This window comes from Pogoniulus pusillus, chromosome Z (assembly GCF_015220805.1).
Source record: "Pogoniulus pusillus isolate bPogPus1 chromosome Z, bPogPus1.pri, whole genome shotgun sequence".
Lineage (NCBI taxonomy): Eukaryota > Metazoa > Chordata > Aves > Piciformes > Lybiidae > Pogoniulus > Pogoniulus pusillus.
In genome coordinates this window covers 70,938,418-71,010,506 of record NC_087309.1, presented here as the reverse complement: position 1 = coordinate 71,010,506, position 72,089 = coordinate 70,938,418, and the positions used below count along the sequence as shown (strand labels likewise).

General features: G+C 43.2%; 1 protein-coding gene across 1 annotated transcript; it reads right to left on the bottom strand.

Moving 5' to 3' along the window:
• Positions 1-47,015: 47,015 nt before the first annotated feature.
• PSAT1 (phosphoserine aminotransferase 1) lies at positions 47,016-65,039 on the bottom strand. The gene is made up of 9 exons (XM_064140386.1): positions 64,877-65,039; positions 62,620-62,680; positions 61,580-61,649; positions 60,332-60,537; positions 58,288-58,460; positions 57,140-57,309; positions 52,306-52,434; positions 49,193-49,330; positions 47,016-48,583 (listed from the first exon to the last, which is right to left on the bottom strand). Exons 1-9 carry the CDS (start codon positions 64,934-64,936, stop codon positions 48,478-48,480), a joined length of 1,113 nt encoding a protein of 370 aa, XP_063996456.1. The 5' UTR covers positions 64,937-65,039; the 3' UTR covers positions 47,016-48,477.
• Between the last annotated feature and the right edge of the window lie 7,050 nt (positions 65,040-72,089).

The window sequence follows — 72,089 nt, the reverse complement described above, 5'->3', positions numbered from 1 at the left end:
TAGAATCATAGAATCATAGAATCAACCAGGTTGGAAGAGACCTCCAAGGTCATCCAGTCCAACCTAGCACCCAGCCCTAGCCAGTCAACTAGACCATGGCACTGAGTGCCTCATCCAGTCTTTTCTTGAAGACCCCCAGGGACGGTGCCTCCACCACCTCCCTGGGCAGCCCATTCCAATGCCAATCACTCTCTCTGTGAAGAACTTCTTCCTAACATCCAGCCTATACCTACCCTGGCACAACTTGAGACTGTGTCCCCTTGTTCTGTTGCTGGATACCTGGGAGAAGAGGCCAACCCCCACCTGGCTACAATGCCCCTTCAGGTAGTTGTAGACAGTAATAAGATCACCCCTGAGCCTCCTCTTCTCCAGGCTAAACAGGCCCAGCTCCCTCAACCTCTCCTCATAGGATTTGTGTTCCAGGCCCCTCACCAGCTTCGTTGCCCTTCTCTGGACATGTTCCAGCACCTCAACATCTTTCTTGAATTGAGGGGCCCAGAACTGGACACAGGACTCAAGGTGTGGCCTGACCAGTGCTGAGTACAGGGGAAGAATAACCTCCCTTGTCCTACTGGCCACACTGTTCCTAATGCAGGCCAGGATGCCATTGGCTCTTTTGGCCACCTGGGCACACTGCTGGCTCATCTTCAGCTTACTATCTATCAGTACCCCCAGGTCCCTTTCCTCCTGGCTGCTCTCCAGCCACTCAGTCCCCAGCCTGTAGCATTGCTTGGGGTTATTGTGGCCGAAGTGCAGAACCCTGCACTTGGCCTTGTTAAATCTCATCCCATTGGCCTCTGCCCACCCATCCAGCCTGTCCAGGTCCCTCTGCAGGGCTCTCCTACCTTCCAACAGATCAACACCTGCTCCCAGCTTGGTGTCATCTGCAAACTTACTGATGCTGGACTCAATGCCCTCGTCCAGATCATCAATAAAGATATTGAACAGGACTGGGCCCAGCACTGATCCTTGGGGAACACCACTAGTGACTGGCTGCCAACTGGATGTGGCACCATTCACCACCACTCTCTGAGCTCTGCCATCCATCCAGTTCTTGATCCAGTACAGAGTGAATCTGTCCAAACCATGAGCTGCCAGCTTGGCTAGGAGCTTCTTGTGGCAGACAGTGTCAAAGGCTTTGCTGAAGTCCAGGTAGACTACATCCACAGCCTTCCACACATTCACCAGGCAGGTAACCTGATCATAAAAGGAGATCAGGTTGGTGAGGCAGGACCTGCCCTTCCTAAACCCATGCTGGCTGGGCCTGATCCCTTGGCCATCCTGTAGGTGCTTTGTGATGGCACCCAAGATGACCTGTTCCATGCCCTTGCCTGGCACTGAGGTCAGGCTCACAGGTCTGTAGTTTCCTGGCTCCTCCTTACGACCCTTCTTGTGTATGGGAATCACATTGGCCAGCTTCCAGTCTTCAGGAACCCCTCCAGTGAGCCAGGACTGCTGATAAATGATGGAGAGTGGCTTGGCCAGCTCAGCTGCCAGCTCTCTCAGCACCCTAGGGTGAATCCCATCCGGTCCCATGGACTTGTGAGGATCCAAGTGACTTAGCAGATCCCTTACTGCTTCCTCATGGATTAGAGGGGGACTGTACTGGTCCCTGACTCCATCCACCACTTCAGGAGTCCAGCTGTCCTGGAGACAACCTGTCCCACTAGTGAAGATTGAGGCAAAGAAGGTGTTAAGCACCTCTGCCTTTTCCTCATCCTTTGTCACTATGTTCCCATCTCTATCTAGTAAGGACTGGAGGTTGTCCTTGGCCCTTCTCTTGCCATTCATATATTTAAAGAAACACTTTTTATTTTCCTTGGCAGCCGTGGCCAGCCTGAGCTCCAAGTGGGCTTTTGCCTCTCTAATTTTTCCTCTACAAGACCTAGCAACCTCCTTGAACTTCTCCTGGGACACCTCCCCTCTTTTCCAAAGGTGATACACTCTCTTTTTAATCTTTAATTCCTCCAGCAGCTCTCTGCCCATCCAGCCTGGCTGCCTCCCTCGTCGGCTCATCTTCCGGCTCAATGGCACTGCCTGCTCCTGTGCCCTCAGGAGTTCTTTCTTGAAGCAGGTCCAACCTTCCTGGACCCCTTTGTTTCTAAGGGCTATTTCCCAAGGAACTTTCTGAATTAGTTCCTTAAATAGGCTGAAGTCTGCCCTTCGGAATTCCAGTGTGGAGGTTCTGTTGATGCCCCTCCTGGTTTCTCCATGTATTGAAAACTCTATAATTTCATGGTCACTGGACCCCAGGCAGCCTCCAACCACCACATCCCCTACCAGCCCCTCTCTACTTGTGAGCAGCAGGTCAAGCAGGGCTGCCCCCCGGTAGGCTCACGTAACAGCTGGGATAGGAAGTTGTGTTCCACACATTGCAGAAACCTTCTAGACTGCTTCTTCTCTGCAGTGTTTAAGTCCCAGCAGATGTCTGGTAGGTTAAAGTCGCCCACCAGAACAAGGGTAGGTGATCTTGAGGCAGCCTCCAGTTGCTTAAAGAGTAATAAATCAACCTCTTCTTCCTGGTTGGGTGGTCTGTAACAGACTCCAACCAGGATATCAGCCTTGTTGGCCTTCGCCTTAAGTCTCACCCATAATGACTCAACTTGAACATCTTTGATTTCTACCTCCACGACATCCAGAGCATCCCTAATATACAGAGCCACTCCCCCGCCCTTTCTCCCTTGCCTGTCTCTCCTGAAGAGTCTGTAGCCATTGATTACAGCACTCCAATCATGTGAGCTATCCCACCACGTTTCAGTGATGGCGACAATATCATAGTTTTCCTCCAGCACCAGAGCTTCCAGCTCCTCTTGTTTGTTACCCATACTGCATGCATTAGTGTACATGCACTTCAGCTGGGCTGCTGCTTTTACTCCTAGCTCTAGCCTACCATCCTCAATTCCCTTTGATTTATCTCTGGTGCTGTCATTTTTAACCCCCTCCCCCTTCCATTCTAGTTTAAAGCCCTCTCAACAAGCCCAGCCAGCTTATGTGCCAGGGTCCTTCTCCCCTTCTGTGATAGTTGTGTCCCATCTGCTGATTGCAGACCTGTGGCAAGATGAAGTTCCCCAATATCAAAGAATCCAAAGTTATGTTGGATGCACCAACCTCTGAGCCACTTGTTCATCAAATATGCTTTCCTATTCTTCTCTGTATTCCAGCCTGTGACTAAGGGTATAGATGAAAAGATTACCTGTGCCCCTGCTCCCTCAACTGCTTTCCCCAGTGTCTTAAAGTCCCTTTTGATAGCTTTTAGCCCTCTGTTATTAATCTCATCATTCCCTGCCTGTATAACTAATAAGGGATAGTAATCAGAGGGCTGCACTACAGTAGGCAGCCTCCTGGTAACATCCCTGACCCGGGCTCCAGGGAGGCAGCAGAGCTCCCTGTGGAAGGGGTCTGGCCGGCATATGGGGCCCTCTGTTCCCTGCAGAAGGGAATCACCAATAACAATTACCCTCCTCTTTTTCTTCTGGGTACTTGTTCTGATGCGAGGGGGCAACTGATTTGTCTCAGTTGCCCTCCCAGCCGGTGATGCTTCTGCCTGCTCCAGGATCACCTCATCCTCAACCTCTAGTGCCCTATATCTGTTATGTAAGGGCAGCTGGGGATGTGAAGATGGCTGGAAGGGTTTTCCCTTGCCCCTTCTGGCAGGCACCTGCATCCATTCTTCTTGGTTGCTCTGTTTGTCTCCCTCTGGCAAGGGGGACTGCAGAGCATGTTGCTCTTTTGTACCTTCCCTTTCAGCCTTCAGTCGTTCCACCTCTCCCTTGAGTTCAGCCACCAGGTTAAGCAGACAATCAATCTGCTCACACCTAATGCAGCCATTGCCTGTGTCGAGTGCCAGGCTCCAGCACTCCTCACATCCAGACGTCTGGACACCTGCACTCCTACAGGTGGGCTCTGTTTGGGTGCCCACAGTTTTACAAGTATTATACAGCTTGGACCTAGTTCGAACCATGTCTGCAATCCTGATGGTCCGCTGCGAGTTGTTAGGTGTGGTGGGTTTTTTTTGTTTTGTTTTGTTTTTTTCCCAGCGGCGCGCGCTGCGCTGCGCTCAGCAGAGACAGCAGCGAGCTCCTCGTTTAAATGTGCCGCTCGCCAGGCTCCGCCCTCTGACTCACCTTCCTGCGAGCACTTAGCGCCTGCTTGCCGCTCCCTGCCTCCCTCTGGGCTCCTCAGATCGAGAGAGCCTCAAGAAAAGAGGAGAAAAAAGGCTGCGAGAAAGCGCGTTTCAGCTGAGCTAGCCTGGGTCCTGCACTCTTGCCGAACCAGGCTGTAAAAGAAATTATTGCTTTCTCCCTCTGGTTCAGTCAAAGGAAGTTAATAGTCCCAATTTTCTCTGGAAGCTGAGACAGTTAATGACTGGGAGACTATAATAACCAAGGTTTATTGCCCAAACTGCAATCCAGTTTCTAACCAGCCTTCTCTGTTCAGATTGTCCTCCTGGCATTTTGGTGATTTTCTACTCAGTAGTGTGAGATTCCTTTTAAAGGAAGATGTTATTACATGGGAAAGAACGTCAAACATATCATATAAAATTTAATGGGTTTAACTTCTATCCCTTTTCCCTTATTTGCAATTGCCAAGACAACTGCCTTTACAAAATGGCAAGTATGCAGATTCTTGCTACATTTTAGAGTTTTCTATCACTGAATGTGTCCCCTTTTTAAGGAAATTTGTAGGGTAAAGGTTTCTCTATAAGGGAACAAATTTTTTGTTTAAATCAAGGCACATAAACTTTTGAACCTCTAGTACAGGAGGCCCAAAAAATATGTACCTTTTTATATGAACTCTTAGAAACTTGTAGAAGAGTGTTCGCAATAATTACAAATATATATATATATATATATATATATATATATATATATATATATAACATTACACACATGGTCAGCAACTATACTTTTCCTCAGGTGACAAAACAAGAGGAACAACAAAACCCACAAACAACAGCCATCATTTTAAACGGGCAGAAGTATGGAACAAATCCCTAACATTTCAACTGTTGTGTTGCATGTCTCTTGCTTGCTATAAGCCTCTCCCATCAGCAACAGCTTTAAGCCTTCCACTTCTTTTTGCTGCTAGCTATCTATATGTTTCCCAAAGGAGGAAGAAGACGTTAGGCCAAATCCTTTACTCATATAAGCTTTAGCCACATTGTGACAGTTTGGGTGTTACCTGCCTTGCGACTCTTATGAAATCACCCAGACTAGACTCGGCTGAGCTCGAAATTAGAATGAAGCTTTCTATTTACAGCTTAGCACAATATGCAAGCAAGCATTTACAATATATACAGCTATATACAGAAATATATAAGTTAAAAAAAAAAAAAGTAACACGGATGCACAACACCCCTCCCAGAAACCAGAGTCCCCAGGAGGGGCTCCCAACCACCCTTCCACCCCTCTGCCTTATCCCAGACTTTGCCTTACATTCAAGATGAGTTTGGAGAATTGGCCAGGGGGGTTAGAAAGGCAGAAAGATTAGTTAGATGGCAGGTTAGGGAGCAAAGTGCAGGGAGCCAGAGCCAGAGAGCAACTGTGTTATCTATATTCATATTCCTGTTTTTATATATCTCAGCAAGCCTATGAGTGTAGTAGACATCACCATTGTTTCCTTTTCATAGCCTATAATCTAATTTCTTCTCACCAAGATATTGCAGCTAGCTTCAAACTAGCACACACATACACCTCGAAGTTAGGCCTTGTAGATTCTTTTCAATAAACTGAGGTAGGAGATCCAATCCTAGCAGTATTTGAAGCCTTTTCTTTTTTTTTTTTTCTATAAAAATAATGCCTTTTGTAGCCCTTTTGTAGAGCTAGGATATATTTGCTGACATTTCTTTTCCTATTTCCTTCCTTCTGAAAAGGTCACAAGAATCTTCCAACTAATTTTCGCTTTGGTTTGGTAAAATAAGTAGGGATTGAATAATAAGACTTTTAAGCAAATAATCTTTTCATTTAGTCGTCATTCTGCAAATAATTTCATATTACATAGCAAATAATTGTCTGAACCAATTTACACACTCGTACTATTGTTGTGAGTGACTTGTAAGACGTTAATCATTACAAACCTTTTGAGGATTGTACCTGAAAAATGTTAGATGGTACCCATGTTTTTGGGCCCAAAAGAGGGGTCATTTTTTTTTTTAATTCTTTTTCTAATTTCTGGTTGGTGTAATAGGAAATATTATCAGTTATCAAACTCTTCCATGTTTTCTGTAATAGGAATTCTCTCTTACTCATTCTACCTCCATTATTTTTAGCAGAATGGCACACAGCTCTCTGTAGTTGTTCCACTCTCACCATTCCTGTTTAAAGAGAAATTAAATAGTGTTGTTAGTATTAAGGCTAACTAAAGGATTAGTTTTATGGCTGAAGGATTATAAAAATCCTTTCAACAGGAAGACAGGGAAAACATTGAAGTATTTCTCATAATAACCTTTTCTTACCTAGCTAAAGAGAAAGGCAGCATACTCCAGCTAGAGTGAAGTTGCACCACACAACTTCTTCAGCAGTTATAATTTTTGCCATATCCATATTCAAATATTTTCTGTCTCCCTAACTCTTTGCTTTCTTCACAGTATCACAGTATCACCAAGGTTGGAAGAGACCTCATAGATCATCAAGTCCAACCCTTTACCACAGAGCTCAAGGCTAGACCATGGCACCAAGTGCCACGTCCAATCTTGCCTTACACAGCTCCAGGGACAGCGACTCCACCACCTCCCCGGGCAGCCCATTCCAGTGTCCAATGACTCTCTCAGTGAAGAACTTTCTCCTCACCTACAGCCTAAATTTCCCCTGGTGTAGCTTGAGGCTGTGTCCTCTCATTCTGGTGCTGGCCATCTCTTCTCCATCTCTTTTATTCAAACAGAAAATGCAACTACATTGAGATGTAAGTAGGATTTTTAACTGTGACGGTTTGGGCATTACCCATCCCCCTCACTCTTAAGAAATCAACGAGACTAGACTCAGCTGAGCTGGAAATTAAGAAACGAAACTTTATATTTACATCTTAGCATAATATACAAGCTGATATTTATAATATATGCAGCTATATACAGAAATATACAAATTAAAGGTAATACAGAAACATGACACCCCTTCCAGAAACCAGAGTACCCAGGAGGAGCTCTCAACCACCCTTCCACCTCCTTTCCACCTTATCCCCGAGTTTGCAAGGTGAGTTTGGAGGATCCTCTAGGGGAGTTAGAAAGTAGAAGGATTAGTTACACAGAAAGCAGGCCAGGGAGAAAAGTACAGACACCAGCTGCAACAGAGAGCCACTGCAACTCTGTTATCTATGTTTTGTGTTCTTGTTTTTATACATCTAAGCAAGCCTATGAGTGAAGTAGATAACACCATTGTTTCCTTTTCACAGCCTATAATCTAACTCTTCTCACCAAAATATTCCAGTTAGCCTCAAACTAGCAGAGTAACCCGTACCGAGTGGATTGAACAATTGGCAGGTCAAAAGAAGACACAAGCTGACAAGAAGATTCGTATGTGGGATGAGAAAGAGCTTCCACAATCCTGTCATACACCCTTCTATAATGTAATGTGATAGAATGATATTTGACCAGAATACAGAAAAGCCAAATTGTCTTCAACATTCTGCGAGAACTTTGCACAAGTTTTGAGATATTTAGCCCACAGCTCAATAGTGTCCAGTAGGAGCACTGCTGAAGATGAGTTTTGCAATGGTAGTAACATTGGTGTTGTGTTTGGCATTAGATGCTGCAAGAATTCAGCTGCAGTTAAACAAGCTAAGCTTTCAGCTGCTACAGACAGCACAGTGTAAAGAGGACTGGTATGTGGGCTGTAATCTTCATTGTTTGTTTTATCTCTGTATCCATTGATAGCCAGTAGTGGAATGAGGCAGCCTCTCTCTTCTGAAAGTTATTTTACACAGCAATCCAGATACTAAGAAAACCCTATGAAATACCACATTTTTACAAACTGCTAAAGTGATATGACTGTTACATGCTGATAATGATAACTGAAGAAGTAATTTGCAGTAATTTATTACCCTTTACTTGAAAGAAAAATACCATATGGCTAAATGTTGCCCATATATTAGGAAAATCAAATCGTTCACTTCCCAAGCCATTCTTCTTGCAGCTAGAAGCCATGTCTACTATTTTTCAGTCTTTCGCTACTTGTCCAATACTGAATTGTGCTAGTTTGAGGCTACTTGGAATATTATAATGACAGCAATTAGGTAATGGGTTATGCAAGAATAATAATGATAAAGTCTATATTGTTCGTTGGTTTGCTAAAAGGGATAAAAAGTCAAAATATAAACAATTTGTCCCTCTTTGCTCTGGGACACTTCCTCTTTTGCCTTCTTTGCTCCTAAGTATTGGATCTATTCACTTCTCCTTTGCTCTGCTCTAATCTCTCCACTAACCTTCTCTAACAGATAACAAGTAAGCTTTGCTCTCTGGGGGAGAGAAGGTGACTTTTAGTCCCTTCTGAAATTCTTTTTTTTTTGTCCAAAAGGGAGTTTGGATTTCTGTATTATTTCTAATTTGTATATAATGGTAAATAGTTGTAAATATATTGTGTATAAGCTTTATCTTATTTCCAAGCCATCTGAGCTGGTCTGATAAATTTCAATAGTGGGGAGAAAGTTTCTCAACTCACCACAAAAGGGTGCAAAAAGGATGGCTCTTTTTCTTTCATTCTTTGTGGTACACAGAATGCCATGATCCAGACAGGGATCACAAGATTTAAATCTTCTAATAGAAAAGCACTAAACCATATTTGTAACCTAAGTATATCAAAATGGAACATTTCTTTACACAGCGAACAAAGATACAGTATACTTTCCTGAACAGATCACTGACTGAAAATAATTATGGAACAAATATCTTACTGAGGAACAAACATTGGTAAATTGATTAAAGAGGTAGACAGCTAAAATTATCTGAATAATTCCAAAGATATCTTTAGCTATACAAAGCAAGATTAACACATAAGCACACATCTTTAGCCCTCATCTGAAAACACATCTAAGACTTGGGTAAGAAAAGGAAATTCAGTTAGATGTTGGAATAATCTCCCAAGAAAAGCAGTGGATTCCTCTACATTGGTCAGTTTTCTGACTCACCTTGACAGAGTTCTTGGCCATCTCATTTACACTACGTTATCACCTAGAAAGGTTGTACCAGATGCTCCCCTGGGGTCCTTTCCAGCCTGGCATTCTGTGATTTGGCACTAGTCATCCAGTGGAATCATTAATAGAATCAGATAATCATTTAGGCTGGAAAAGACATTTAAGATCATCAAGTCAGACCATTATCCTAACACTATCCAACAAAATTTGGTTTCTGTGAAGTTTGTGATTGCAGAGACATAATCAATACACAAATAACATGGAATATCCTTCATAGAGCCAAAATAAAGCTCTTGATGGCTACATACCTGTTGACATTTTTATAATAGGAAATGTGTAATTGGTCTTTATTGAGCAGAACCTTTTCTTCTTCTTCTTGTAAAAGAAATTATTGCTTTCTCCCTCTGGTTCAGTCAAAGGAAGTTAATAGTCCCAATTTTCTCTGGAAGCTGAGACAGTTAATGACTGGGAGACTATAATAACCAAGGTTTATTGCCCAAACTGCAATCCAGTTTCTAACCAGCCTTCTCTGTTCAGATTGTCCTCCTGGCATTTTGGTGATTTTCTCACTTATTTTCTGGTTCACAAAGATTGTTCTCTGATATTTAGAAACTTCAGTGGGTTTTTAAATAGTATTCATAGGATATTGCTCCAAATTCCTAAGTATATTGTGATATGTGTGTTTATTAACTTCATAACATCTGCCAAAGTGCTTCTTAGAAAAGGTAATTTTTCAGTGTGCAGCAAAACCTTTGTTTAGACACACAAACCAGTTTCTTCTCAGCCCTCGTGTTTTTCCTCTCACTATCATCACTAAGTTCTACTATTAAAGTACATAAACTAAAAATATAATTGTATATTCACATAGTTGCAATTTTTTAAGGTAATTTTTTAAGAACATAGTCCTGTGTCTGTGATAATAATTCTTACATTGACATCATCAAGTGCATAGAGATTTGCTGTAAAATGTCTGAAATACCTGCTTTGCTAACAAAGAAGCCTAATATAAAGACCATATGTAGCTGGTATTATGATTGGAACACACTATGAAATGAGGAGACCTAAGGAAGTTTTAAGATGGATTTTGCTGTAACTGTTTAGCACTTTGTAAAAATAAGAGAAGTGTTATACAAAGCAAAACATCTAAAATCGTGTTTCTCTGAAGGGCAGATTTCGGAAAGCACAATCCTGGAACTACGTACTTGAGAACTTCTTTCCTATTGTGCTTCATAGTTAGCACCCAGATTTTATAAACATATACCTATGAAGCAGACGCTAACTCAAAGTGTAATACAGCAGCAAGAAATGTAAAAGTCAAATTCTTACCAGAACAAGGAAATCAACACTGAGTAAACTCAACTACTAACCTGAGGTGGTCAGGAGTAACAAAATTCTACTAAGATCACAGGCTTGAAACATGACCAGGTCTCACCATGAATTCCAAGTGCCATTGTTGTCTGCATGTTCAACAAAGTTCCAAGATTTTGCATCATTTTTAAAAAAGCCAATATATGCAGAAGATTACCTCAGATTCATTGGAAGTGGGAGAAAACAGTGATGCTTTTTAAATACACAACTCAGTCTCTAAGCCTCTGTAGCATTTCAATGCTTTCAGTTCTGTCAGGCCACTTCCTTGATGCTGCACTTGGTAGTTCAGATTGGTATAGTCTTTAAATGTAAGAGTATTGTGTAACAGTTATATCAACTTATGAGAGGAAGAAACACTTTAAATTAGGAACATTCCTTCTAAATAGGAAATTTCCTTCTAATAAGAGGCATCAGCCATTAAATTTGTGGCTCTGTGTCTTCAGCAATCAAGATACATCATCTCATGCTGGCAGCACAGAAAGTTATTAGCAACCTCTTTTAAAAAAAATCGTACATCCTTATGTAGTATATTAAAGTAAAACTGCAAAGTAAGTTGCTTGCAGCAGTTGCTTATTTCAACAGTTACAGCACTGGGAAATAAAAAGGGACTCTGGGCCGAAATCAGTCTTCTATCAGCAACCTAACAGCTGCTTCTGCATTCCAACTCCAGCATGTTGTCTTAAGACTTCCAATCATTATTTCGACCTCCCAAAATCCTCAGTGCCTTCTCCAAATGACAGGTAGATGATAGGATGACTTGGAAATCAGAGCCTAACATGGAAAGGACTGTGCTATAAAGAGCACTACTTACAACAAAATTATTCTTAATTTTTCAGATTCCATTGTCAGAGAATAACACTCATGCAGCTCTATTTTATGCCTCCTCTATTTCTGAAAAGAACATACTGAGACCAAATATACAGATATCTCATGGCTCTATTGATTATCCCTGAGGCAGAGGGGAAGGGGAGGCTCACCTCTGTTTAAGGAGACACTATAATGCAGGCTTAATAAATTGATGCGAGATATGATTTTCAAAATCAATATTGTTTATTAATTGTGATATTCAGAACTGTCACCACCCCAACCACTGTTTTTTAATAATAATTAGGTTCTTTTGCAATGGTCATGGAAACATTATACATATGGTAAGATAGGATCTAGAACTTTTAAGAAATAACTAGCAAAAATATAAACATTAATTCAACTGGAAGAGAAGGTTCTTGTGGTTAATTATACTGCTTGCTGTTAATTATACCACTTCTCCACTAGATGGACTCAACTCCTTTCTGCTTATGGCAGAAGGCAATTGGTGAATTAGAGGAGGCTTTAAGTATTTACTCACAAAAATTATCTCCTGAGTTGCGGGACTAGCTACAGCTTCAGACAGTACCCCAAATGTTTTCAAGGAATTCTGCTGGTATCTTGTCAGCTGCTGAGGTTTCTGATTCTTCCCAGGCTTCACAGGATGCTGGTGAAGGGAGGCAGACAATCTCTGATCTGGTCCTGTTTTCTCTGGATGATCTGTGCATCCCTTCCAGGGCTCTTCATCTTGGCAGGTGTAGGCAAGATGTCTTGCAATGTGCAGTCTTAGCACAATGTCATGCTGGCTTTTGCATGAAAGTCTTCAAAGCCTGTTCCTGGTAAACTTGAAGCAGGCAGTTTCCAGGTGTCCCAGGTTGAGACTATAGGGTTAAAAAAAATCTTCTGGGGACTAGAAGACTGTTATTCAATTCCATAATTCTGCTATCTCTTGATAAACTCACAACAAGGTCATTTCACTCTCCTTTCCTCCTCCTCCTGCCCTGTGCCTGGCAGGAGCCACTTCCTAGGGAAGAACATGTAGGCAGTAGGCCTGTTTTGGGGTCTCCAGAGGCGTTGCGGGGGGGGGGGGGGGGGGGGGGGACGGGGAGGGGAGGATTGGAAAATTAGGAATTTAGGTTTTTTTGAGTTGGGGGAAAAATCCAAGGTTTTTTTGCCAGGGATGTGGTAATTGCTTTGTAATGTCTATCTCTGTATCTCTCTCCAAATATAATTCTGTATTTTTTTTCTCCAATTTCATTTGAGTGTTTAATTTCTGTTGGCTATCTTTGAAAACCACAACACCAGGCAGTTCAGCAGAGCTAACTTATAGCTTAGTAAAGCATGATGCTGTAAAGCATGGCAGAATGCAGTGAGGAAGAACACTGCCAGAAGCAGAGAGCAATGGCAGCAGGCGGCAGCAAGCAGCAAGCACAAATACAATGGTAGACCATGCTGTGTCTACCTGCTCATCTCTTCTTATCAATACAGCCTGAGACTAATGGGCCTTTGGACACAGAATAGCCAATCAGAATGGCACTTATCCAAGCCTGACCATATTAGGTGGAACCACAGGCTTATTTTACCCAATTTTGGGAAGAACATAGGCCTTGCATGAGGCAGGCACAAGTCAGGTGTATGCAGCTTCTTTAACATAGGATGCAAACAGGAGCAAAACAAGTCTGAGCAAGCCAAAGTCCTTAGACTCAATGGCCCCAGGTTCTTTGTCCTCTTTTCCACAGTTACTTCTCTCCAAAAGAGGAGGGAGAGCAGAAAACCATGTATGGGCAAGACAGAACTTGTATAAACCTATTTTGGCCTATTCAGGTCTACCATGACAGACCACACCCTGGTCAATGGACCACTTAGATCTTGTCCTGCATAAAACACAGTAGGTTACATACATGCATAGTGAGTTACATTCTATATACATTATACTAACAATTCATACAACCATGTTACCATATTACTCTATTATTCTATGTAAAGTATAACACAAAACAGTGTAGAGCTTTACTGCTCTGAGCCCAGTACCTGCTACTTTTTATTAATCTCCCTACCCCCTTGACCGGAAATGGGTTTTGGCTTTTGTGACACTGAATCAAAGGTATGCATGGAGCTTTTCCATTTCCCACCCCCCATTCCCCTTCCCCCATCCCCCAGATGGAGATGGATTTCTATCACAGTGACAGCTATTGCTCAGTATCATGAGGAAGCATTTTCTCTATTACTTGACATCTTAAATATCATCAGTGTCACCTCCCTCATTTGCCTTATGAAATCTTCTGGCAACATCCCCCATTTAAGTAGCTTTTGAACACATTCAAGGTAACTCTGGAGCTAGCTGATGCCATGAGCAGAGCAGCTGAGATCTCTAGTGTGGGTCCTTCTGGTGTGATGCCTTTTCCTGTCCCTCTGGGAATTCTGGCTTCCAGACTCAGAAGTGGCTGGGGACATGCTTCTATGGTGCATTTCCCTTTTTGCCACACAGTGCTGCCTCATGACTACCATGACAGAGACATTCCCTGGACCAGCCTAGTTCTTTACTACCTGCTCTAGCACCTGAGCTCCCTACTCTGGTCTGAGTCTAAATAGACTGGCATTGTAGTAAAATCAGTAGCATGTAGCTCTGTTCATAAGTTTTATAAAGGCAGAATATTTGCCAAAAGTCCTAATTCATACAGTTACTTTACACATACTGGTTAAAGGGACTTCTATTTTTCAAACTGGACAAGTTCAAAACAGATTAATTCCATCCTCAAGCCTCACAGCTACCATGTGCTGGATGAAGAGATAACTGGGTTTGAGTTCCAAGAGCTGTCGTGAAGGGGTTTTCTGTGTTCCTCCTCTGTTAGGGGGAGGTGAGAAATTAATTTAAGGTGTTTTTGATTTTTTATAAAATTATTTATTAAAATTAATATTTACAAATTTGTAACACCCCCAACCACTATGAAATCAGGTTCGTATGCAAGTTTATGAAAACAGCTTGGGATATATTTACAGGGATTGATTATTAAGTGGAAATATCAAATTATTAACTATAGACAGAGAGAAATTCCCTTAGGCTTAATGCCTCTTAACAACTCTAGTGTCTGCCCAGCAAGGGCTGAAACTGTGTGTGCTCTTCAGATAGAGATAGCTTATATTACAAAGGAATCGAAGCTTACTTAGGTGTGTTGTTCTCAGGTATTAATCATTAATCACCCTCTCGGGATTCTGTCTCAACGTGTGCCCAGCATTTGGGGTCTTTGCAGCTGGAGTCTGTCCCGGCTTGCAGGGAATGATAAGGGTTCCCAGCCTTTGGGTAACAGAATTTCTCTAACCTTCTCTCCTGGGGTGAAGTAGTCTCTGCCTTGGAGCTGTTGCTTCTTCTGGATGCTGTGTCCAGGGATGATCAGCTGGCAGGATTTCCCCGGTGCAGGAGAAGGATCTGTCCGTGCAGCTTCTAACACAGTCTCACAGCTAGCAGGCTGTGTTTGCAGGTTTGCAGACAGTCTGAGGGTCTGCTGGGCCTGGATTTTTCCAGACTTACAGAATAACTGGCAAGCAGTATCTATGCCAGTCTAGCAGGGTCTATGCCGGGCTGCGGGGAGACTTAACTCCGTAGATAAATCAGGATAGCTCTAGGCTTAGGCAGGGGGCTCTCAGCTCCCCATATATGTATGAAGTGCAGGTGTGCATGCGCTCTGCTCCTCAAAGGGTTCGCAGACAGCTTGACTGCACCTTGAGATCAATGCATGAGGTCTGAGCCTCTGTAATGCTTGCAAGTGAGTAAGGCCTGATCCTGTGTCTAGGCCATGCAAGCAGGTCAGGGCAGCAGGGTGCTGCTGTGGGTCAGAGCTGAGTCTGAATGCTCTAAGCTTCTGAACGGTTTGAACAGTCTGGACTGTCTGACCACGTGGTGCTACTTTGCAGCCCTCTTTATAGGCTCTGGGCGGAGATTCATGGCTCATTGGACATCTAAAGTGACCAATCAGGCTGGCAGTAAGCCAAACCTTACCCCAGTAGACAGTAGAGACATGCCTGGATCCTCCCAATAGGGGATTACCTGCCCGGACCTCAGGGGTACATGGGCTGGGCATGTGTGGGTTACACAACCTGTTTACTGCCCCGTGGGTCCTGGCAGAAGAACATGTCCAGGCATGTGGAGGCATAGAAAAGCCTCAGTTTTGGGGCTGCTGCCCCTCCACCACAAGAGCCAGAGAAATTCAACTTATAACCTCTTATTCCCAAACCCAAATGAGAGGTACTGTTTAAAAAACAAGGTATTGCAGAGTATCCTTTAACAGGCTGTTAACAGAGACATAATATATGTGGCAGACAGCCTTTAATTTCTATCACTAAATGCTGCATTAATGACCAGTTAAAGAATCCCCTGAACTACTAATATTTCAGAAAACTGAGTTATCTTGCAGCATATTGGAGAATACTGTGCAGCAGAAAGATTTATGCCAGTAGGAATAATAAGACAGTAAAGTTTGCAGCCTTTCACTTAGATACACTTCAAGCAGTACTTAACACTGCCTGAGGAAAATCAGATCTGGAGAATTAAACATTCCCCTTATATCACCTGACAGAAGCGATGCAGCTGTGGGTAACAGGCATCACAATGCAGGCTGCTGGGGGGCTGTCTATTGCATGGAAAGGACTGAAATAACTTTCACTGGGGGCAATAAAAAGAAACTGTTTTTCCAAAGCTTTGCTTCACTGAAATAATTATGCATATAACTTACACTAACACTTCTGTGCTTAGTCTCTAGCACTTGAGTGCTTCCAGGGTATGTTATCAATTAGACAAAAGAGGCCCTGACCTACCAAGCTGACCTATCTGCCCTTTTGCCAGTTCATCTCTAATAATTAAGAAATAGAAAAACAGTAGGAAAAATACACTCTTTAGTATCTTTTAAAAGTTGAAGAACAGTCAAGTATTTTTCTCCACACTTCTTGCTGAAACTTCTGTCACTAAAGCTGCAAGATTTCTTACTGGAGGGCTCTCTCCTTACCGCTATGCAAGCCCTGGAAAGGGCAATGGGAAGCACCCAGCTAGGGCCTGCCTTGTTCTCACATTGACCTCTTGACTGACAGGAGGCACCTGCCATCTCAATGCAGCACTGTGAAAAGAGATACTTACACATTCGTCTTTTAACACAGTCTTGATATCTCAACCTGCTCATCAGCATTCAGCTTGCGAGCACTCAGCTCACCAGTCTGCAGCAGCAACAGAGTTTATTAACATTGGAACCCAAGCCCTGATTTCTTACATGCTATCTCTTCTTCTCCTTTGCATTTCTCTGTCAGTGCCCATGCTTCTACATTGCAGCCAGGTAGCCTTCAACCTCACACATATAATTTTGATCTTTCTGCCTGAAATGGGCAGATTCTCTGGGCATCTAATCTGCCAAAACCAACTGCCAACTAAACATGTGCAAATGCAGTTTCTGCAAGATTTATAGCAAGTTCAGGTAGGGACCTCAAGCACTTCATTGCAAGGAATCCTCAAACTGTGGCTTCAGAATACAGAAACTCACTAGTTAAGTAACTCTGTTGATCTCTTCTTTCTTCTTGTTAACATATCTACCTTCTTTCTGGAAATCCAAAGCAGCTGAACAATTCCTACACAACACACACACACTTTTTTTCCTCCTGGAAGATCAGCTTGAGACAGGCATTTAGGAAGGAAAGTGTCTGCTTACAAATGTTAGCAAAAGTACAATGCTGTGGAGCATAAGCTCCTAAAATGAGAAGTTTTGTACAAACTTGGTACTGTTGCTGCAGTCATTTCAGGTATAATCACCAGTGGTTTGTGGTGTGGTCAGATTGACTTCAGAGGAGCTTTACAGAAGCGTAGAATTACAGAATGACAGGGGCTGGAAGGGACCTTGAAAGGTCATCTAGTCCAACCTCAGTGCCACAGCAATATCACCTATACCAGAGCACACAGGAACACATCCAGGTGGATTTTGACTATCTCCAGAGAGGGAGACTCCACAACCTCCATGGGCAGCCTGTCCCAGTATTCTATCACCCTCACAGGGAAAAAATTCCTCCTCATGTTTGCATGAAACCTCCCATGCTTCAACTTCCACCCATTGCATATTTTTCTGTCACTGACCATCATCGAAGAGAGCCTAGCTCCATCCTCCTGGCACTCCCCCTTTACATATTTATAAATGTTAACAAAGTCACCTCTCAGTCTCCTCTTTCCCAAGCTAAAGAACCCCAGCTCCCTCAGTCTCTCCTCATAAGAGAGATGTTCCATTCCCTTAATCATCTTTGTGTCTCTGCATCACAAAAATAGGTTTCCCTGTGAATGGTTTCATTATTCAGTAGTGGGTAGACAAATGAAAAAACAGACCAATCCCATCCGTGTGACATTTTATCCACAAGGATCACTTTCCAAGTAGGTTATAAAAGCAGACATTCACTACTAGAATAAGCAATTTGCCTATGTTCTTCATAGCAGAGAGAATTTATGTGGTCCTTAAACAGTATCACAAATGGAGTACATATACTACATGATGCACACACACAATGCTTTCCCCTAGGGCCTGAGTATCTGTGTTTTGCAACATGCTCAACTTCAGCCAACTGAAAGGCAATGATTGAAAAGACACTTTTTACTGCATTCCCTTTGTCTCTGATACCGTTCCTAGATCCAACTCTTTGAACTTTTGTTGTCCGGAGTATTGTCTCAGTATGAATCCAAATTACCTCTATCTCAAATATCACAGGATCACTGGATATTAGGGGTTGGAAGGGACCCAAAGAGATCATTAAGTCCAACCCCTCTGCCAGAGCAGGACAATACTATCTAACACAGATCACAGAGGAACAAGTTCAGATAGGCCCTGAAAGGCTCCATAGAAGGAGACCCCACAAGCTCTCTGGAAAGCCTGTTCCAGTGCTCTGTGACCCTCACAGTAAAGAAGTTCCCCTTTGTGTTGACGCAGAACCTCTTTTGCTGCAATTTACATTCATTGCTCCTTGTCCTATCACAGGACAACCAATTAAAAGAATATTTACTAGGATGATAAACTAATGCACTATAATTTGTTATGAGCAGCACAGCTGGCATTTACAGTACATTTCATATTAATTGCCCTTCAAGTAATGGAAATAATTTTTCCTTCTCCTTGAATCCAGCATAGAATTCACTACATGAGCAGTCCAGTTCTGACTGAGTTGCTCTCCCCCTCATTAATCCTTATGTATCACACTTGATAGACAAAATAATAGTATCAGGAGTGTTATGTTCATGTAAAGTAACTGCTTATCTGGATTTTGACTTTCATGCAAGTTACAAACTGCTTCTAGACCTCATATCCTCAGGGAGCTGAACCACACTGAACTACTAATAGTCTGTGGAACAGATTTCTTCCTAACCTGAGCTACAATCTGCCTAGTGAAGCGAAAGTTCATTAAGCTTTGTAGTATGCTTTCCTGATCTTTGCCTGGAGATGAACATTACAGATTTACTCACATCTAAGCATTGATCATTTGCTTTTACATTTAACAGTGCCCTGCTCAGTGTCTTTTTGCACACACAGGGTGATTGCAAGCATTTTGAGACACTTCAGCACAGACTGGAGAAGAGAGATGCTGTGAACTGCTAATGCCCTTCTGCCTTTGTGGATCTTTCCTATCCATATTTCCTGAGACACAGAGAACTTCTCAGACTTTCATGTTTTCTAAATGGCTAACCTGTTTGTTTGGCTGAAACTGAAATGAAAGACATCTGACTGAAATACAAGGTTATTCTTTTTGTGTAAAAGATAAAACAAAGAGCCTTTCACATTCTCTGGGGTTAACACAGAGGATAATGGGTATCAGCACTCCAGATTGTTTACGCGCTCTTTGGAGCACCTTCCTCTGTGAATATAGTTTTATTATTCTACAAAGGCATATACTTACTGACTACCTCTGACTCAGCCTCATTCCAGCACTAAACCTCTTTAAAACTGACTTTGTGCAAGATGTCCTTCCTTTCGTGGAGATGAGGAGAGCCACACAAAATGCATCTTGCTTTGTATCACATCCGTAGACATCTGATTGGTGAAATTAATTCCTCTATGCCTTTCATTCTACATGAGCATTCTTACTAAAATAAGCTACACATTTTCTACAACCAGGAACGAGAACTTTTTTTTTCTAAATAAACACAATTTTTATGAAAGTGAGAACTGAGCAAATATACTAGGCCCAACTGTCGTGGAGGGCCTGTAGGCCCAAAAATAGGCATATTTATGCCTTGCCTTGCCTGGACATGTTTTTCTGCCCATAACCAGAGGTAAACACGTAGCAAGCACAAAAGGGCACAATAGGCCTGGTGCCATAAAGTCTGGCCTGCCCAGGACCCCTGATTGTGTAAGGTGGTTATGTAGGCCCCCACATACCCAGCTCCTGCCTGCCTAGTGTAAGGCCCATGTGATTCCTACATTTGGAATGTCCAGGCCTGTGGCTTTTGCCTATTATGGCATTGCTTTGGCTCACTGACAACCTGATTGGTCATTCTAGTGTCAAAAGGTCCGTGAATCTCAGCCCACATTTGATAAATAGAGGCTCCCCTGCACTGCTCATGCTCATGTTCAGGCTCACACTCACTTGCTTGTTCAGACTCACTTCCTCAGGTTCACTTGCTCACTTAGACTCACATCACTGCTTATGCCTGCTTGCTTTGCTGTTACTATGGAGACAGGATCTCCCATAGTCTCCCAGCCACCTGTGCACACCTGCACACCACTGCAGTGAGTTGTCAGGACCAGATCCTGTATTTCCTGCCTTTACCTATGAAGGTCAGTCTCCCATGCAGCTCGGGCACCCTATTGTATGCCCACTGCCTTATTATTGCCTGGTAAGCGCACCACTGCTGCTGAGTTACCAGGAAGCAGACCCCACTTCTCTGCATGCGATCAGCCTGCTAGCCAGCGTGAGCGTGAGACCATGCTGACATTGCGCAGCATTGTACTCCTGCACCTAACGTCCTGCCAAGAGTCCCTGGACAGAGCATGCAAAAGAAGCCAGGAGACAAGGGCAGAGATTGCATCCTTCACCAAGAGAACAAGGTCAGAGACTGTCACTTCCCCAGAAGCCAGGAAGACTCTCCTTTCTCCGGAAGCCGAGATGACTCTAGCCTCAAAGTCCATGGGCAAAGACTCTCCCAAAGTTTGGACACTGGTATAGGCTGTGACATAACCACAGAGGGTGATTGATAATTAATAAGAATTTGTAAGTAAATGCTTTAATGCCTCCATAATTTCTACTGCCTCCTGCCATAGAGCAGAAAGAGCTTTCAGCCCACTCTGCTGAGCAAGCAGCATACTGACCCCAAGCGGCATTAAGCTGTGGGGAAGCTCCTCTCTCTGTTTATAGTTTGAACTGTTTGCTAGTTATTAATAAGCTTTGGTGTGGTATTAATCCTAGGATGTCTTTCATGATCGTGTAGATCCTTTTAATATTAAACTACAGTGGTTGGGGGTGGTAAGGGTTCAGAATATTGAAGTTAATAAATATATATTTTTATAGAATATTATCTCACACCAATTAACTTCTCCCCTCCTCCACAATCGGTATAGGCGTCAGAATACCCCTCCATGACAAATTGGCGTAGTCAGCAGGATACCCCTCTGTTGAAAAACGTCAGTGGAGCGCTATGGGAAAATGACTCTTTGTTCACCAATATGGCTAGACGGACAAATCCACTTTATTTCCGTGATACAGTGACTTATATGCACTTCTAGCAAGAGGCGTGCTCCACCAAGATTGGTTACAGTCAGAGGGTCCAGAGTTACATGTAATGCGTGCATAGGTTAGCTTATCACAACATTCTAAGGGTCAGCTTCCCAGACCACCCACTCCAGCCCCCTTGGTTATCTAGTCTCTGCCCACTGCAGCTGTGTGTGGGGTGCTCAGTTGTTTACAGCTTGGTTTCCTGGGCTAACAGGGTTCCAAGGACGTTCTCAGCACAGGTTGCTCATGTTTATAAATTTATGTCCTCAACTGGTGAGAAATTCTTCCACACCCCTCCACAACACCAACACTCTTCTGATGCTGTTCATTTTGCTTCAATAAAGATTTAGTAATGCTCAGCAGCATTTTGGCTCAGTATTTGTGGGTGTTATTTCAGCTTGCTGAACCAAGACTATTCTGATATGGGAAATGTACCTGTTATCCATTTATCTTCTTCTCAATATGGACTGGCAATAATGCTAAATTTCTACCATTTTTCATTGTGCAGAACTGATTCACCAGTGGTACAGATCTTGAACCAATGCACTAGCCTTACTCCAGAAAAAAATATTTGCTCCATTATAAAATGGTTTGGATTGAACAAGACCTTCAAAGATCATCTAATTCCAACCCTCTTGCCACACTTGGAGAAGGTTTTAACTTTATGAGGTTGCTTGAAGCTGTATCCAACTGGAGTTTTTGAAAAATTCCAGCAATGGGGTAGCCACAACATGTTTGGCCCACCTGTTACAGTGACTTATCACCCTCTTCATGTCAAATCTAAACCTTCCTTTACCAAATTAGAAGTGGTGGCCCTGTTCTGCCACTACAGAGAATGGCTGCAGAGCCAATCGAGATTGCAGCAAGCACTGCTTTGCTCAAACTCAGAGCCTTCTCACTTTCTGCTCTGTTTTTGCTATTTTGTGGGTCAGGAGGACCACCAAGTAGGCAGGGGGGTCGGCAGGGTTGCTCTCTCACTAGATTGAGCGGGGTTGTGACGCGGGGTTGTGACATCAGCCGCGGGAGGTTTAAAACACCACTGGGGCAGTGCATGCGATGCCATTTTGGCTGCAGAGCCAGGCTGCCCGCAGCTAGGGATTTTTTTTTTTTTTGTCTTATTAATAACTGTCAATAAAACAGTGCACCATGGCTGTCACTTGCATGATGAAGGGTAGAAAAAGCGTGTGCACTCAGACAGATTTGGTGCATCAACACAGGAGTCCAGGCTACTGGCTGCAGGGAGTGCTGGAGCCTGACACTTGACGTGGAGGGTGAAGGGGCAAAGAGTTGTGTCAGGTGTGAACAGGTGAACTTTCTCCTCATCTTGGTGGCAAAACTGAAGGATGAAGTGGCTGAGCTGAAGGATGAAGTATCCAAGCTCAGGTCAATAAGAGAAAGTGAAGGGAGCTGGATCTGTGGGAGCAGGCTCTGCAGATCCCCCCTGCTAAGGGAACTGTTCCTGGAAACCGGAAGGGATGATTACAGATCCCTGTCAGAGGCAGCAGGGGAAATCCACCCCAGCACTGTTGCGGAGAGCAGGAATTAATATGTGGCCAAGTCAGGAATTTATCAAAAATAGTTATTTTTTATTTTCCCAAAAACCTGCCCCCACAACTATATATACAAAGATTTAGTTTAATAAGCAGATTCAGTTGCATGAGAATTAGCCTACAAGGATACCATCAATAATCTGACTATATTGGAAGTCAGAAGTTGGGAAAGGCATTAGCTATTAATTAATAGCGGTTTCTTACTAAATTAAGCTAAGCCAAATAACTCACTCAGGCTGACTTCCTCTTTTCCAGCGGCTGCAGGTGAATCGTTAAGGGTCGTTAAGGGTCGTTAGGCACACAAAGGTGTCAATAGGAAAGCGAATGCTTTGAAGGTCTCTCTGCAGTCCGGGCACAGGGGAGTGTGTGAGCTCAGGCAGACATATACGTCCAGGCACAGGCAAACTCCAAAGCGGGAACCCCAAAGGCGGGAAGACCCCCAATATTTATAACCTTCACTAGATAAAGGGCAGAGTTACCACACCTTAGGCGCAAAAGCGCACGGCCAATGCCAGCCTGGCTCCAGCGTGGGAACTCATGGAGCAGTCCTCCCCCCCTTCACGGCTGCAGGGCAGGCGAGGGGGGAGGGAAACCAGGAGGCTTTTCCCCTTTCCCCCCAAAGTCCGGGCCGGAGAGGAATTTAGGGGTACAGGACTCCAGGACAAGCACTCTCCTCCTCTTCCACTGCCCTTGCACATCAAGTATGAGGCCCTGCAGGCCAAGGGCAGTGGGGATGAGAGGGCTGAGGAGCAGCCATCTGGAGGGGTGTCTAGGGTGAAGCAGTCCCCACTAACTATAATGACCAACCCAAGAGAAGGGTCATAGTTGTTGGGGACTCTGTCTTGAGGGGGACTGAGGGACCCATTTGTCATCCCAACCCATCCCACAGGGAGGTCTACTCCCTACCCAGTGCCCAGGTTAGGGACATCACCAGGAGACTCCCAAACCTAATCCAGCCCTCTGATTATTACCCCTTGCTGGTAATACAGGCTGGTAGTGATGAGATTGATAAGAAAGGCACCAGGGCAATTAAAAAGGAATTTAAGGCCCTGGGAAAATTGGTAGATGGAGCGGGAGCACAGGTGGTGTTCTGCTCAGTTCCCTCAGTGGCAGGGGAGTACACTGAGAGGAACAGCAGAACCTATGACATCAAATACTGGCTCAAGGGATGGTGCCAGTAGCAGCATTTTGGGTTCATCGACCATGGGGAAACTTTTTCTGCACCAGACCTGCTAGATCCTGATGGGGTGCAGTTGTCTAGGAGGGGCAGAAGAGTCCTGGCACTGGAGTTGGCAGGGCTCATTAAGTGGGCTTTAAACTAGATATGAAGGGGGTGGGTGAGGCAATTACTCTCTCTGAGAAGGAGAGAGTGGGATGGAAACTAGGGACAATTGAGGAATCAAGAGCCCAGCTGAAGTGCATCTACACCAATGCACGCAGCTTGGGTAACAAGCAGGAGGAACTGGAAGTCCTGGTCCACCAGGGTGACTATGATATAGTCGCCATTTCAGAAACCTGGTGGGATGACAGGCATGACTGGAGTGCTATATTGGTGGGATACAACCTCTTCAGGAGAGACAGGCAAGGGAGAAGAGGAGGAGGGGTGGCCCTGTATATTAGGGAGTCACTCCTTGCCACAGAGCTAGAGGTGAGGGACGAAGGGGTTGAGAGCTTGTGGGCTAAAATCAGAGGGAGGCCTAACAAATCTGACATCCTGGTTGGAGTCTGTTCTAGACCACCCAACTAGGATGAGGAAGCAGATGAGGTTTTCAAAAAACAATTGGCGGCTGCCTCAAGATCATCTGATCTTGTTCTTGTGGGTGACTTTAACCTGCCAGATATCTGCTGGGAACTTAATTCAGCAGAGAGGAGGCAGTCCAGAAGATTTCTGGAACGCATGGAGGACAGCTTCATGACCCAGCTGTTAAGTGAGCCTACTAGGGGTCAAGCTCAGCTTGACCTGCTGTTCTCCAACAGAGAAGGGATGGTGGGAGATGTGGCAGTGGGAGGCTGCCTGGGGTGTAGTGACCATGAGATAGTGGAGTTTTCAATATGCAGGGAGATAGGGAGGAACTATAACAGAACCCTCACCTTGGACTTCTGGAGGGCAAACTTCAATTTGTTCAAGAAACTTATTTCCAAAGTCCCCTGGGCAGCAGTCCTTGAGAACAAAGGGGTCCAGGATGGTTGGACCTACTTTAAACAGGAGCTCTTGAAGGCTCAGGAACTGGCAGTTCCCATGTGCCGAAAGATGAGCCGTCGGGGAAGGCGACCAGCCTGGATGAGCAAACAGCTCCTGAAGGAATTGGGGGAAAACAAGAGGGTGTATCACCTGTGGAAGGAGGGGAAGGCTTCTCCTGATGTGTTTAAGGAGGTAGCCAGATTATGCAGGAGAAAAATTAGAGAGGCTAAGGCCCAGCTAGAACTTAGGCTGCCACCTCTGTGGAGGATAATAAAAAGCACTTTTATAAATTTATCAATGCTAAAAAGAGGGGCAAGAAGAGTCTCCACTCCTTACTGGACCAGGAGGGGAACACTGTAACTGACGATGAAGAAAAGGCTGAGGTCCTGAATGCCTTCTTCACCTCAGTTTTCAACAGTGAGGAGGGAGGAGTTCAAGTCAAGTGGCCTCTTGAGCTGGGGGATGGGGTCGGGGAGCAGTGTGTTCCTCTGGAAATCCATGAGGAATTAGTTCAGGACCTGCTGAGCCACCTGAACACCCACAAGTCCATGGGACCATATGAGATCCATCCCAGGGTGCTGAGAGAGCTGGCAGCTGAGCTGGCCAAGCCACTCTCCATCATTTTCCAGCAGTCCTGGCTCACCAGAGAGGTCCCAGGAGACTGGAAAATGGCCAACGTGGTCCCCATCCACAAGAAGGGTCGGATGGAGGAACCTGGGAACTACAGACGTGTCAGCCTGACCTCAGTGCCAGGGAAACTGATGGAGCAGGTTATCTTGGGGGTGATAAGAGCACACCTGAGGGATGGCAAAGGGCTCAGGTCCAGCCAGCAGGGGTTTAGGAAGGGCAGATCCTGCCTCTCCAACCTGATCTCCTTCTATGATCAAGTGAACCGCTTGGTGGATGTGGGGAGGCCTGTGGATGTGGTCTATCTGGACTTCAGCAAGGCCTCTGACACTGTCCCCCACAGCAAACTGCTGGCTAAGCTGTCAGCCCATGGCTTGGATGGCAACACTCTGTGCTGGGTTAGGAACTGGCTGGAGGGATGTGCTAGTTTGAAGCAAGCTAGAATGTTTTGGTAAAAGAACTAGATAATGGGCAGTGAAATGAAAAACAATTGTGTCTCCTTCACTCACAGTCACGCTGAGAACTCTGGGAAGAAGAAGTAAAACATTCTCCATTTTGTCTTTCATTCTGCCTTTGCCTTCAGACCTAGTCACATCTCATTAACCTTGCTCCCACTAACCTTGCTCCCTAGCCTCTTGGCTGCACCTCTCTTCTTCCTGAGAACTGGAGTAAGGTTGAGAGGGCAAGGGGAGTTGTTGGGGTGGTTTGAGAGCCCCTCCTGGGGACTCAGGTTTCTGGGAGGGGAGTTGTGCTTTTGTATTGTTTATCCTTTGTATATTTCTGTATATAACTGTATATATAGTGAATAGCTGCTTGTATATTTGCTGCTGTAAAATAAATAGCTTCATTTATATTCCCAGAGGCTGACTGAGTTAGCTGGGGCAAATTCAAAAGTGTGAGGGGGCGGGTAAAAGCCCAAACCATCACACTTATTTTTTAATTGGCTTTCCCAACGTGGGGCTAGTTATTTGAGTGACTGGTAATTAACTCTGGGAATTGAAATGGAGCTAATAAGGCAACTATTGTACTTGTGTGGGGCATTACTCTGGTCTGGTTTTGTTTTCTTGGCATTTAGTTGGATAAAGGCTCAAATTGTTGCTTATTTCATTGATTTAGCTTATAAGAAGGCTAAAGCCAAAGTTTCAAGCATGTTCTGGAGCTGGGGTGATTTTATCCTTGGTTATGCTGGTTTTAATGTCTCTGAAAACCTTACCAGTAATATTACAGGAGCTCTTGTCAATAATGTTACAATCAATCGAGGTTCTGCTTTATCTACTGCTCTCATGAGGGTCATCCAGCTTCAAAATGAAATGCCAAGTCCATGCAAGGATTTCTACAGAAAAGAGACCGTTGCGGGATTGCTGTGCATTAATCTGGCTCTTATTATTTTAATATTCATATTAATTTTGGTATTATTTTTTAAAAATTCAAAATCAGCTTCTGTAAGAATTAGGAAAAATTCTGTGTCTCAGAAGCAGTCTCTTTCACAGCAAAACAAGGGAACACAGTTATCTGCTTCCCCCCTGCCAGCCTCTGCCCCTCCTTCTCCACTTTCTGGGAACACGGCCAATGTTCCCGCTGGTAACATAAACAATAATAAAGATAACAACAACAATCCACAGAGTTTGGCAGGAGTCCCAGGAGCACAGGCAGGTACCCAAAATCAGAATGTTCCTAGCAACAATGATAACACGTCAGGGTTGGCAGGCATCCCAGGAGGACAGGCAAATAATCCTACTAATGCTAATAACACTAATGCTGGTAATGCTAGCCTAGTCAGTCCAAATCCTAATGACACCAGCTCAGCCAATTCGAACCCCCAGCCAGCAGACCAGAACCAAAATCCTCCTACTAAAAGTAAGGCAGATCTGAACTCACAAGCTCCAAGTCAGACCCCTAATTATTCAAACCCTCCAGCAGGCAGGTCAAAATCTGTTGCTGTTCAGGCCCTTCTGGCACCTGCTAAGGCAAAAGCTAAGACAAAGTGTGGTTCACAGGAGGATGTAAGAGAGGGGACCTCTGGCGATCAGCAAGAGGAGGAAGAGGAGGTAGTTAGTCTGCGAGACCTCACGAATGTGCTGAGACATCAATACTCAAATGAGAGGAGCGCTGTGAGGTTGACTGCCAAGAGAGAGGATGGTTCCAATGAGTTTAAGAGTGCTATGAGGAAGGTTCTGTTAGGCCAGGGACAACCAGATCAACAGGAGGAAGAGGAGGACGATGACATCCAGGACTCCAATGATCCACTCAGAGAAGTCAGGGAAGTTAGAAAGGAATACTCAAGAGAATCAGGTGAGCCAATCCTAAGCTGGTTAGTAAGATGCCGTGGCATTGGTGCTAATGCTCTGCAGGTTGGAGACAAGTCTGCCAAGCAGCTGGGACCACTCACCAAGGAGAGTGGAGTGGACAAATACCTAGCAAGTCCTCTTGGTAGGGTTAGCTTGTGGACACGCCTTCTGTTGGCTGTGACTATGAGATATCCTTCCTGAGATGATTTGCCATGGGCTGCCAAGAAGTGGAACACCATTGAGCAGGGAATTAAGCTTCTGAAGGAGTTTGCTGTGAAGGAAGTGCTTTATGGAGATCATGGCACTCATGAGCCTGACGATATTTCTTTGGGAACAGGTCTCATGAAGAAGCTGATTAAGCTTGCTCCTTCATCCTATGCTAACATCTTGGCCAGTAAATTTCTATCAAGGAGTGATAATGGAAGGTCTTTCACTGTTGGTGAATTCACTGACCAGCTCAGGCAAATAGAAGACAGCTTGTCACACTCTAGTCTCTGCCATACAAACTATGACGACAGAGATGAAAGGGATAAAGGATAGCATTGAGAATGGCATTAGAAATGGCATGAAAGAACTGAAGGAGGATCTTAAAACCTCAATTTCCAATCTGGTAAAGGGTACCATTCCTGCATCATCTGAATGGGTGCATGTTTCTGCAGTCAGGAACAGACGCCCACCTCCTGCAAGGCAATTCCAGCCCCGGAGGAGACAAATTCCACCCAGACATCAGCAATCACATGCATCACTGTGGATACTTCTGCGTGACACATACAGTGAGAACATGAACAAGTGGGATGGTAAACCTACTTCAGCTCCTTCAAAGAGGGTTATGGATCTGCAGAGTGGCAGAAACAGAGGCAGCAATGCCAGAAAAGTAGCTGTCACTTCTTCAGCTCCTGAGAGCAACTGCAATTGTTCCAACAATTGCAATTCCTCTCACAACAACACCAATCACTGTGTACACCCTACATGCCATGTCCACCATTAGGGGTGCCCTGCCTCCAGCCAGGAGGAGGAAAGGGATAGTGGAGAGAACTGAATCTATTGGAATGTATTCATTAGATGTCCTGGCAGTTCAAAAGTTCAGAAATACAGGGCTTTAGTTGACACAGGTGCTCAGTGTACTTTATTGCCATCCAATTGCAAAGGGACAGAGTCCATATCTATTTTTGGAATCACTGGTGGATCTCAAGAGTTAACTAAAATACAGGCTGAGATCAGTTTAACTGGTAAAGAGTGGAAGACACATACTATTGTAACTGGTCCTGATGCGCCTTGCATTTTGGGAATTGACTTTTTGAGACAAGGTTGTTTCAAAGATCCTAAGGGTCACAAATGGGCTTTTGGAATGGCCTCTGTAGAGATTGAGGATGGTAAATTGAAATTGTCCATTAGACCTGAACTTTCAGATGAATCTGCAGTTGTGGGACATCATGACATAGAGGATCTGGAAGTGCCAATTGCAACTCAAACTGTTCATCACAGGCAGTACAGAACTAACCATAACTCTTTGTTGCCCATTCATCAGCTGATTCGTCAACTGGAGAGTCAGGCTGTCATTGAGAAAGCTCATTCACCTTTCAACAGTCCCATCTGGCCTGTGTGTAAAGTTAATGGCGACTGGAGGCTCACAGTTGATTTTCGTGCCCTCAACGAGGTGATGCCACCCATGAGCGCAGCTGTGCCGGACATGCTGGAACTCCAGTACAAGCTGGAATCAAAGGAGGCTAAATGGTATGCAACCATAGACATTGCTAATGCTTTCTTCTCTATTCCCATAGCAAAGGAGTGCAGGCCTCAGTTTGCATTCACCTGGAGAGGAATCCAGTACCAGTTCAATCGTTTGCCTCAGGGGTGGAAACACAGCTCAACCATCTGTCATTCAGTCATCCACAATGCACTGGAGAAAGGTAAAGCTCCAGAGCACATCCAGTACATCGATGACATCGTGTGGGGCCAAACTGCTGAGGAAGTCTTTGAGAAAGGTAACAAAATCATTGACATTCTGTTGCAAGCAGGTTTTGCCACTAAGAGAGACAAGGTCAAAGGACCTGCCAAAGAAATTCAGTTTCTGGGAGTGCGGTGGCAAGGTGGTCGCCGTTACATTCCTCAGGATGTGATAAACAAAGTCTCTACTATGGCAATTCCCACCAACAAAAAGGACATACTTTCTTTTCTTGGTGTAGTGGGATTTTGGAGACTACACATTCCTGGTTTCAGTGAGATTGTCAAACCTCTGCATGATGTGACTCGTAAGAGAAACAATTTCGAGTGGGGACTTGAACAACAAGCAGCCTTTGATCAAATCAAACGAGAAATAGTCCATGCAGTGGGCTTGGGACCTGTGAGATCTGGTCCGGACATTAATAACATTCTGTACACGGCTGCCAGTGACAATGGTCCAACTTGGAGTCTTTGGCAGAGAGCTCCAAATGAGACACGTGGTCGTCCACTTGGTTTCTGGGGACATTGTTACAGAGCTTCAGAGACAAATTATACCGCAACAGAGAAAGAGATTCTAGCAGCCTATGAAGGAGTGAAAGCAGCTTCTGAAGTGATTGGAACTGAGTCACAATTGCTTTTAGCTCCTAGACTCTCAGTTCTAAACTGGATGTTCAAAGGCAAAGGTTCATCACCACATCGTGCCACAGATGCAACCTGGTCTAAATGGATGGCTTTGATAACCCAACGAGTACGAATGGGGAATCTTGACTGACCTGGTCTGGTGGAGGTGATCACCAACTGGCCGGAAGGCGCAGACTGTTCCAAACCTCCAGAGGAGAAAATAACTCGTGCTGAGGAAGCTCCTCCCTATGGTGATCTCTCTGATCAGGAAAAGAACTATGCTTTGTTCACAGATGGTTCCTGTCGTCTTGTTGGGAACAAGCGAATATGGAAGTCAGCAGTATGGAGTCCAACCAGGAGAGTTACCGAAGCGAAGGATGGAGAAGGAGAATCCAGTCAGTTCGCTGAGGTAAAAGCTGTCCAACTTGCTCTTGATGTGGCTGAATGTGAGAACTGGCCTATCCTTTACCTCTACACCGACTCATGGATGGTAGCCAATGCTCTATGGGGTTTGCTAAAGGACTGGAAGAAGAATGGTTGGCAGAGGAAGGGAAAGCCTATTTGGTGTGCTGATCTATGGCAGGACATTGATGCACGGCTGGAGAGAATTCCAGTGAAGGTGCGGCACGTAGACGCACACGTGCCTAAGAGCAGAGCTACTGAAGAACATCAACACAACCAGAAGGCAGACCAAGCTGCTAAGATTTCTCAAGTTGATACCAACTCTAACCTTGACATCGACCTTGTTTGGAAACACTGAGGTGAACTGTTCTTAGCTCGGTGGGCCCATGACTCATCTGGACATCGAGGCAGACATGGAACATACCGATGGGCTCGCGATAGGTCAATTAACTTGTCCATGGACGCTATCACCCAAGTCATCTATGATTGTGACATTTGTGCTGCTATTAAGCAGGCTAAGCGAATCAAGCCCTTATGGTATGGTGAGAGATGGTCAAAGTACAAATATGGTGAAGCCTGGCAGATTGACTACATCACTTTACCTCGATCTCGTTCTGGCAAGCAGTATGTGCTGACGATGGTGGAAGCCAGCACTGGATGGTTGGAAACCTATCCAGTTCCACATGCTAATGCATGTAACACCATTCTTGGCTTGGAGAGACAAATCATGTGGAGACATGGAACTCCAGAGAGAATTGAGTCAGACAATGGCACTCATTTCAAGAACAATCTGGTGAAAAACTGGGCCAAAGAGCACGGTATTGAATGGATCTATCATATACCTTACTAAGCACCAGCTTCAGGGAAGATTGAGCGCTACAACGGTTTGTTGAAAACCACTCTAAAAGCCATGGGGGTGGAACTCTGAAAAACTGGGACAAACATTTAGCACAAGCATCCTGGTTGGTAAATAGTAGAGGTTCAGTAAACAGAGCAGGACCTGCACAATCAGATTTGGTCCAAACAGTAGACGGTGATAAAGTTCCTGTTGTTCATGAAAAGAATCTGTTAGGGAAACCTGTTTGGGTATTTTCTCCTTTGGGCGAAGGGAAACCTGTCCGAGGGGTGGTTTCTGCTGAAGGTCCTGGTCATACATACTGGGTAATGCAGGAGAATGGTGAAATCCAGTGTATTCCACAGAGAAACCTAACCTTAGCTGAGAGAGTTTAAATTCAGAGTGTCTAATATAAGCTGTTAGGAGTTTTCTGTTCTAGGTAACATCGGCGTCCAACACTGAGAGAAATCTACAGTACGTGAGCACGAACCCAACATCACCTGGGAGTCCCTGTTCTGAGCTTTTGAATCACCTACATCTGATTGAAGTGTGAACTGAACTTGTATACATTGTTTTAGTGTAAATATTGGTTTAGATTAGATTGGATAATTCTCAGCGATACTCTGAGCGAAGTAGACAAGGGGTGGATTGTGCTAGTTTGAAGCAAGCTAGAATGTTTTGGTAAAAGAACTAGATAATGGGCAGTGAAATGAAAAACAATTGTGTCTCCTTCACTCACAGTCACGCTGAGAACTCTGGGAAGAAGAAGTAAAACATTCTCCATTTTGTCTTTCATTCTGCCTTTGCCTTCAGACCTAGTCACATCTCATTAACCTTGCTCCCACTAACCTTGCTCCCTAGCCTCTTGGCTGCACCTCTCTTCTTCCTGAGAACTGGAGTAAGGTTGAGAGGGCAAGGGGAGTTGTTGGGGTGGTTTGAGAGCCCCTCCTGGGGACTCAGGTTTCTGGGAGGGGAGTTGTGCTTTTGTATTGTTTATCCTTTGTATATTTCTGTATATAACTGTATATATAGTGAATAGCTGCTTGTATATTTGCTGCTGTAAAATAAATAGCTTCATTTATATTCCCAGAGGCTGACTGAGTTAGCTGGGGCAAATTCAAAAGTGTGAGGGGGCAGGTAAGAGCCCAAACCATCACAAGGGACAAGCCCAGAGAGTGGTGGTGAATGATGCCACATCCAGCTGGTGGCCAGTGACTAGCGGTGTCCCTCAGGGATTGGTGCTGGGCCCCATCCTCTTTAACATCTTCACAGGTGATCTGGATGAGGGCATGGAGTCAGTCATCAGCAAGTTTGCAGATGACACCAAGCTGGGGGCAGATGTTGCTGAGTTGGAGGGCAGAAGGGCTCTGCAGCAGGACCTCAACCGCCTGCACAGATGGACAGAGTCCAACGGGATGGCACTCAATAAGTCCAAGTGCAAGCTGCTGCACTTTGGCCACAACAACCCCATGCAGAGATACAGGCTGGGGTCGGAGTGGCTGGAGAGCAGCCAAAAAGAAAGGGATCTGGGGGTGTTGATTGCTACCTGCCTGAACATGAGCCAGCAGTGTGCCCAGGTGGCCAAGAGAGCCAGTGGCATCCTGGCCTGCATCAGGAATGGTGTGGTCAGCAGGAGCAGGGACGTCATTCTGCCCCTGTACTCTGCACTGGTTAGACCACACCTTGAGTACAGTGTCCAGTTCTGGGCCCCTCAATTTAAGAAGGACATTGAGATGCTTGAGCATGGCCAGAGATGGGCGATGAGGCTGGTGAGAGGCCTTGAGCACAAGCCCTACGAGGAGAGGCTGAGGGAGCTGGGATTGTTTAGCCTGGAGAAGACGAGGCTCAGGGCTGACCTTATTGCTGTCTACAACTACCTGAAGGGAGGTTGTAGCCAGGAGGAGGTTGCTCTCTTCTCTCAGGTGGCCAGCACCAGATCAAGAGGACACAGCCTCAAGCTACGCCAGGAGAAATTTAGGCTGTAGGTGAGGAGAAAGTTCTTCACTGAGAGAGTCATTGGACACTGGAATGGGCTGCCCGGGGAGGTGGTGGAGTCATCGTCCCTGGAGCTGTGTAAGGCAAGATTGGACGTGGCACTTGGTGCCATGGTCTAGCCTTGAGCTCTGTGGTAAAGGGTTGGACTTGATGATCTATGAGGTCTCTTCCAATCTTGGTGATACTGTGATACAGGTCTGAACAAAAGATTTCTTGCCATCTTTCCCATAAGATCCCTTTGTACACTGAAAGGTTGTGTAGTGGTAGGCCTGAATAGGCCAAAATAGACTTATACATGTTCTGGCTTGCCCAGACATGTTTTTCTGGTATCACTCTCTCAGTTTTGGGGAGAAGCAATAGCAGGAAAGAGGACAAAGAACCTGGAGCCACTGAGTCTAAGGACCATGGTTTGTCCAGACTTGTTTTGCTCCTGTTTCCATCCTATGTTAAACAAGCTGCAAATATCTGGCTTGTGCCTGCCTCATGCAAGGCCTGTTTTTCCCAAATTTGAGTAAAGTAAGCCTATGACTTCACCTAACATGGTTAAGCTTGGCTAACCACCATTCTGATTTGCTATTCTTTGTCCAAAGGCCCATTAGGTCTTGGGCTACATAGATGAAAGAAACGAGCAGGTAAACACAACATGCTCTACCACTGTATTTGTGCTTGCCTGCTGTTGCTACTGCCACTGGTTGCTTACTGCTTGCTTGCTCTTACTGCCATTGCCTCTGCCTTATCATGCTCTTTGCTTCTGGCAGTGATTCTGTCATTGCCTTCTGCAGTGTTATGTTATGCTAAGCTACAAACTAGCTCTGCCACAAATACACCCTAATACTCTGGGTTTATCTGCCTGGAAACTGCTGCTTCAAGTTTACCAAGAATATGCTTATAAATGCCTCCACATGATAGGCCTGCATAGCCAGTGTGACATCCGTGCTAAAACTGCATATTGCAAGACATCCTGCCGACACCTGCCAAGATGAGGAGCCCTGGAAGGGACGCATATATTGTCCAGAGAAATCAGGACCAGGCCAGAGATCATCTGCCTCTTTCCTCAGGACTGTGTGAAGCCTGGGAAGAATCAGAAGTCTCAGCAGCCGACAAGCCATCAACAGAACTCCCTGAAAGTGTTTGGGTGCTATCTGAAGCTGTAGCTAGCGCCGCCAGCTGGGGGCTAATTTTTGTGAGTATATATTCAAAGCCTCTAAGAAATTCTGTAACTAGATTCTCTTGTGCCTTTTTGTCTTAGTAGCAGAAAGGAGCCTTTCAAGTCCTATGATGGGCAAGAGGTATAATTGAAACTAAGAACTTCTTTCTGATTTTAAGTTTAATGTTTGCATTTGCTAGTTATTTCTTAAGCTGTTCTAATTTTGCCTATCCCTCTGTGTATGAGTATCCAAACTGTGAGTTTCAAACATTGCAAATAAATTTTCTGGTGAGATTTAATGTTAGTAAACAATTTTTATAGTTATTAACAATCCTTATCTGGATGTCAACATTAATATTATTAATTCTGCACAATTTGTAACAGGCTGAAACAAGGTTTTTCCCAAACCTTCTTGTCTCCACACTCAGCAACACCAGCTCTCTCAGTTTTTCCTCATAGAAGAGTTGGTCCATTCCTCTGATAATTTTTGTGGCTCCCCTCTGGACCTGCTTGAACAAGTCCGTGTCTTTCTTGTGATGAGGAGCCCAGAGTTGGAAGCAGTACTTCAGGTACTGCCTGGATGAGCAGAGTAGGGAAACAAGACAGAGTTTTACCTCTTCAAGAGATTCTGACTCATACACCAGCAGGTAAAATTGCTATTCCAACATAACTTTATCTTGTATTGCCTTCCTACTGTTTTTTCTTCTGCTTCTGTTCCTCTCCTTTTGTTTTACACAGCTTAATTCCAAAGTCTTGTAATATATTCTCATATTCACCAAGTGTCATCAAGCATTTGCTTTGTACATACTTCACCACTAACTCGGTCCAGTGTTTCCTATGGAAGTCACAGAGCACATAGTTCTGCTGTCGATGTCTCACCCTTTCTCCTGATATACCATGGCACTGCCTACATCACTAAAGCAGTGTTCTGTAATAATACTTCACATCACCAGCCAGAATTAAGGAATCAAAGACAAGCTTCCATGCCATACCAAAGAAGAGTTAAAGAACTAATTGAAATAGATTAATTTCAGTCCTGACAAAGGGACCAGACCTGACATACAAGTCTAAATACTAAGACATCAGGTAACAATCACAACTAAGACAAGCATTAACACCTGCCTAGCACTAAGGCAGGAGGTCAGTTTTCACAATAAAAATATGTCCAAAGGTACTATAGTTTGGTCTGCTCTGGTAGAGGAGAAAATCCATAAGCCTGTGTAACTCTACACTGGCAGATCTGTGTTAGCTTCCAAGTGGGGCTAATTAAATTTTATTTATTGCTAATTAGGCTCAGAAGTTAAAATTAAGCTATTTTATCTACTTTGGGCAGTGGCCTGACCAGTTTTTACTTTCTACTTTAACTGTTCATTGACTGTCAAAATTGGTTCTTTGATCTTTAATATTATATGGGAAAAGATCAAATCAACATTTCTGGACATCAGAGATTATTGTCTCAGATAGATTGGCTTCAATATTGCTGAAATTTTAATATGTCAAGAAATATTACAGATCCTTTTTCTCCTCCTACAGCTTTAATGCATGTCATCTGGCCAAAAAATTAATTTCCAGACCCCTGTAGCAAGTATTATACACATAATACATTCCTCTGCTTATGATGATGGGTTTATGTCTAATTGCTCTATTATGTGTAAAAAATTCAAAGTTAAGTCTCCCTGAAGAAGCAGGTAGAGGCAGCAAACAAAGCTTCAAAGCTGTGCAAACTTTGGAGGTAGAAAAAAACAGAGAACTTCACCAGAGTCCCAGAGGAGGAGATAACAGGCAGCTTTCTCAAAACAAAATCTGTTCAGAGGGAGAGCGAGGGGGGCTCACCATGTCCACCACTACACTTCCTCCCACAGGTTCTGGGACAACTGCCAAAGTCTTAGCTATTTACAGTAATATGTCAGGCAGACAAAGACCAGGTCCAATTGTTCAAGTCTCTGCTGTTTCTTCACCTAGTTCAAATCCATAGGCAGAAGTATCTAACCCTATACCCAATTCCAACTCACAGGCAGCAGTTCAGACCCTCAGAGATTCTGACATACTTAAAGAAACATCTACAGCCTTTCTTGCTCCAGCAAAAGTGCAAGCTAAGACCAAACATTTGACAAAAAGTGATTCAGGAGAGGATTTAAGGGAGGGGACCTCTGGTACACAAGAAGAAGAGAAATACAGTTTAAGAGATTTGGCCAATATACACAGATCACAATACAGCAATGAAAAGAGCTGTGTGAGATTCGCTGCCAAGAAGAAGGATGGCTCTGAGGAGTTTAAGAGTGCTCTTAGGGAAATTCTATTTCCAGGCCAAAGAAAACCAGGAAAATCATAAGAAAAGGAGGACGATATCCAGGACTCCAACGATCCCCGCAAAGAGATAAAGGAAGTTACAAAGGAATATGCAAGGGAATCAGGAGAGCAAATCCTAAGATGGCTGGTGAAATGCCATGCTATTGGTGCAAATGCCTTACAGGTAGGGCCACTCACAAAGGAGAGTGGAATGGACAAACACCTGGCAAGTTTTCTTGGTAAGGTTAGCTTGTGGACACGCCTCCTGTTGGCTCTGGCTATGAAATATTCTTCCCAAGATGATTTGCCATGGGCAGCTAGGAAGTGGAACACCATTGAGCAGGGAATTAAGCTTCTGAAGGAGTTTGCTGTAAAGGAAGTGTTTTATGGAGATCATGGCACACGTGAGTTTGATGACATTCTTCTTGGAACAGGTCTCACAAAGAAGCTTATTAAACTTGTTCCTTCATCCTATGCTAACATCTTGGCTAGCAGGTTTCTATCAAGGAGAGATAAGGGAAGGCCTGTAACTGTTGGTGAATTCACTGACCAACTGAGACAGATAGAGGACAGCTTGTCACATTCTGCCCTAGTCTCTGCCATAAACACTATGACTACAGAGATAAAGGATGGCACTAAAGATAGCATGAAAAAAATGAAGGAGGAAATTAAAACCTCCACATCCAATTTGGCAAAGATACCATTCCTTCACATTCTGAATGTGTAAATGTTTTGCCCATCAGGAACAGAGAGATGATTTTTCCCCACAGCAAATGCTGCTTGGGCTCTATATGATGCTTGCCCAGCAGGTGGGCTGAGAGATCTTTCTGCTCTATGGCAGGAGGCAATAGATATTAGAGAGGCATTAAAGCATTTACTTACAAGTTTTAATTAATTATCAATCACCCTCTGGGGCTACGTCACAGCCTATTACTAGTGTCTAAACTTCAGGGGAGTCTTTGCCCGTGGACATTGAAGCTGGAATCCTCATGGTTTGAGGGGAAAGGAGAATCTACCCAGTTTCCGGGGAAATAGTCTCTGACCTTGTGCTGCTGGTTTCTTCTGGATGCTCTGTCCAGGGGTTCTTAGGCAGGACCTTCAGGTGCAGAGGCAGGATGCCATTCTGTCTCAGCACAATGTAACGCTGGCCAGACAGGCCGATTGTGTGCAGACAATTCAGAGTCTGCTTCCTGGTAACTTGGCGGCAGACAGCAGACATGCAATAGGGTGCATGGCTGCTCGGGAGTCTGAGCTCTGTAGGTAAAGGCAGGCAACACAGGATCTGGTCCTGATAACTCACCGCAGTGGTGTGCAAGTGTGCACAGCTGGCTGGGAGACTATGGGAGATTCTGTCTCTGTAATAACAGCAAAGCAAGCAGGCATAAGCAGTGCATAAGCAAGAAACAGTGATGGTGAATCTAAGTCTAATAATGAGCAAGTGAGCGAGCAAGGCAATCGGGGGAGTCTGAGCATGTTGCTTATCTGTGTACCCCCAATAATTAAATGTAGTCCGAGATTAATGGCCCTTTGGCCACTAGAATGACCAATCAGGTTTTGGCAGTCAGCCAAACAATACCATAGTAGGCAAAAGCCACAGGCCTGGACTTCCCAAATATGGGAATCACACAGGCCTTACACTAGGCAGGCAGGAGCTGGGTGTGTGGGGCATACACAGCATGTTTACAAACAGGGGTCCTGGGCAGGCCAGACTTTATGGCACCAGGTCTGTTGTGCCCCTTTTATCTATTTAACGTGTTTACCTCTGCTTTGGGCAGAAAAACATGTCCAGGCGAGGCAAGGCATAAATAAGCCTATTTTCAGGCCTACAGGCCCTCCACAACAACATTCCACAGGATGTGATAAATGAAGTCTCCACCATGGCAGTTCCCACAAATAAGAAGGACACTCTGTCTTTCTTGGGTGCAGTGGGATTTTGGAGACTACACATTCCTAGATTCAAATTGTCAAACCTCTGCACAATGTGACTCATGAGAGAAATAGTTTTGAGTGGAGACCTGAGCAACAAACAGCCTCCAACCAGTTAAAGTAAGAAGTAGGCCATGCAGTGGGCTTAGAACCTGTCCAAACTGGTCCAGACATTAAAAACATTTTGGACGTGGCTGTGACAATGGTCCAACTTGGAGTCCTTGACAGAGGGCTCCAAATGAGACATGTGGTCATCCACTTGGTTTCTGGGGTTGTAGCTACAGAGGTTCAGACGCAAATTGCACCCCAACAGAGAAAGAGATACTAGCAGCCTATGAAGGAGTGAAAGCAGCTTCTCAAGTGATTGGAACTGAGTCACAATTGCTTTTAGCTCTTAGATTGCCAGTCCTAAACTGGATGTTCAAAGGCAAAGGTTCATCACCTCATTATGCCACAGATGCAACCTGGTCTAAATGGATGGCTTTGATAACCCAAAAAGCATGAATGAGTAATCTCAATTGGCCTGTGTGGTGGTAGACCTGATAGGGCAAACATGGACTTATCCATGCCCAGACATGTTCCCCTGCTCCCCCTAATTCTCTGCTGGAGGGAGGCAACCACAGGAGGGGAGAGCAAAAGCCCTGGCTTCACCTAATATGGTGAGGTCTGGAAAAGTGCCATTCTGATTGTCTAATCTATGTCCAATGCCCCATTAATCTTGGGTTGGATATTGATGAAAGGGATAAGCACACAGCACAGGGGCCACTGTCTCATTTTGCATCCTGAATTTGCCTGGAGAGCTTACCAGGAACAGGCTCCAAATGCCTACACACAATTGGCCTGCATAGCCAGCATGACATAATGCTGAGACTGCACATGGCAAGACATCCTGCCTACTCCTGAAAGTCTCCTGCTAAGACTAAAAGTCTGGAGATTCACAGATCATCCAGAGATTGCCTGCCTCCTTACCCCAGAAGTCTGGGAAGAATCAAGTCTGAGCAGCCAACAAGACAGAGTTCCACGTGTTTTGGGTACTCTCTGATTTATACTTTGTGAGTAAATACTTAAAAGCCTCTTCCAGTATAATATTTGCATTTGCCACTTTAAGAAATAAATGATCTAATATTGCCTATGCCCTGTGTGTATAAATTTCCAAACTCTGTGTTTTTGAACCTGTGAGTAAGTTTTCTGGTGAGTTTTAATGTTAATAAACAGTTTTCATAATTATTAACAATCATTGCCTGGATATAAAAATTAAAACAAGTTATTTATTTTTGCATAATCTGTCACAGCCCAGTTCTTTTCAATATCTGTATTGATGATCTGGCCCAGGGGTTTGAGTCCACCATCAGTAAGTTTGCAGATGACACCAAGCTAGGAGCAAGTGTCAATTGTTGGAGGACAAGAGCCTTGCAGAGGTACCTTGACAGGATGGATGGGTGACCAGAGGCCAATAGAGATGAGATTTAACAAGGCCAAGTGCCCCAAGCAGTGCTACAGGCTGGGCATAGACTGGCTGGAGAACAGCCAGTTGGAAACGGACATGGGTAGTAGATGGGTTGAACATGAGCCAGGGGTGTGCCCAGGTGGCCAGGACAGCCAATGGCATCCTGGCCTGGATCAGGAATAGTGTGGCCAGTAGGACAAGGGAGGTTATTCTGCCCCTGAACTCACCACTGGTGAGCCCACACCTTGAGTCCTGTGTCCAGTTTTGGGCTCCTCAATTCAAGAGAGATGTTGAGGTGCTAGAATGTGTCCAGAGAAGGCCAGTGAAGCTGGTGAGAGGCCTGGAGCACAAGCCCTATGAGGAGCATCTGAGGGAGCTGGGGTTGTTTAGCCTGGAGAAGAGGAGGCTCAGGGGGGACCTCATTGCTGTCTACAACTACCTGAAGGGACATTGTAGCCAGGTGGGGGGTGGTCTCTTCTCCCAGGCAACCAGCAACAGAACAAGGGGACACAGTCTCAAGTTGTGCCAGGGGAGGTATAGGCTGGATGTTAGGAGGAAGTTCTTCACAGAGAGAGTGATTGCCATTGGAATGGGCTGCCATCCCTGGAGGTGGTGGAGGCACTGTCCCTGGAGGTGTTCAAGAAAAGCCTGGATGAGGCACTTAGTGCCATGGTCTAGTTGATTGGATAGGGCTGAGTGATAGGTTGGCCTGGATGATCTTGGAGGTCTCTTCCAACCTGGTTGATTCTACGAAAGAGCTTGGTATTGAGTAGATCTACCACATACCCTACTATGCACCAGGCTCAGGAAAGATCGAATGATACAACAGTTTGCTGAAAACCACCCTAAAGGCCATGGAACTTTGAAAAAACTGAGACAAGCACTCAGCACAAGCAACCTGGTTGGCAGGGTTCAGTAAACAGAGCAGGACCTACACAATCAGATTTGGTACAAACAGTAGATGGTGATAAAGTTCCTGTTGTCTATTAAAAGAATCCATTTGGAAAAATTGGGTATTTTCTCCTTCTAGCTAAGGGAAATCTGTCCAAAGAGTGGTTTCTGCTGAAGGTCCTGGTCATACATACTGAGTAATGCGGGAAAATGGTGAAATCCAGTGTATTCCACAGAGAAATATAACTTTAGCTGAGAGAGTTTAAATTCAGAGTATATAATGCAAGCTGTGAGGAGTTTTCTGTTCTAGGTACTACCTGGCATTGAATAAGAGAATGTACAGTACATGACCACAAACCCAATGTCACATGGGAGTCCCTGTTTTCATCTCACCTGTGAAGGGACAAACTGTTTCCTGTTTTCTGAACTTTTGAATCACCTACATCCAAGATAGCTGGAACAAAGTGTAAACTGAATTTGTACTATTCATTATTGTAAATATTTAGACGGATAGTTGTCAGCAAAACTCTGAGTGAAACAGACAGGTGGAATGTGCTGGTTTGAAGCTAATTGGAAGATTTTAATGAGAGAAATTAGATTACAGGCTGTGAAAAGAAGACAGTGGTGATGTCTACTTCACTCATGTGTTAGTGGAGATGCGTAAGAACCAGACTGCAAACATAGATAAGTCAGTTGGAGTCTGTGTCTCTCTCTGGCTTCTGCTTGGATCTGTGTAACCCAACTAATCATCCTGCTGATCCTTCCAATTCACCTTGCATATAAGACAGACTCTGGGATAAGGTAGAAAGAAGGTGCAAGGGTGGTCGGGAGCCCCTCCTGGGCACTCTGGTTTCTGGGAGGGGTGTTGTGTTTCTGTATTACTTTTAACTTGTGTATTTATGTATATAGCTGTAAATATTTGCAATATATTGTATCTGCTTCTATATTGTGCTAAGCTGTGAATATAAAGCTTCATTCTTTAACTTCCAGCCAGCTGAGTCTAGCACGGATGAATTCATAGTGTGTGGGGGGGGTAACTCCCAAACCACCACAGCTCAAAATTTTCCAGATTTTATAATTCTTCAGTTTTGGTTTGCCCAGCTATAAACCCCAACAAACACCAGTGTCTGAAAGTTTCAATACAGCTTGTTTCAAGTAAAAAATAACACTGCTTATGCCATAGAAGAATACTTATTCATCGAGAAGTGTTTCTTACCACCATCTGTAGTTTTAACAATGTTTCTCAAATGTCTTCAGTTTTTGTGGAACTACAATAAAGAATCATACTCACATTTATTTATTATTATAAATTCTAAGCATTCTCATGCTCATTTCTCTTGTAATAGTTTAGTAATTTCAACTTTGCTCATGTGATTTCTTATCTTTTTTGTAATTAATCTACCTACTAAAATACTCAATGATTGCTTTTCATGCAAAGGTAAAAAGTAGGATATGCAAAGGTGGGGTACTGAATTTGAATTTTCATAGATTTTAGAAACTGTACAGCTTTTATTTTTGTCATATCAAACACACATTTATTTCTTAGCTACTTAAAAAGCAAATGCATCTTTGCAAGCTCTTCTGTATATCTCCTTGCACCTCTTTAATCACACTCCTCCAATCATTCAGTAATCCTTTGGTAATTATAATTTCTTAGCTTCCTTGGCCTAAAAAGAGCCAATTTATCACAGACTGTCATGAATCTTGGTTTGAAATTATCAAGAGTCCAATTATCAATAGGAACAGGGGATATCTCTTTCCAATTAAAGTGACTGATTTTGTGTAAAACCTTGTAACATTTCATTTTTTAATTAGGTACACTCTTACTAAGTATGAAGAGGTTCAGTCTAATTTTATTTGCTACTCAGACAAAGAAATACAGTGAATCATTTATCATGTAGTGCCAGATTCTATAGTGCTTTCAGCATACTCCAACAGCTTCTTATCCATTAATATATGTTTTCTGTTCCTGCTTTCATTCTAAACATTTACTAAAACTCCAGAAAAATCTTAAACTTTTTATATCCAAGCATCCCTGGGTACATCTGAAAATATAAGCCTGTTACAAGTTGAAAAGAAATTACTAGTTAAATAAGGATGCAACAGTCTTGCAATTCTTTCTTAATTCTTCTGTGCCAGGCTTAGAGAAGGTACCACAACTGCCACAGAACACTGTTGTTGACAACTGACAAGATTCCCCCAGGAGAAGGTCTCTTCCTGATCTACAGGTTTTTCTCACATAGCCTAAAGGACTCCTCCCTGCAAACAAGGAATAGAGAGAGTGCACAACTTCCTTAGCAGCTTTCTCTTTTTAGGCTAAGCTTGGAAGTTGGTGACTAGATACTTTTATATCACAAACTAAAAAGAATTCTATCAAATGGTTTTGTGAAAGCAAACAAAAAAGCCAGAAAACGCAATACTTCCTAGATGCAAAACTTACTAGAGAGTGAACTGAGAGCCCTGTTCACTGGATAGTGTTCGTCTCACAATTATCACAGTATCACAGTATCACAGTATCACCAAGGTTGGAAGAGACCTCACAGATCATCAAGTCCAACCCTTTACCACAGTGCCCAAGGCTAGACCATGGCACCAAGTGCCACATCCAACCTTGCCTTGAACTGCCCCAGGGACGACGACTCCACCACCTCCCCGGGCAGCCCATTCCAGTGCCCAATGACTCTCTCAGTGAAGAACTTTCTCCTCACCTCGAGACGAAATTTCCCCTGGCGCAGCCTGAGGCTGTGTCCTCTTGTTCTGGTGCTGACCACCTGAGAGAAGAGAGCAACCTCCCCCTGGCCAAAACCACCCTTCAGGTAGTTGTAGACAGCAATAAGGTCACCCCTGAGCCTCCTCTTCTCCAGGCTAAACAATCCCAGCTCCCTCAGCCTCTCCTCGTAGGGCTTGTGCTCGAGTCCTCTCACCAGCCTCGTCGCCCTTCTCTGGACACGCTCAAGCATCTCAGTGTCCTTCCTAAACTGGGGGGCCCAGAACTGAACACAGTACTCCAGGTGTGGTCTGACCAGTGCAGAGTACAGGGGCAGAATGACCTCCCTGCTCCTGCTGACCACACCATTCCTGATGCAGGCCAGGATGCCACTGGCTCTCTTGGCCACCTGGGCACATTGCTGGCTCATGTTCAGGCGGGTATCAATCAGTACCCCCAGATCCCTCTCTGTCTGGCTGCTCTCCAGCCACTCCGACCCCAGCCTGTATCTCTGCATGGGATTGTTGTGGCCAAAGTGCAGCACCCTGCACTTGGAGCTATTGAATGCCATCCCATTGGACTCTGCCCATCTGTGCAGGCGATCAAGGTCCCGCTGCAGAGCCCTTCTGCCCTCCAACTCAGTCACATCTGCCCCCAGCTTAGTGTCATCTGCAAACTTGCTGATGACTGACTCGATGCCCTCATCCAGATCATCTATGAAGATGTTAAAGAGGATGGGGCACAGCACAGATCCCTGAGGGACACCACTAGTGACTGGCTGCCAGCTGGATGTGGCACCATTCACCACCACTCTCTGGGTCCGTCCCTCCAGCCAGTTTCTAACCCAGCACAGAGTGTTCCCTCTCTACATGCACAAACTCAGATGGGAAACAGTATTTTAGTTCTATTCTGAACATCTTTGAATACCTCAGGAGTAGTCATAGCACATCAAGAGAAGTTGTGCTTCCAAACACTACAGTTATTTATCCAACTTGAAAGTGATGACATATGGGAAACAGAACGGGACTCTTAGCAATCTCTTGCTTAAGTTCCTACTAGAAATTTGATGAGAGGAAGTGAGATTTCTGTGTCCTGATACCCCAGGTAACCAATTGATTCTCCATATTCTCCAAGTAATCCCAGTACTCTCCAAGTAACCCCCTGCATGTTACTCAGTCAGTCACTGACTGCTAGGGTAATGCTTTTTGCCTTTCTAAGGAGAAAAAAAGACAAGGAACTAGGTACTATTCAGAAGCACCAAAGAGGGTCTGTGGGGTTCATGAATCCGTTGTGTAGCCACGTGGTCTTTTTTTTTGTAATCACACAAAAGCACAGCTGAAAAGGAAGGCAAAGTTCTTACAAAACAGAAAGGTCTACTAACTTTTTCAAGACATATGTCACAGATACTGCCTAGAACAAGTACACAAGTATGCCAGCAGCACAGTCTAATTGGAGGCCTGCAGGCAGCAGTGCTCCACAGGTATCGGTAGTTGCCCAACATCTTCAGTGATCTGGATAAAGGGACAAAATGCAGTCTCAGCAACTTCGCTGATGATGTGCACTCACAGCCCTGAAGGCCAAGCACATCCCAGGCTGTATCAAAAGAAGCATCACCAGGAGGATGAGTGAGGAGATCATTGCTCTGCTCTCATGAGATCCCACCTGCAGTACTACATCCAGTTCTGAGGTCCCTAACACAAAGACACTGAACTGTTGGAGCAGGTCCAGAAGACTGCCACAAAGATGATCAGAGGACTGCAGCACCTCCCCCATGAGAGCAGGATGCGAGAACTGAAGCTGTTCAACATTGAGAAGGCTTCACAGAGACCCCTTGGCAGCCTTCCAGTACCAAAAAGGGGACTACAAGAAAGCCAGGAAGGGATTTCTTACAAGGGCTTGTAATGATAGGGTGAGGGAGAATGGCTTTCAGATTAGATGAGATACTAAAAATTCTTTACAATGAGAGTGGTGATACACCAAAACAGGTTGCCCAGGAGGGTCCTGGATGACCCCTCCCCAGAAGTGTTAACAGCCAGGGTGGATGAGGCTTTGAACATCCTGGGCTAGTGGAAGGTGTCTCTACCCACTGCAGGGTGGTCAGAAGTAGATGATATTTAAGTTCCATTCCAATAAGAACTATTCATGATTCTGTGATACTGGGAGGAGTGGCTGATACAGCAGAAACCTGTGCTGCTGTTCAGCAAGACCTGGATAGGCTGGAGAGGCACACAGAGGCAAACAGAACAAAGCTCAGCAAGAGCAAGCATGGAGTCCTGCACCTGGGAAGGAATAATCCCATACACCAGCACAGGTTAGGGGCTGACTTGGTAGAAAGGGGCACTGCAGAGGATGATTTGGGAGTGCTGATGTGACAAGTTAACCAAGAGCCAGCAACATGCACTCACAGCAAAGAAAGCTAATGGTATACTGTGCCCAGTCCTGGGCCCTCCAGTTAAAGGGACAGGGAGCTATTGGAGAGCCCAGGAGAGGACTACAAAGGTCATCTACTGGACTACAAAGACTGGATCATCTCTCTTACAAGGAAAGGCTCAGGGCTGTTTATCCTGGAAAAGACTGAGAGGGCATCTGATAAATATTTATAACCTGAAGGCCAGGTGTCAAGAGGATGGGAACAATCTCTTTTCAGTGGCTCCCGGAGACAACAAACAGACTAGAACACAGGCAGCTCCACCTAAACACAAGACAGCTTCCTTATGTTGAGGATGCCAGAACACTAAAAAAGGTTGCCCGGACAGGTTGTAGCATCTCCTCCTCTGCAGACTTTCAAAAATCCACCTGGACACATTTCCTGTAAACCTGTTTTTGCAGGTGAGTCAGACTAGACAATGTCCAGAGGTTTTTCCAACCCCTACCATTCTTGGAAAATGTAGAGGAAATCAAATTTTAGAACATTTTAAGAAGCTTAGTATAAAGCCTCGGATCCTTGACAGGGCAAAAAAGGTTCTCAAAGCTTTCTCATAGTAATACTCTTGTTTCTGTGCTATTTGTAGGAATGACCACTTTGAGAAAGAACAGAAACATTGCTTGCTTTTCAGGGAAAAGTGTGATACTGGAACACACTTCCCACACAGTATTGTGCATGATCTCTCATCCTTCTGAAATAAGAATCTTCAGACAAACACAGGTACTTCAGCATGCTCTGGTTAAATTTTATTTTCTTCAAACATTTAATTAGAGTTATAGTAAGTTGACAAAAATCTTAAAACAGTACTCAGAAAATGACAATTTCTTGAATAGGAATGTAACTCAGCCACAGCAGAACTCCACTGATTGCTGGGAGCTTCCACCAGGAAAGGGACAATCCACCATCATTACAAAGTTGTACTGGTAAAAATAAATCAAAAAATGCCTGTCCTGTACCAAAATGTTTACAGTCTAAAACCAGCTGCAGTAAGGCTAATGATACTCGCAGGTAGCTTCTACAGTTAAGAGGCTAGTGTCAATATATGGTCATTGGCAGTAAAGTCAGAGGAAAAAGTAACTCACATGGATAACAACAGCTTTTCTAAATGTCTCTACATAACCACTGTTCTCACTCCACCAAGATATCAAAATGTGGATTAAACCAGGTGAGATAAGAAAAATTGGACCAACAACTGATAGAGTTAGGAAAAGGCAGAGAAATCAAGCTTTATTTACTGCAGCTGGGCAAATCCCCACATAAAAGGCTACAGGACTGAAGCAATGAAAAGGCAGAGAAAATACTGGAGCAATTAGAGGGAAGAGATTTAGGAAGCACCAAAGAAGATAGCCTGCTACACCTCAGGCTAGGAAATCAGTGCAGAGAAAGCCCCAAATCCATTAAATGGAATACAGCAGCCTTGTCTAGCACAAGGTTAACAAACTAAACCCAAGCTTTTCGCAGAAGCAAATATGCGTGCTCCAAAATAAGAGCATAAAATAACCTAGAGAAGTGTAATATATAAAATGAATAGAGAAGTAAACATACTACTGTATTTCATTACAGACTCTAATAAATGATAATACTAAACAGGCCCAGTCCTAGAGACTAACCACAGTGGGTATAGCTGTATGGAACTGTTATGATACTACTTCAAGCATGGGTTCAGAAGTCTGAATGCAAGGTCCTTATGTCAGGAGCACCTATGTTAACTTCTAAATACTGCTGGTGGTACACTAGCAGATATGCTAGAATGTACCTGATAAAACAACAATTTAGAGAACATTTAATGCTGGTTTTAGCTTTACTGGGCAGTCAGAGTATTTGTAAATCATTACAAAGCTTGCAACAATAAACTCTACCTCCTGAAGTTTACTGAAAGCAAAGCATTGCTAGAGATTGTTTGTGAATAGAAGAAAGAAACAGACTCAGATTCATTGCATCTTACAATGATATTCACATTCTAATTACACATTAAGGATAGTGTTTTGCAAATTTTGGATCCTCACCTCCAAAACCAAGATCACCAATTCATTGCAAAATTGGATCTCAATCCCACAGTTAACTAAAATAGCTACAGGAACTAAGAGGAAATATAACTTGTGCACTACACCTGTGCAATACCACAGTGACTTTCAAATCCCTTAGCTTTTCTTTCATAGATGTGCAGTATCACTCTGATCCATTTATGACTGATGCATCTGCATGAAGCTTCTCATGAAGGCTGCAAGCTTCTGAACATCTTCTACAGTCACCGCATTATATAAAGAGGCCCGGATTCCTCCCACAGATCTGAATTGAAAAAGAGGGAAAGAAAAAAAATTTCAATTATCTAAAAAGGGGCACTAATATAATTCACATTTAAACCTAATTCAACTGCAAAGGGATACAATTAACATTTTACATGAATGAGGAGCAATATTTAATTCAAGGCAAGTTTGCAGTCTAGAGGAAATCATCATTTGCTAGGGTGTTCTGGGTTTTGATTTTACAGCTCCAAATCTGTAGCCCAGTGACACCAAAAAGTGATCTTTTTTTAATCCCATCAGCACTGAACCTGGGAAGGAACTCTTACAACAAGCTATGTAATGAAAAGTGTTTATACAACAGAGTCTGACCTCAGGCAGACATTTTCTGGCCATTCTTTGGCATCTGCACAGAGACAGGTCTATTAATCCAAAGAAGAAAGAATTAAGGAGAAAGTTCTGAGCCCCACCACACCTAAGCAGTAGCTGAGCCACCAACAGTCTCTGATTACAGTCTAGACTGCCATTATTCCCAAATGAAAACAAGACACTGTTTGTGAGAAAGGCTGGCAAGTCAACACAATGCCTGCTGCTGTACCACTGGTAGTAAAGGTTCATTCTGCACAGGAAATGGATTAATCTGACCAACGCTTACCGATGCCCTTTCAGAGATATCATGTTAAGTTCCACAGCTTTCTCAAGAAATTTCTTTTCCAGTGCTTCATCACCCTTGGTACTGCCAATACGAAAAGGGACATTCATTCTGCTTCGGTTCTTTTTCTCCACTGGACACCTAGAAAGGTTCCAGAACAAAATGATTAACCCATTTTATGCTATACACCATTTCAGAAAGTGAATAAGTGCATCTATTTAACACCAAAGTAGTTCCCCCATAATTGAAAAAGGTATTGATTCCTGAGAAAGAAAGCAACCTTCATTTTTTTAATTACAACAGAATCTGGAAAGCCTATTAACCCTTGCTGACATGATCAAAATTGCCCCAGAAAAACATAAGAGGCTTGTACACATACTTATTAACAAAAAACCCACAAACAAAACAACCATCCCACCCATGGCATTTTCAATTACACTCACTAGATCTAGGCCAGTTTTTGGTCTAAGACTGGCACACTTACTTTTACCCAGCTAGTCACAAGTGCTGCCAGAACAAAGCCTGATCCATCAAAACAGAGCTAATGGAGGCATAAGAACACAGCATAAGAAGATTTACATCAACATTAAAGATTTCTGTGTCCTGGAGTCCTGTACCCCTAAATTCCTCTCCTGCCCGGACTTCGGGGGGAAAGGGGAAAAGCCGCCTGGTTTCCCTCCCCCCTCACCTGCCCTGCAGCCGTGAAGGGGGGGAGGACTGCCCCGTGAGTTCCTGCGCTGGAGCCAGGCTGGGATTGGCCGTGCGCTTTTGCGCCTAAGGTGTGGTAACTCTGCCCTTTATCTAGTGAAGGTTATAAATATTGGGGGTCTTCCCGCCTTTGGGGTTCCCGCTTTGGAGTTTGCCCGTGCCTGGACGTATGTGCCTGCCTGAGCTCACGCACTCCCCTCGGCTGGACTGCAGAGACCTTCAGGAATTCGCTTTCCTGTCGACACCTTTGTGTGCCTAACGACCCTTAACGACTCCTGCAGCCGCTGGAAAGGAAGAGAAGGACAGACCGCACGAGTCAGCCTGAGTGAGTTATTTGGCTTAGCTTAATTTAGTAAGAAACCGCTATTAATTAATAGCTAACACCTTTTCCAACTTCTGACTTCCAATATAGTCAGATTATTGATGGTATCCGTGTAGATTAATTCTCATGCAACTGAATCTGCTTATCAAACTAAATTAATCTTTGTATATATAGTTGTGGGGGCGGGTTTTTGGGAAAATAAAAAATAACTATTTTTGATAAATTCCCGACTCGGCCACGAATTAATTCCTGCTCTCCGCAGCATTCTGTTAGTGGCCTAAAGTCCACCTTCTACTTTAGTATCACACAGAACATGAACATTTCAAGTACAGAAGAGATATATCTAGAACACATAGTGCACTGCATACATAGCCACAGTATACATGAAGTACATCACAGCTCTTTAACCTCTTAATTTCCTTTACTCTAACAGTGCAATTCAAGGCATTCCTCTTTAAACATTTTTCTTTAGTGCTTCTAGTTACAAAGAAAATATAAAAGCTCTGGATTTCTGCTTTCCTAAGGTTATGAAGTAAGACTTTTGTAAGAATTCATTTTAAATTCTGATAAACTGCATGGAAAAAAGTTATACTATCTGCTTATGCAAATCTTGTGCTTCAGATGCGAGCATGAAAACTCTGCAAAAAGGCCTATGTTTATAATCATTCCCATAACTGAGTAACTGTAGCTGTACTACAATTGCTATTGGGCCATCCAATGTAAGACAGGGCAGATTTTGAAAAGCAAACTGCAAAGTGACGACACTTTGTGGAAGGAAGTCTCTATTCACTAGAAGCCTTTTACAATGATCCATGTCACCTCACTGAAGCATACCACAGATTAGGTTGCCTGTTACAGCAGAGAAGGCACTTTCATACAGATTTTGCTTTTAATCATAGATCCAATAGGAAAGAAATAATCCAGAGACTTAACTGCATTGTTTAATAAGATGCACACAACTCAGTGAAGCTCACTTTGCCTTCCCCATTGACTACTTACCATCACACCTGCATTGTAGTTCTCACTGAAAGACATACAGACCAGCTTGCCAGAAAAAGATTCCTATTTGTCACAAAAATGTTTTTGTTTTTTTTCCAAGGTTTCATTTGCTTACTGAGGTTTATGAAAACCCTTAGGATTTCAGTAGAGCAGGATTACAGTCCTGATCATAACAGTCTTAAAGGCAAAACTGTTATCACTAACTAAATGGATAAGCAGAATGTATTAAGCATTATGATGCCACCATATCCCTGCCAGTTGAGGCTGCAGCCATTTTTAAGGTTCAAATTCAAACAGTCCTATCCCAAATTTGACTTGAAAGTTAATTAGGTCCCAAAACTATTGATTTTATACTGAAAGCTAAGGAAAATATTTTGCAGTTTCATAATCAATTACTAATTTATGTGATTGGTGAAAATTAGAATTATAATTATTCTAAACCACATCTGCTTTCCTCTACATACACTGTGGGTACTGTGACCACAAAAATACTTTGCCAACATCATCTAAAGATCAGAAGGCTAAATCTGCTTTGGAAAACCATCAAGAATAACTGATGAAAATAAACTGTACATAAAGAAAACATTATGTTTTTACAACATCTAAGCCTAATCTTCCTGTTCCTGAAAGTATTTCTAAACTTAGCACAACAAACTAATAAAAATGCTCTGCTCCAGAGAGAAAACAGTCTGACTACTGAAAGAGACAAAAGGATGAATGATATGAAAGTGGTCTCTGCAGTTTCTCACAAACTGCTTTCTCTGTTTCCACCTGTATTTACCCAAGGGATTCAGTACGCATACAAACCACAATTTGCTTGTCTCTTTTTTTGTACACTCTACTCCTAGGCCCCTTACCTTCATTAAGTTTAGAACATATGCTACTAATATGCTTCACAAACATTTATACAGCATAACTTGAAATAACTTACTGGAATGACAAGTATCTGTCTAAGGATGAGTCTCAGGTGAATTGTTTGCACAAATTTCTATACACCAAAAAGGCAACTGCTGCAGTTAAGACTCTTAAAAGAATACTTGGCTCTGTAATGAACATTGAAAACAATCAGGAAAGCACAGCAACTTACACATAGAATCCATTAGATTTGTCGATAATGTCATATATCATCCGTGATTTGATTAAACTAAGTTTATCCATAGCTGCAGCTCCGCCATTATTCTTTATCCATTCTAGGACCAATCCCATGATATAAATACTGCAAGAGGAAAACACTTTTCAGTCAGATTATTTAAAAACAAAAAAAGAAAAGCCCACACAAATGAAAAAGACAGTCCCATTCAATAGTTATTATTTCAGCAATACAAGGATACATTTTGGGTTAGGATGCTTAAGGTTAATAATTCATAATCCAGGCTATTTTACAAATGATGATGGTTCTAAGTGAGCAATGTTCTTTGGACACAGATGAGAACTCTGAAATTCTAGTGATACACCAATCTGTTGTTAAGATCAGTGCACTTTGTGCCACAAAAGGATAAATCCCATTGCTCCTTGTCCTATTACAGGGAGCAAGTGAGCAGGGCCTGTCCTCCTACCTACTGACCAGCCCTCAGATATTTATAAACATTTATCAAATCCTCTCTGTGTCATCTCCAGACTAAAAAGCCCCAGGTCCCTCAGCCTCTCCTCATAAGCCATGCCCTCCAGTCCCCTCATCATCCTCATGGCCCTCTGCTGGACCCTCTCCAGCAGATCTCTGTCCCTCTTAAACTGGGGAGCCCAAAACTGAACACAATATTCAAGATGAGGTCTCATCAGGGTAGAGTAGAGGGAGAGGAGAATCTCCCTTGATCTGCTGGACACACTCTTCCTAATACACTCAAGGATCCCACTTGCCTTCTTGGCACAAGGGCACATTGCTGTGCCATGGTTAACTTGTTATCCACCAGGACTCCCAGGTCCCTCTGCACAGGACTGCTTTCCAGCAGATCACCTCCCAGCCTGTACTGGTGCAGTTTATTATTCCTCCCCAGGGGCAGGACTCTGCACACTGTTGAACTTCATCTGATTCCTCTGTGCCCAGCTCTCCAGGTCCCTCTGGATGGTCTCTCAGCCTTCAGCTGTATCAGCCAAGCCTTCCAGTTCGGTGTGGTCAGTAAGCCTGCTGAGCAGATACTCTGTGCCCTCATCAATGCCATTGATGAAGATGCTGAACAGGACTGGCCCCAGCACTGATCCCTGAGACACTCCACTGGTTACAGCTCTCCAGCTGGAACTAGCACCATTGATCACCATATTTCGAACTCTATTTTGTACCCAGTTCCTAACCCACCTCACTGTCTGCTCTTCCATCCCACACTTCCTCAGCTTGCTCACTAAAATATCATGGGAGATGGTGCCAAAGGCCTTGCTAAGGTCAAGGTAGATGACATCTACTGGTCTCCCTGAATCTACCCATTCAGTTATGTCATCATAGAATGCTATCAGGTTAGTCAAGCATGACTTTCCCTTGGTAAATCCATGCTGACTACTGATAACTTTCTTCTCTTCCAAGTGCCTTGAGATGCCCTCCAGCAGGAGCCACCCCATCATTTTTTCAGGGATGGAGGTCAGGCTGACTGGTCTGTAGTTTCCTGGAATCTCTTTCTTGAACTTTTTTGAAGACTGGAGTGACATTGGCTCTCCTCCAGACTTCAGGCACCTCTCCTGTCTGCCACAATTTGGCAAAAATGATGAAGAGTGGCAGAGTGATGACATCAGCCAGTTCTCTCAACACCCTTTCTGCAGCCCCTGCATGGCTCCCAAGGACATCACAGACATGATGCAGTGACTGTCAGTTCATTGACCACATAACTGCCTGTCAAGCCCTAGAAAGCACCAAATAGCACAAAACTTAGTAGCATCCACCCTGCGGAGTTGCTGTAGCAAAGATACAGGAGCGAACCTCAAATGTACACACATTAACAGTGTCAGAAATTAATCACATTTTTACAAATACCGCAAATAAAAACTATAAACCCTTTTCTGTCTAAAAACACCTTTTTGCTTACAAATACTTGATTGGCAAAACAAATAATGGCATATCACTTAATTATTCATTACCATTGAAGTTCTAAGTAAAGATTTGGAGGCCTGTGAGCATCACATGACCTAAGACCAAGTATTCCAATGCTTGTTATTTACTAAGTGAAACATCAAAAAACTCCCTGAGGCCTTTGTGCTTTTGTTACGAAACTGCTCATTCAAGTCCAGCCACTTCCCACAACTATAATGCTTAACAAAAAAAACGGCTCACAAGTTTATGGCATTTTTCCAACAAGTTTGCTTTTACTAATCCCTTCATTACATATTCTAAGGCAGTGCTCACAGAACATTACAAGTTTCCCTGAACACTACTCAAGCAAGAGGCTGTTTTAAACCTTTTTTTTTAACTTTTACTTTCTCAGCATCAAATCTTTGAGCACTGCCAAAAGACTGCAGAATTACCAAGGTTACAGACTGCATTTCATACAAAGTACCTTATACCTCTGAGAGCACAATCTCGTTAAGTTTATGACAGCATGCTGTCAAATAACTCCAGAGAGAAGGATTTAAGGGAGGCATAACTTATGCCCTTGCCTAATATACAGTGCCACATTCATCTCCTGCCCTGATTTCCCTGAGCAAGACATCTTGGACAAGTAAAGCTTAAAGAAGTCAGCCTTAGAGTCAACTGCAAGACCTGCCAGCTGAAACTTTTTTCTTTCAGGTCGGTCAAAATTTAAATGCAAAATTCATTCTGGAGCTTGGAAGCAAGACTTTCATAGCAAATTCATTGTTAATTTTAGCAAAGCAGGCTGGGGTCAAAGAGTCAGCCTCTACAGTACCAACAGGTTAAAGCCATTAGCATCACTTTAATTCAATATACTGCTGAAATAGCTTTTGCAAATACAGTTAATATTTTCTGACTGCATGCTAGTAAACAGTTGGAGTGCAAGGAAAAGAGCAGACAAAAAGAGCTGGGAATTGTTGCCAGTTCCTTTAAAAAATGGAACAGGCATTTAGAGCCAAGCCAACATCCTCAGTCTGTTACATTCTGAATTCTGGAGTGTACTCCAATGTGGGTCTGTGTCATGGAGTGAAATGTGGCAGGACAGAGACCAGAAAGGAAAAAGTCTCTTAATTTTATTTTCATCTCTCTTAATCTCCCACTACCCTGACAATGATGCTGACAGGTACTGAATTACAGCCAAAGCAGCACTTTCAGAAGCTCTTTGCAGTGGCTAAAACAAAGCTGCATAATTTCATCTAGTTTGGTTTTCAAAACAGGAGCAACACTGAGAGATAAAGAACTTTGGGTTTTCAAATGGAAATAGCTTTATTCTTGGAAAGCATGAATGGCTGGATTTAAAACCTGGCATGATCAAGTACACAGTGTTCAATAGAGTATGTGTGACTTGGCAGTCAAGAAAACAGATTGTAAGAAATAGAGGCTTTTAATCAATCACTGGGAAAAAAAGACACACCTACAGTCAAGGTTACAAAACTACTTTTGGAGAGAAGACAAAAATCTGAAAGCCTTGGAAGGTTGATTCTTGTTCTAACAGCAGTCCTAAGAATACTAGGTGTACCCAGAAGACAAGACAGGCTGACTCAGAAGTACACCATTACAGCACTATATACTCCACAGTATGCAACTGCAAAACTAGTTTTGTATTGTAAAATCTGAAATAAACATATGCTCACTAAATTTACTATTCTCTTGCTAAGTTAAGGCAACTACCTTCATGTCACTGCAGTAGCATACAATCAATAAATTTAGAGATACATTCAGTAGAACTATACTAGTAGTAAGTGATGGCACTAAGGCAGGCTTTATAGATAGGAACCACTGTAAATTATGCTTATACAGTGCATTTAATACCTGTTGGACATCATTAGGCAACTTACTGTGCAAATTCTGGTACACACAGAAAAGCAATGAGAGCTTAAGTATAAAATTACATCATAAATTCTCTAGATCAACAGGAATCCCTATCTTTAAAAGCAGAAATCATTGTTTTCAAAGTAATTTTTAAATCTTCTAGAAAAAAATATATATCTGCTTTGAAGATTTTCTTAAAATAAATAATTTTAGTGTGCACTGATAAAAATATTTCATATTAAGAATGGGTAAGTACTATCTGGTCAACACTTAAATATTCCTGTGGTTAAGCATCATTTCATTAGTTACTGGCAGCTAGTAAATAGGCATCTCAAAAGAGCAAGTTATAGTTTGTTCTGCTTCTTGCATACATGAAGCAACCAGGTACACGCCAACTTTATGATCGTGACCACAATGAATGATTATAAAACTAGATCAATCTTATTTTTGGATGCCAAGTGAAACACTGAGGCAGCAGTAAAGAAATACAGAGAACTGTACCAAAGAAAGTGAAGCAATGACTACAATACCTTTAAAATAGCCCCTTTCAATTTGACTTCAAAATTAGCAGTAGTGAACTCTATAGCTAGAAAGGAATATGTAGTCTTGCAAAACTGTAAAACCTTCACTAAAAACAAAGAAATTATGAACCTTCAGATCCCTATAAAACTAAGAACCCCCTCAGGAAGAAATTAAATCAAATCTATGCGAGAAGCAAGACTAAGTGTCAAATTACCTATCTGCAAGTGACAGAAGCCTCACTACCGATTTGACTAGAGTTGCACTCATGTAAGTCAGAACTGGATCCTGAAACTTTTGCAATCGAACTATGACAAACAATATTCACTTCTAAGAACGTGGGCTTTATGGCTGAGCCCTACAAGGCAATCTCAAAACCTAATACAGACATTCAGTTTTGGACTCTTCTCATGTCTTCACGTTCCAATGATATGACTTGAATGCAACTACTTAACTTCTGAGACTTTTCCCGATAAAAGCAGCAGATGGCAGTACTGCACCTTTCTGAGTAAGATATCCAAGACCAGGGTTAAATTACCTGTAGCATGGTGGAGTGTTATACAAAGAGCCATTTGTGACTTGTGTTTTGTAATCCAGTACTACAGGGCATTCTTTCAGTGCAAATCCCAGCAAGTCCTCACGTACTATTACAACAGTAACTCCAGCACAGCCAACGTTCTTCTGAGCACCAGCAAAAATCACACCAAACTAAAGTTTGGAAGAAGAAAATAAGAACTTGATACATGCATAGTTGATTTTGTAACTAATACATCATTATACAACAGGCACATAAATCAGCTGAGCAGCTTGGAGAATGTGTTGCAAATCAGCAAGCTACAGGTCAAAGTGTTAGAAAAAGTTCAGATTTCCAAGTGCACTTACAGACTGTTTTTATTCCACGTATGTCTACAATGAGAATCATGTCTCTTCATTCAGTCAACACAACAAGCTTCCTAATGTTTTGCTAAATATAATGTAGCCACAAATAATTCTCAAGGTAGCCTGTCCCCATTTCACCTTATTCCAAGCATACTTAGTATAAATAATTAATGCATGGATCACAGCACTTTTAATCAATCTGGCATTCCAGGACAGGCATCATATAATCCACCCGTCCAACGAGACAGACCAGAAAAGGCCAAGACAAAAGCCCCTTCATTTTGCTACACACAAATATGAAAGGTCAAATGTACTACTTCACTAGTCAGTTGCACTTTTCACTGGTAACACTTTACAAACATAAGCAAGAATTGTGTTCTGCCTCTATTATCTGTGAAACAAACAGAAATTGAGGCACAGGAACCTTTAGTAGCTTAAAAAGATTTTCAGATTTTCCAGGTAAGAGGTAGGATCAAAAATTCTCACTTACAGTACCCTGCTACAGCCAAGCACATCTGCAGGCTACATATGATGCAGAAGCAACCACATAGCAGACAAATAATCTTGGACAGCTATTAACATGAACAGTTTCATAATTCATCACATTTTAAAAAAAAGTACAACACAGACGCAAAAATATCCTGTTCTAAATTTCTGTACTTGTATCTGCCATCACATACTCAATAAAGTAGGTTTTCCTCAATTTCACTTTTCTGCATCTCTGGCCATCCAAATATTTCAGTGACTAACCATTTGAAAATTAAAGTCTGCAAATGCTCTGTGCAGCTATTGTGTCCAATACTGTACCTTGGATACATCCACAGGTCTGGACAGGAAGTTTGATGACATGTCACAAACCAAGACTGCTCCTTTGACATCAGGTACAAAGTCAAACTCCACCCCATGAACAGTTTCATTAGCACAGTAATAGACATAAGATGCATTTGGATTAAGATTCCAAGTGCTTGGGTCAGGAATGTCTGAGACAGACAAAAAAACCAAAGGTCACTGAAGGCAAGTAACTTTCCTAGTGTGCATTTTCACTCAAACACAGGACTTGGGTGGAAGGCCAAAATAATTTTGCAGTATATAGTATAAATTACCTTGTTACCAAGAATACAATTTATCCGCAAGGAAATAACCCAGCACATTCCTAAAACTGTGTCATGAGCCACCATCAAGCTTGCAGGCAATCTTCTGTTTTTTTTCAGCCTCTATTCCTTATAAATTTTGCAAGCCTGACTACAAAGTACTACCCTAAGGGCCCAAGACTGCATTTCTGAGTAGTTTGGGCACTGGGTCCAAGAACCCTCATGGTGCCTCTGGAACTACAGAAGCATCCAAATTCTCACTGGCAAAGAAAGCTGTATGTCTATGCATCCCTAGCAGCATTTCAGCCTTGCCCAAGCTGAACACAAGGTTATCTACCTACCTGTTATGTAAGCTTTGCAACTGATTTACAAAACTAAGATTCCCCCTGTCAACATGCAATATACAGGCATGCCCTGACAGCAAAGAACAGGCTTTGCAACAGAAAAAACAGCTGCTCTTCCTCTGTTCTCTTCTCCAAAATGTGAGGGGGAAGGAATGTTGCTACTGCCTCCATTATTTACTGCCTTTCCTCTTATCTACAACTGCCAAATGGTGAATAGACTCCCTTAGACCATGAATTTGTAGATTCAGTTCCTTCCTGTGCTCAGAAGATATAAAGTTACATTTCAAGTCAGTGCATCTTGTAAATACTGTGGTGCTCTGCAGCTGACTGGACTATTCTGTGTTACCTGCAAATTCAAGTTAATTTATTTGTAATGTTTTTTATTATTATTGTTTTCTTACATGATAAAAAATAAAATCACACCAAATATATATTTTTTAATCTAGAATTTTGATTCAGGTTTGAAAGAGAAAAGCAGCAGCTGTTCTTTGTCAGGGTAAGTTGCATGGGAGGTTGGAACTAGAAGATCTTTGAGGTCACTTCCAATCAAATCCATTCCATGAATCTGTGATTCTGTATCAACCAGTGACAAGGGCAACAGTTTGTATAGGGATATTTTTTCTCTTTTATGTTGCCACTGTTCACAGTCCAAATGCTGTAACTTGGACCAGAGGGAAGAGAAGTGGGTATGACCAGCAGGAGGAGAAACTAGAATTCAGGTCACCCCTGGTATCACCAAGAATTATTTAAGTATATCCAGTGACAAATTATACACTTCAAATATTTTTAAAAGACTCTCTCATACAGAGTCCCAATACCTTCATTAGAGCTAACTTTTTTTCTTCCTTCTACATTGTGGTATTATGTTATGCCCAGTAATAAGCCTCAAGAGGAAGAGTTGAAAATGTCTCTTCCTTTCCACAACCAACTGCCTGTTATGACAGACAGGTGGAAAACCTAAGTATTTGGCAACCCTTAAAGTAGGAATTAGAATGCAGGACTCGCATCTCCAAGGCCAACAAGGTTTAGATCACAGACATGCTTCCAAATTCCAGAGCAATCTCACTGAGTGTATCTGAAACTGAGGTACCTTGCAAAGTCCCTGTAATCAGTTAGGAACTCAATTAAACAATAACAACAACAAGCCAATTTCCATACCCATATGTGTTTGCTTTTTGTTACTTTTCCAGGATTTGTTCAGCCTAGTTTCCCCATTTCTTTCTAGTGGGAACTGTTAAGCCATCTAACAGATCTCCCAGTGATGAACAGGAAAAGATGTGGCAATCAATCTCTGGAGTGCTGGACAGTCACCTCTGCAATTAGTTAATATTCACTATGCCAATAGTGGAATTGGATCCATTCTTACAGTGATTAAAAGCTAAGCACTTACACAGATGGATGTAATCATCAACTTACTTGTATAGGCTCCTAGTTTTGGATGAACAATATTCACTTTGGCATACTTCTCTGCTTCTTTAGCAGCCTTTGCTGACCAAGCTCCAGTAACCACATAATCTGCATGTCTTCCCTCCTTCAAACTGATAAGATTAAGTGGGACTGCACTGAACTGACCAGATCCACCTCCTTGGAGGAAAATAACTTTGTAGTTTTCTGGTATGTTTCTGCATGCAAGAAATAATAATTTGTATTATTTCCAGTGGGCACAGGACACATATTCATTGATATTATGTATTTAACAGAAACTGAGGAAGAAAACTCATTTTAGAAGACTTTGTCAAGAGGTTAAACCTAATCCTACTAACTTACCTCAACACTTAAGAGTAATGCTGTACATTCTACAGATAAAATTTTGATGAAAACAAGCTTCCCCTCACCTTGGATAGCACTAAAATAATTCACTCATAAGTAATTCTATCATCATAGCACACAGAAACCTGAAAGATATTCCAGGATCATTAATGCTCATCTGTAATTTATCTATTGCTAACTTCTGAACTTCACACCAAAGTACTCAACTGGAGGATTTAGCTTTAAGATCCTTCAGTTTGAAAGTGCAACAGCACAGTAAGTTGTACGTGCAAAGCAAGTGCCATAAGAAGTTGTTCATACAGTTGAAGATTAGTTATTCAAATTATTCATTAAAATCTCTCTGTCAATAACTCTGGCTCTGACTGAGAGTCAAGCTTTTATATGACATGACCAACGCTATCAACTTCAATTAGAACATTTATTTATTCCATTTTTTTTAAAAAGTGTAATGCTACAAACAGGAAAGGTTATACTGTTAGTGATTCTTAAACATATCCATGGAGCTTATGTTAGTCAAATCAGACTGATGAGTAACTTGCAGATCACCTCTACATCACTAGAGAAATTATTTCTACTGTTTCTTTAATTTCTTGAAGAAAGTTCATGCCCTTCATGAATTCTATGAAGGTGACAAAATTAAAATTTCAGAAGAAATTCAACTAGTCAATCTACAGTAGACATAAAAAGATAAAAAGCATCTTAGTCTAATAAAAGACCTTTGTCACATTCAAATAAACCAACCTCAGACAAACAGAAAACCAATGTTCCCACCAAAATTGTTACTTAATCAGATATAAAATCTAAGAGAAATACACACAAAGATGCTTTCAGAAAAGGTCTTGACAATACTTATTAGTGCTGCAACCAACAAGAATCAAGAACTAATTCACTTACAGCAACTCACGCAGGAGATTCTCAGCTGTGTTTAAAATTTTTGTAAAATCTGAGGTCCTATGGCTCATTTCTTTTGTGGAAAAGAAAGAAGAACGAACATGAGACAAACAGACAATAAATAAACGCAGTTTAAAAACTGTGTTACACTTTAAACCTTTCACATCGCAGATACAAAATGCCCAAAGGAGTTGGAACTGGCAGTAGGAGCCTTTTCTTTTTCACTGAGACTCCTAAATACCTACACCTCCAGTCGAGATCCATGCAAACCCAGCCCATTCACATGGCCTTACTACCTTCAGCAACAACTTAAATATGGATGGAAAAAACAAAACGCCCATAAAGGAATATGTTTTCTCTAAGACTCTTCTCTGCTACCAATGCTGTAGCATGTGTAATGTAAAGTATACATGGGTCTGCTTTGTTATTTATAACAAAAGCTTTTTCACACAGCAGTATTATTAAGGACGCTTGATACTAATTCTTTCACTAATCCAAATGTTTTCTTCCATCTCTAAGAGTGCACAATTAAAATGCAAAATCCAACCCTGCAGAGGCTGCTGCATTTTCTACTTTCAGCAATGAGTTTCACAAGACTAGTAAAACGCTGATCATCTTCTTGCATAAACTGTACAGCTAGGGCTGAAAAGCCAGTCAGCTACACATACGGCATAGGAGACACCTCCTCCTCAGAGCAGAACTGCACTGTGTTTAATAGCAAGGATGCCAGATATCAAATACACCTGAAACTTTGCCACATAGCATATATGGTACCTTCTATAGTAACTATGTACACATGCAGAGTATATTAAAAAATACCTCTATAAAATACTATATACTTTGCATATATATACTCACATCCCTGACCCAAATCACTAAACATTCTATGGTCTCCTGATGATGGTAGAAGACCAGTACCAAAAAGTATGACTTAGATAAGGTATTAAAAAAGGAGCTAAAATATTTTTTTTTAAAAATCTTATTAAAACTACTTGTTTAAATATCTACATTTTGATAAATACAGAATTGTTTTGAAGTCTTACCAAGAACACTTATACCAAGTCCTTTGTAGTCCACCAATTCTTTTTGTGCTTCTAATAACACCTAACAAAAGAAAAAAGGCACAAACAAATTAAGGGAAGTTTCCACTATCTGGAGTCATCAATTCACCACACATGCCAGCTGCTCCATATTGCAACAACCTGACACTTGTCAAGTGAGATAAATAGAAGTATACACATTTTATACAGATATTTATTATATCTAGTAGCTGAAGGCATTTTATAAGCTATATTAATTACATTACATGCTTGTTGTGGAGACCATATTTTAAATTATTTCAGCAGACACATTTCCAGATTTTAGAACAGTTTCTAGGAACTGAATGAATTTTCCAATCTTGTATAAAACATTTAAATGTTTTCAAGTCTGCTTTCTAATGAAGCATCTGAAACACCCACTCCCAACCCTTCACTGTGCTGTTTCACTGGAGTTATGCAAAGAGACAACAAAGAAGAGATGAGCCAGAGGAATTGGATACCTCAAACTGACCCAACAAGTCAGGAGCTGGCTTAAGACGATAAAGTCCCTGAGTTTTGAAGATAAAACTTTGCTATGCTGTTGAAAGTTAAAGAAATGAAGCAAAATTTTGAGACAAAAAAGGGCACAGGTTACTCCCAGGAGCTTTAAGCACCTAAGCACTTGAGCCTTCCATTTCTTTCTTCTCCCATAAGCTCTTGAATATCAAAATGGAATTAAATTCAAACCACAGGATCTGAAACTTCCAATTTCAAGTAAACTCTTAGGTGACAGAACATATTCGATTGATTCTAAAGGAAGCTGGAGAATAGGGTGCCCTGGTAGAGAGACTGCCAAAACAAATTCTGCATGCATATGTCCCAGGATTTGCCAAGAAGTCACATGCTCTGGACAGTCCTGTGAGGGAAAAAAAAATCACCTTGCTAACAGTGTATCTGCATGGCCTGTCAATTTTATCAGCTGGTCGCCAAGAGGTCAACCAGAAATGACTGTGTTGCTCTCGATGTTAAGAGATCTTGAAGTTTCAACCACCACCTTTCACATGCAAAGTTACCCATGCTGGGGTGAGGGCGTGGAGGGAGGCTGATGATTAAAGGGAACACGCAGACTGTCAGAGCGAGCTTGTTAAACTGTGACAAAATCTAACTCCGTTAGCCACATTCCTTATCAGACAAGCCGCACGTGCCTTACAGTAGGTATTTATCATATGCCTTGTAATAGCCAGAGAGCTCTCTCCACCTTGCTTCTGTGAGTCCAAGCGCTTCATGCGTTAAAGTAAACAATCGAGGTGACCATACAGGAGTGCAGCATTTTCAAGAGAGGAAAGCACGTTAATACGGATTTCTGCTTTATGCTCTCTTCAAACCCTCCGCATCCAGTGCTCTGCTGGAACGCTGGATACTACAGCAGTGCTGGTGACAGCTGCTTGTGGAACCAAGGGCTCAAGACAGAACAAGTTTATTCGCAGAATAAACTGTAAATGACATCTTGGTGATAAGGAAGAAAGGTGGGAGGGGGGGGAGTGATGCACAGCATATTTGCTTAAAGAAAACTGTTCAATTGATAACACATAACATAATGCAGGAAACTAAGAAAAGAACAAAAAAAGTTTCCACAACAAGTGCTTCGGAAAGTAAGACGCACACAACTTGGCAGACACCTCCCACACTCCCCCAGTACGTAAGTGGGAAAGCTGCGCCTGCTGATGCAACTTTCTACGGGATTGAGTCCACCCCGTACTCGTTATCACGTTTAAAAGACTTCTCAGGGAATTAACACATTAGTCAACAAATAAAATACTGAACATAGATGTGCCTGCGCACCCGCGGATTTGCTTTCCATCCCTGAAAGGCTGCACGACACATTCAGGAAAATGTCCGTGAAAGCAAGTCTAAAGCCACTTTAGGGCACGACGATTTCAAAACACTGAGCTCAGCAGGACACTTAACTGCACGGAGGGGGGAAGAAATCAGCTCCCGCTCCCACGCGGCAACCCTTCTCATTACTCTTTACTGGAGGTTCCTAAGCTCTCGCTCTGCAGTCGGAGTCTGCAGAAGCCGCCGAGGACCCGGGCAGCGAGATGAGGGCGCGCCGCACTAGGCGCTGCCCCACAGCAGAAGCGATCGTCCCCTCAGCGCCCAGGCTGAGCCATCTGCCCGCGCCATCACGGCCGCCCTAGCAGGGCCGCGAGGACGAGGACACCCACCCTCACCCTCCGCAGTGGTGCAGCCCTGCCAAGGAAGTGCCCCGGCTTCGACTCACCGAGCGAGGCAGCTTCGCCGGCCCGGCCCCGAAGTTCGCCACCTGCCGCCCGCACTCCATGGTCGCACCACTGTTGCTCCTACTGCCGCTCTCAGCCCTCACGACCACTCTGCCCGCGAACCAATCGTGCCGGCGACCCCCGCCGCTATAAGCGCCCCACGGCCGGCGCGCCGATTGGCTGCTACCGCACACACCTCCGGGGGCGGGGCCCACCCCCTGAGCCAATTGGCAGCGTGATCGGACCGGCGGCGACTTGGGACGAGTTGAGGCGCGTTGAGGCGCGCGGGTCGCCGCGAGCGAATTGCGGGTGGTCGCGAGGCGGCCCCGCCCCCCCCCGGCGCGCCCCCTGTGCGACGCTGGCAGCTGAGGCCGCAGGGAGCCGCAAGGAGCCGTAGGGAGCCGCAGGGAGCCGCAGGCTTCGGCGGAAGGCTTCGGAGCCTTGAAACAGGTTAAAACGTACCTTGCATGTGGAAATCCTCAGTAAGCCTTGCACAGTTGCATTGCACATGCAGCGGCATTAACTTTGCTGTGTCTTTGACCCATGCAGTTGCTGCTGCAGAGCTGGGGCATTTATTCCTAAAGTAATCTGCATACGTGCATAAGAAATTAAACATAGCAATCAGTAGACATAGACTTCATTATTGAATGAAATTCAAGTGATAATTCACGTTGAAACACGTGGTTTCAGAGCACTCAAATGTCTCCTTGTACAGGAGCTGGATGACTACCTCCTCCAATCCAAGAAGTACCTGTGTATTGCACATGCTTCCCTCAAAGAGCCCACTGAGGTAAACTGCTGCTTGGATTTCACAGAAAGAGAATAAAAGCAAGACAGCTGTGAAAGTTAAATTCACAGAACAGTAGAGCTGAGACCTGCCTTGGGGTCTGCCAGTTCCTAGGCTGGTATAACATTCCAGCTGTCTTGCTGTAAGTGCACTGAAAACATAAGAGCCAGCACAACAAGGCCAAGTGTAAGGTCCTGCACCTGGGTCACCACAATCCCAAGCACAAATACAGGCTGGGTGGCGAATAGCTGGAGAGCAGCCCCGAGGAAAAGGACCTGGGGGTCTGGATTGATGAAAAGCTCAACATGAGCTGGCAATGTGCACATGCAGCCCAGATAGCAACCGTGTGCTGGGCTGCATCAAGAGAAGCATGGCCAGCAGGGCAAGGGAGGGGATTCTCCCCCTCTACTCTGCTCTCATCTGACCCCGCTGGGAGTACTGTCTGCAGTTTTGGAGCCCCCAACACAAGAAAGGCATCAAACTGTTGGAGTGAGTCCAGAGGAGGGCCACCAAGGTGATCAGAGGGCTGGAGCACCTCTGCTGTGAGGACAGGCAATGAGAGTTAGGGCTCTTCAGCCTGGAGAGGAGAAGGCTTCAAGGAGAAGGCTTTGGTAGTAGCCTCTCACTATCTGAAGGGGCCTATGGGAAGGCTGGGAAGGTACTGTTTACAAGATCTTGTAATGACAAGATAAGGAGTAATGGGTTTAAACTGGAAGAGAGGAGATTTAAACTAGGTTTTAGGAAAGGGTTCTTTACAGTGAGCATGGTGAGACACTGGAACAGGTTGCCCAGGGAGGTTGTGGATGCTCCCTCCCTGGAGATGTTCAAGGCCAGGTTGGATGAGGCCTTGAGCAACCTGTTCTAGTGGGAGGTGTCCCTGCCTATGGCAGGGGTTGGAACTGGATGATCTCTGAGTTCTCTTCCAACCTAAACCGTACTATGATGCTATGATTCTAACACAATTGAAGTGTTGTTATTGAAGGAAATTCCTTAGCTCATCCCATTTCTTCTAATTGCTCTAGTGAGACACATACTGCCTTACAATCTGCTTTCAGGAGTTATTTTGAAGACAGCAGTAAACCAATTTGACAAAAGAAGCCACTAAGTACAACTGAACACACAGGAGCTTTACAGAGTTCTGTAATTTTCAAGTATCTTGGGTAAGACTCATGATTCTCATATGTGACTGTGAACACTTTAACACGTAAGTTTGTCTACTGTTAACAATGACAATGGCACTACTTAAGGCTCATGCATGCTCACGAAGTTTCTGTAGTCAACTTTAATTATCTGCTTACCAAAACTGCATTTTTCTCAGAAATGTGTTGATGTCTGTTATTTTGTGAATAATGGACTTTATGTAAAAGGTTTTTTTATTAGAACTTAATTCACCAAAAAAACAGTGACTATTTCTATTTGCTCCTTTCCTCCTAAATCATCTCATACTTAGAATGATAACTGATAAATCATAGCCTCATCTAGCTAAGAGATTTTCATCTCATGCAAGTTTGTCACTTAAAGATTGTCAACAGCGACCATAAGTTTAGAGCAAAAACCTTCATAGATAAACTGCAAAGTTGTCTGAACAGAGAATGGTCCATTTTTAATTTTTTTTTCCTACATGCTAGGGATTATTATGCTTTTGCAGTTAAGAGAATGAAGAGGGATAATAAATGTCACATCAAGAGTTTTATCTCTATTTAATTGAGATTTCCCCTATTCTAATATTTCGCTACTAGCAGTCACAATTTTATACTACATCAAAACCCATACATTCTTAAACCAATATTCATAGAATCATAGAATCATAAAATCAACCAGGTTGAAAGAGACCTCCAAGATCATCCAGTCCAACCTATCACCCAGCCCTAACCAATCAACTAGACCATGGCACTAAGTGCCTCATCCAGTCTTTTCTTGAAGACCCCCAGGGACGGTGCCTCCACCACCTCCCTGGGCAGCCCATTCCAATGGGAAATCACTCTCTCTGTGAAGAACTTCCTCCTAATATCCAGCCTATACCTACCCTGGCACAACTTGAGACTGTGTCCCCTTGTTCTGTTGCTGGTTGCCTGGGAGAAGAGGCCAACCCCCACCTGGCTACAATGCCCCTTCAGGTAGTTGTAGACAGTAATAAGATCAGCCCTGAGCCTCCTCTTCTCCAGGCTAAACAGGCCCAGCTCCCTCAACCTCTCCTCATAGGATTTGTGCTCCAGGACCCTCACCAGCTTCGTTGCCCTTCTCTGGACATGTTCCAGCACCTCAACATCTTTCTTGAATTGAGGGGCCCAGAACTGGACACAGTACTCAAGGTGTGGCCTGACCAGTGCTGAGTACAGGGGAAGAATAATCTCCCTTGTCCTACTGGCCACACTGTTCCTGATGCAGGCCAGGATGCCATTGGCTCTCTTGGCCACCTGGGCACACTGCTGCCTCATCTTCAGCTTACTATCTATCAGTACCCCCAGGTCCCTTTCCTCCTGGCGGCTCTCCAGCCACTCTGTCCCCAGCCTGTAGTGCTGCTTGGGGTTGTTGTGGCCAAAGTGTAGCACCCTGCACTTGGCCTTGTTAAATCTCATCCCATTGGCCTCTGCCCACCAATCCAGCCTGTCCAGGTCCCTCTGCAGGGCTCTCCTACCTTCCAACAGACACCTGCTCCCAGCTTGGTGTCATCTGCAAACTTACTTATGCTGGACTCAATGCCCTCGTCCAGGTCATCAATAAAGATATTGAACAGGACTGGGCCCAGCACTGATCCTTGGGGAACACCACTAGTGACTGGCTGCCAACTGGATGTGGCACCATTCACCACCACTCTCTGAGCTCTGCCATGCAGCCTGTTCTTGATCCAGCACAGAGTGAATCTGTCCAAACCATGAGCTGCCAGCTTGGCTAGGAGCTTCTTGTGGCAGACAGTGTCAAAGGCTTTGCTGAAGTCCAAGTAGACTACATCCACAGCCTTGCCCACATTCACCAGGTGGGTAACCTGATCATAAAAGGAGATCAGGTTGGTGAGGCAGGACCTGCCTCATAGTCCCCCAGCAGAATACACAAGCTTTCAAAACCATGACTTCCAGGAACACTTCTGGCTTCTAGCACTTGACAGAGAATCTGGCCTTTCAAGTACCACCAGTACCAGCAGATTAACATAAATTTGCATAATTGACACACAAGCAGAGAGTGCTCTATTTACTGTGATGCATAACTGGAAAAATGAAATAAACACAAAATCAAAGAAAGTGTCGTATTTTAAGTAGAATTTCAGTTTTCAGTGAACTTTTATTGGGTTCATCATGACTTCATGTTATGCTGGACAGAAAACCTTCATTGACTACTGCTGGAAAATCAGTTCACTCAAGGAGAGTTCTCTGTCTGGTACAATAACAGATAAACTGACGTCATCACTAAAAGACAAATAATGCTGACTACACAGCAACCTGGCAGCTGTTTCAGGAGACAGCTGGGATGTGTGGTCCAGCAAACTTGTAATACTAGCAAATTTTGGTGGGACTTAAACAAGATGCAGGTAATTCAGACAGGGACTTGGAGTTACTTTGATTTTCAGACACCTGGCTCCAGATACTGCAGTTACAAAGTGTGAAAAGTAATTCTGGGAAAGGGGATGCAATAGAGAGGAAAAAAAAAAGCTTCAGTTTTATAAGTAAACATTAACATGTTCTCTAGCAGATAGCTGGCCTATTGATTTCAGGCTTTTATGTCAAACAAGAACACAGACAAATACATAAAAGATTAACTAATAGCAAGAGGTTGAAACAGTTTTACCCAAACTCAGGGCAAATTGGTTTCATAACACTTTTAAATGTATGTATATCTACACACAAAAAGTATTTCTTAAGCTTTTTATTAAAATACATTATTTTGAAGTATTTGTTACATACAGAATAGTTTTTATATATATATATAAATATATATGTGTGTGCATTTAAAAATTATTAGTAAAAACCTTAAAACTTCTGAAATATTGGTAGCCTTAAAAATTCTTCTCCCCCAGTCAACTCATATCCATTTTCTCTACTGACTTCAGATTTTCACAGTAAGAGTGTTACACCACAGCACCAGTAACAGGATAGAAGCTCACTCATTTCTCTCATTCAAAGCAAAGCAAACTGACATGTTTCACTGCGAAAAAAAAACCAAAACAAACTAAAACCCCAGATATCTATGTTACATACTGCCTGGCCCATTTTCCTTTAAGTGATAATTCTGGGCATAATTCATACATTAAAAGCAAGTACTAGTAGTATTTAATATGAAACATAATTATGCCACCTGCTTATAGGCATACAATACATCAAACCATTTTAAGTTCTTTGTAATTAGGACAAATAATGGATTAATAATTCCTAAACTCACAAATCTGAACACTTCGTAAGGAGGGAAGGAGGAAGTGAGAAGGAAGTTCTTCACCATGAGAGTGGTGAGACCCTGGAATGGGTTGCCCAGGGAGGTGGTTGAGGCCTCATCCCTGGAGGTGTTTAAGGCCAGGCTGGATGAGGCTCTGGACAGCCTGATGAAGGGTGGAGTGTCCCTGCCCATGGCAGGGAGTTTGGAACTAGATGACCCTTGTGGTCCCTTCCAACCCTGACTGATTCTATGATTCTGTGATTTCATCCACCATTTCACAGTCATTAGAGTTTTAGTTTAAAAGGGGAACACATAGCATTTTAATGATGGAGAAACTGATTGCATGTTAGTTGTTCAATCAAACCAAAACGAAGAGCAAAGAACCATGACTGAAGCAATAGACCTGAAGTGTTTGGGAGAATACATAAAAAATTACCTGCTAAAATTCTAAAGTGCCAAAGTCTGCATAAAAAACGTACTTTTGTTGTGCAATTACTTGTGCAATCTTGCAATGGTTAAGGTAATCTTGTGCTATTTGCTCAGCAGAAATTTTCCATTTAAAGATGCATAAGGGTTTTTTGGTAACCATCAAGCAATTGAAGGCAGGAATTTCTGCAGATCTGTGCTCCAGAACTCTCACAACACACGACAGAACAAAATAACAAAGTTACACAGTATTAGTTTCCGTCTTCAGTTCAGTCCAACACCTTGCTTAATTCCTGTATTTGAAAAATACCTTCCATTGCTCCATCACCTCTATCCCCTTCACTCTGCAAACTACCAAGAAAAAAAAATTTAATGATCATTCAAAATCTCAGCTTACACTGTGAAACAAATGCCAACTATTTAAATTTGACCTTTTTTTTTTTTAAAAAGGCAGATTTTCATGACTACTGCACAATGTTGTAAGTTTGCAGCACTCGAGTTTTTCATAAAAATAAGCATTGTATGTCAAATTATACCTCCCAGTTTCCCAGTTTGTTATCTCAAGTTCAGAAATTTCTTTTAAATCAAGGTGGACACAAATAGGTCAATATGGAAAAAAAAGTCATGAAAAGAAGGTGTTTTGAGGAAATACAATGAACTGGTTCATTCAAAATCAAATTTCACTCCCTTTGTTGAACCAAATGACCTAGACTTAAAACGTAAGCTAAATCAGCTTGTTTCATTCTACTAAATGCAAATTTTATTGCCTAAAACTTTTCCTAACATTTGCTCAAATCTTTAACATCATTATCCCTACATCCCTTCTTAAGAAGTTCAGTTTAACAGAATTCTCATTTATATATGAAAAAAACAGCCAGTGAAGGCCAGTTTTATTTACTATCTCTACCAGTGATTTTGATGAGGGGATACCTAAATGCCATGCTAAGGCACATGGAGGACCAGGAGGTGATTCAAGAGACCCAGCATGGCTTTACTAGGGGCAAATTCTGCCTGACCAACCTAGTGGCTTTCTATGATAAAGTGACTATGTCAGTAGGTAAGGGATGCCTGCAGATTTGATCTACTTGGACTTCTGCAAGGCTTTTGACACATTCCCCACAACATCCTACTCACCAAATTGGAGAGGTATGGATTGCATGGGTGGACTGTTCAGTGGGTAAGGAATTGGCTGGATGGTCATATCCAGAGGGTAGTGTGCTCAAGGGCTTGAAGTCTAGATGGAGAGCAGTGACAAGTGGTGTCCCTCAGGGGTCCATGCTGGGACCCGTGCTGTTTAATATTTTTATCAATGATACAGAGAGTGACATTGAGTGCCCCATCAGCAAGTTTGCAGATGGTTTCAAGGCAACATCAAGCTGAGTGCTGGTGCCAATATGCCAGAAGGACAGGATGTCATCCAGAGGGACCTGGACAAGCTGGAGAGGTGAGCCCAAGTGAACCTCATGAAGTTCAACAAGAGCAAGTGCAGGATTCTGCACCTGTGCCGGAACAATCCTTACTATCAATACAGGCTAGGGGATGAGGTGACAGAAAGCAGCCCTGATGATAAGGACTTGGGAGTGCTGACAGCTGAGAGGCTGGACATCAGCAGACAGTGCCAGAAGGTGAACTGCATC

Excerpts from the sequence above, each read along its gene's own strand:
- PSAT1 (XM_064140386.1), bottom strand. The coding sequence starts at position 64,936 with ATGGAGTGCGGGCGGCAGGTGGCGAACTTCGGGGCCGGGCCGGCGAAG. Across the intron at positions 62,681-64,876 it reads CGGCGAAGCTGCCTCGCTCG|GTGTTATTAGAAGCACAAAA; the intron begins GTGAGTCGAAGC and ends TTCTTTTGTTAG. Across the intron at positions 60,538-61,579 it reads AATCTCCTGCGTGAGTTGCT|AAACATACCAGAAAACTACA; the intron begins GTAAGTGAATTA and ends TCTTGCATGCAG.